Source organism: Saccostrea cucullata, unplaced genomic scaffold (genome assembly GCF_032062105.1).
Source record: "Saccostrea cucullata isolate Sc308-1 unplaced genomic scaffold, CSIRO_AGI_Scuc_v1 ctg3150, whole genome shotgun sequence".
Taxonomy (NCBI): Eukaryota; Metazoa; Mollusca; class Bivalvia; order Ostreida; family Ostreidae; genus Saccostrea; species Saccostrea cuccullata.
This window is the reverse complement of record NW_026932824.1, coordinates 1-55,503: the sequence shown is the minus strand read 5'-3', so window position 1 is coordinate 55,503 and position 55,503 is coordinate 1. Positions and strand designations below refer to the sequence as shown.

At 34.4% G+C, this 55,503-nt stretch overlaps 3 protein-coding genes across 4 annotated transcripts; 2 read left to right on the top strand and 1 right to left on the bottom strand.

Annotated features, from left to right (window-relative positions):
- Positions 1-6,277: 6,277 nt before the first annotated feature.
- On the bottom strand, positions 6,278-11,226 carry LOC134236301 (uncharacterized). Of its 2 annotated transcripts, none has more exons than XM_062718479.1 (3): positions 11,186-11,226; positions 8,527-8,823; positions 6,278-8,174 (listed from the first exon to the last, which is right to left on the bottom strand). In XM_062718479.1, the coding sequence occupies exons 2-3, from the start codon at positions 8,804-8,806 to the stop codon at positions 6,526-6,528; spliced, it is 1,929 nt and encodes a 642-aa protein (XP_062574463.1). In that variant the 5' UTR covers positions 8,807-8,823; positions 11,186-11,226; the 3' UTR covers positions 6,278-6,525. The 2 variants fall into 2 exon arrangements, with proteins under 2 accessions (XP_062574463.1, XP_062574462.1); XM_062718478.1 differs by lacking the exon at positions 11,186-11,226 and adding an exon at positions 9,436-9,726.
- Positions 11,171-34,805, top strand: LOC134236300 (alsin-like). The gene is made up of 28 exons (XM_062718477.1): positions 11,171-11,281; positions 17,430-17,674; positions 17,845-19,200; positions 19,395-19,509; positions 19,604-19,700; positions 19,896-19,970; positions 20,056-20,168; positions 22,387-22,450; positions 22,649-22,820; positions 22,935-23,017; positions 23,359-23,531; positions 23,642-23,807; positions 24,002-24,136; positions 24,447-24,575; positions 28,473-28,540; positions 28,681-28,747; positions 29,108-29,301; positions 29,437-29,502; positions 29,634-29,729; positions 30,322-30,488; positions 30,691-30,800; positions 31,062-31,139; positions 31,334-31,476; positions 31,613-31,786; positions 32,882-33,002; positions 33,937-34,094; positions 34,259-34,363; positions 34,625-34,805. Exons 1-28 carry the CDS (start codon positions 11,253-11,255, stop codon positions 34,803-34,805), a joined length of 4,680 nt encoding a protein of 1,559 aa, XP_062574461.1. The 5' UTR covers positions 11,171-11,252.
- Positions 34,806-41,935: 7,130 nt separating this feature from the next.
- Positions 41,936-43,096, top strand: LOC134236302 (rhodopsin, GQ-coupled-like). The gene has a single exon (XM_062718480.1). The coding sequence runs from the start codon at positions 41,936-41,938 to the stop codon at positions 42,968-42,970; it is 1,035 nt and encodes a 344-aa protein (XP_062574464.1). The 3' UTR covers positions 42,971-43,096.
- The last annotated feature ends 12,407 nt before the right edge of the window (positions 43,097-55,503 follow it).

The following is a 55,503-nucleotide window of genomic DNA, read 5'->3' as shown; positions in this document are numbered from 1 at the left end:
TTCCATGATGTAAGTGGTAGGTAAAGTATTTACTAGAACTTCGTAAAAATGTAACGATACCTCATACATTAATGCTCCTCACACCTTTGGAGAATGTCGAAAGACTTTCACTTTGAAATTTCAGGTCCCCACCCAGGTTCCGTCTTCGAGTTTGATACGGTTTTATACAGCTGCCTCTGATTGTTTCTTTGTTTTTTTCTTTTTTACATAATAGCTCATATTGACCTACGGGTCGAATTGATTATAGCAGAAATGACATTTCTTTGAGAAAACCATAGACACTCCCCATCTTATCCTGGCGTATTGTATTTTCGACCTATTTAGATGTTATTTATTAATTTATCACAAACTTTATAGAATCTGAAAAAATATGGGCTTAAAATGTTAGCATATGTGTCTATAAATAAAATGATATAACCCAAATTGCAGTTTTGTGTTTATTTTATTTATATGCCATAATATGGAGAGGGTACAGTTTTCCTTACAAAAATATTAGCGTCTTGTGTTTTCGACCTAAATATAGTATCAACGCCTAATCAGTATTGGCTATAAATATCCATTGGATATTCCAAACAATAAAAATACGAATGTCTGTCTTTCAGAAAAACATTGAACAAGTTGCATATTTTGGTTGCAAATGCATTTTTTCTTTTGTTGAACCTATCTGTTAGTATCTGTGCATTTCCAAAAAATCAATGAAATTACGTTGTATTTTTCAGTAAAAATATGTAAGAAAGTGCTCATATTTAAGGAAGAAAAACAATTGTTTGATCCACCCCTTCATTTCAATATTCAAACGTCTCTTTGACAAAGATCTTAATTTTCTTTCGGAAAAATGTCATCAAAAAATCTTTGCAATTAACCGATTACGGCTTTTCTTAATAAACAGATAAAATGTGCATTAGTAAAAAGACTAGAATTTCTGACATCGGACTAAAATCATCGAGGAAATTCCATTGAATTAATTATTTAGGGTACTTTAAGTACAATCGTGCTTCAAAGGTATTTTTTCAAGTGTAGCAACCGAAAATAATGTTCTACCGCGCGGAATCTGCACGGGAAGCAGATTGGGAAAAATAGGTCGAAAATACAATACGGTCGAAAATAGGATACGAGACGATAATTGTTAAAAAAATTATACATCTCAGTGGCGGATCCAGAAGTTCATGTGGGGGAGGGGGGTTTGAGGCCCAAAGGGCCGAAAGGGGTGGGGTGTCCCCCTCCCATAGGTGAGTGTTCAGGAAAATTTTGTTTTAAATGGTTCTAAATGGTGCATTTTCCAGCATTTTTGGTACTTTTTGTTGCTTTTTTCTGAACGATCATCACAAATATTTAAGAATCTAGAAAAATAAAATGTTTCAATTTAATTTAACTTTAACACAAGACTTTAGTCTTTGCTTTAAAAAAATTGTTAAATCTGATAATTTTAGGAATACAAGCAGTTGACTTCAAGTTGTCTTCACTTTAAATGCACCTTCAGTTAATTTTGTCATATGTCAAGCTGACTTCTAAAATACAGTTGATGTGTATTTGGGTAATTTGTTTGAAAGTACAAATAAACTCTTTAAAAAAAAAGATACAACTGATGTGCAATTTTAGACACTTTAAAAAAAATTGAATTCTTTTTAGAATCCATGACTAGTGCTTTTCAATTTACTTGAGTATACTGTCAATATGATTTGGAATATAAACACACATGTTACTATTAATGATATTTCAAACTGAAGAAAAAAATACATAAACTGAAGAATCTGTCAAAACTAGAGTTTTGCTAAGCCCATCTGATTTTGTAAAAAAAAAAAAAAGGGTATCAATTTATTTTTTTAAATGGTAAATTAGTACTGAATAATAGTTAATTAAATAGTTAAAAAAAAACCCCAACAACATGCATTTTATCAGCAAAAGATTAGAATATTACTGAGCAGCACCATAACTATGCAGTTCTCTGTTGTTGGCACCTGACTACATGTACTGTACATGTATATGACCTTGTGACAAGATGCACAGACTACCCAAATCTCTCTGTTGATTACCCCTGTGTATTGTGTGCATTCGAGCAGAATCTGAAAGTGATTTCCTGTTACGTAGTTGTATATTTCACAACTGTACAGAACAATGGATTCATGTTTATTAGAGTCTTATCAATGCAACAAAATGATAAATTGACACTTTAAAAAAAAAAAAAATTCAATGAGTGGGGGGGGGGGGGGGTCCTGATCCCCCCCAACCCCCCCCCCCCCCTGAATCTGCCACTGCATCTACTATAAACAAGGCATGAATCTATCCTCCATGTTTGATTCTGCTTAATAGGGTCATTTTCTAACAATTAGGGAGAATTTCTTGCCCAAGTCAGGCTTTTTTCACACATAGGAAGCTGTCATTTCGGGCAGAATTACTATACCGGTCCCCACATCCACAACATCCTCGTGAGCTTTTCGGACAATGACATAACATTTACGTCACTCAACTGATTAGGGTTAGTCTTGCACACTATTCGACTGGTTAGGGTTAGTCTTGCACCCACCTGAGAGATTAAGGTTAGTTCTTGCATTTAGTATTCATCTGATTAGGGTTATAATCTTGCATCCATACTAGAAATTAGGGTTAGTCCTCGCACACCATTTGACTGATTAGGGTTGGTGTAGCATCTATCATGTAGATTTCAGCTAAACGTCTTATAGAGTTAAAAGTGGGGTCAAAAGGGCCAGAGTTAAAAGTGGGGTCAAAAGGGCCAAAAACTTCGTATTTTTATTTTTTGTTGATTGCTGACATAATCTCATATATCATTGTATATATTGATGCCACTACATTTTAGCTCATTTTTTGGGGGACCGGCCGACCGGTAAAGTAAAGTCGTTCAGAAATAAAATCAGGTTGAATGTTGCAGTATATTTGTAACAATCATGCATTTTCTAACATTTCTTTGCAAACCAGGTCTCCTCGTTGGGAAGTAGAAGTTTATAGGGGTTTTGACAATTCAGTCTTTGTTTACCTTCATAGTTTGTGATATTACAAACGAATCCTCAGATAACATATTTTAATGAATTTTTGCCATGACCGGAGCCAGCTGTTTTTCTGAACAGCAAAAATTCAGGCAAACCTCTTGCTTGATTTTCAAACAAAAATTCCAATGGGTTATGATGACTAATACATGATTACTATATTTACACTCTAAAAAAGGAAAACACAAAAGTTATATGTTGACAGTACAGCCATAAAGGCAAGTGCAAGGGCATATGAAATTTGCTATCATGTACACTGTATGTATAGAGTCTGACATGACATAGTATGTTGAATACCAAATCAAAGTCTGAACATTGCGCATTAAATGAAAATCATTTACTCTACTTTTTATCTGCCATATATGCATTAAAATCAATGCAAGTTTTTATTTCTTGGAATGTCTTGTTACCATGAGAACATAGTTTATGGCAAGGTGCATTTTGCTAAGGATTATGGGACTACAGGTATCTGTGGAAAAAAAATTGTTTGGATTAATGTTCAAAGTCTGAGTTTACTTTTCACCAATGGCATTATTTTAAGAAGTTGCAGTACAAGCATCACTTTGCACTTCTTGCTCCATGTGTTATAAATTGTAATTTGGACATGTTTTATCTTTCTGCAAGAGTTATTGAGTATTCAAAAGCCAGCCTTCAATTAAATCTAGAGTCATTAATTTAATTGCCCCGGTAAACATTGATATTTTCTTGTGAATCATCAATAAGTGTATAGTAAGCAATTGCTTTTATGTCATATCTTATATTTTACCCAAATATATTGTTTTGCCCTGCAAAAGAGCAGTACCTAAGTTTCAATAAAAAGACAACAAGAAGAATAACTCTTGCTATTTTGTCAATTGAAATTCTTTTGATCTTTTTTTTCTGTGTATCTTTATAATTTTTCATTTTTTTATTTCGAGACATTAAATATTTCATCATTTTTATTTATGATGTCTTACTATTTACAAATATAATTTAACTGGATAACAGATAGTCCTTGATTTCTTGGTCTATAGCTGAGATGACAGAAGGATGCCACAGTATTTCATATTACAGCATATTTCACTTTGTACTATTATGAAACAATATAACAAGGTAAATTTCCTACAAGTCTTTGTACATTGTTAGTTAAATGATACCAGTAATAGTTTATGATATAATTTTATGATTATGATCTCGATAAGACCGTTACATTTTGAGCCCGATGTGCTCTCTCTCACTCTCTCTCACTCTCTCTCTCTCTCTCTCTCTCTCTCTCTTGTCTTATTTTTTTTAAATCTTGGTCGTAATTTCATCCATTTGTCATACTGGTATCCATGCTTATCAAATCTAGTTGCTCACTCAGAGTAGGATAACAATGTCCCTCAAAAACTAAGGTGTCGTTTATAATACCATATTACATGTATGATGCTTTTCAAATTATATCATTTTATGTATTTCAGAGCATAACTTTAATAAAATCATCAAGATTTTTCTCCTTTTGGATACTTTTCATAGTTATGTACACTCTGCATGTGTATAATAAGAAAATGCCATTGTAATTTTCATTGAAAATATTACAATACATATCACAATTTAGTTAAAATTATCGCTATATATCGCAATACGAAATCTCGATCTGGCCAATACCCAGCCCTATTGGCTGGTCACTGTATTTTATTGAAAACTACCTATATGTGACAACAATTACAAAGACAGACAACTGCAGACAAATTTTGATCAGAAAAGCTCATTCTTTTGGCCACAATGATTTAAAAGCTATTTGTTTGCAATTTTAAATTTATGTACATGTATATATTTCTATGTGACTATAAACACAAAATCCATATTAAATATACGATCAGTTTATTGCAAAAATACATACACCTGTACCAATATATACCAATTAAGCATTTTGTAATATGTGAATATGATTATAGCGAAATATGAAAATAAAAAGTAATGCTGCAGAATTTACTTTAGAAATACAATAGTACACTTGTATATCTTGTTTGTGTAGCTTACAAATACATAATAGTTTGTACATTTAATAAGTTGACACTAGACAATCATAGGTTTGTACTTTGTTATTATACACACCGTCCTCTTTTCAGTTTTTATACAGTCACACTTGACATTTGAAGTGGAAAATTGAAAGAATGAAAAATTAAGAAAGAAGCATCAGTTTAATATTGGCAGGCAATAAATTGTAACGTTTGGGTGTACATGTATCAGGACATAATTGCCATTTACATTCAACCCCATGTACTTACTGAATTATTTTAAATCAGGAATCTAAAAGTTGTTAAATTTTACAGGTTTTTTTAAAATGCATTGTGGACACATTATATAAGAGATAGGATGCATTTTATGATATGGAATTCTCATGATTTCTTCTCTACTTTCTAAACATTTAACCCCCCCTCCCCCCAATGTCAAAGAAACCGATCTGTTTTTACAGAGAATGTTAAGTTTTGTTCCTCTTTATATTCTTGTAAGATCAGTTGTGGAGAGAACTGCAATATTTTTACCTTTTAATGACCATATTTTGATATAAAATTAATAAAAGAATGATACTAGAAATAGATTTACTAGCATATTTACATCCCTATTTAAGATAAATATTGCATGATTCCTCATCAATAATGCAGCAGTTCCCTACCTGAAAGCTCCAATTCTTTTGTATTTAACTTACGTATTGAACAGGAGAGGCAAAGAAAATTTCTTGGAATCAATATCAGTAAATGGACGTTCTCACCAAATGTAATTTGTGTGGGGTGTGCAAAACCCAGCTTATCAGAAAAATACAAATGTTTATGGTACAATACAAAATCAGCTGATGTACATTTTCTGATTCAATGTATATATAAAATATATAAACCTATTGATTACATAACTCAAAGGCCTTATCATATTTGATATCAGATTATTATAAGTATTGCTTGGGGTAAAGATTTGATATCTTAAACATAAATTTAAAATATGTATATCAAAATTTTAATAATGATATATGCGTCTTATATATTTCCATATTCTGATTTTGTGATGCTATATGTCATATGCAGACTATTATTTATAGGATATAAACAATCTAGTACATGTATATGCTACAATTAAAGCACCTCTTTTTTCAAACTTTATAAACTCAAAGGTTTATAAAAAGATATCACATAAAATTCTTAAGAACTTCTTAAAGTACTAGATGCAAGTTTGCAATGGTCTTAAGCTGACTCACTCACAGATTTCTATATGAAACTAATGTGGTGTTCAGAAAAAAATACTGCACTTGCACATGTATTTTAAATTATACTTTCCATTTCTTGTAGAGAAATATGCAATGATGCATTTTTTAACATGACAATGCATTTTCTACTATATGTCATAATTTTCAGTCCACTGTAAGGGAAAAATATTTGTAATCCCGTATATGGACAATGCAAATGTTCAGGATTTCTTCATGTACCACTGTCTGCATGATTTTGACCAACTAAATTAATGATAAGCAATTAATAGAATTTAATGGTAAACTTCTGTCTCTGGTTTTGAATCATAAAGCAGCATCTGCAGAACAACACAGCAGAGAGGGAGCACTGTGAGAGAATTTTGTGTGGACTTGAACAGGAGACCTCGGCTCCAGATGGACACCCGCTTGTCCATTTTGTATGTGACCATTTGGATGAGGGGAGAAGTGAGGGAAACGTTTAGGACGGTTGAAAAGGGGGACAGAATTTCTCTTCTCGAGGTTGACAGGATCAGAGCATGGTCCAATGTTGATGGGCATTTCTAATAATAACTGACCTCCACAGGTGGAGAAATGGACCACAATACGGAGGTTGTAGGTAACCTTGATAAGTCTACATCCTGGATTTATGCTTGGTAAAATATTCATTTGGGTCGGCAGTGTGATGTCAAAGCAAGCCAGGGTTTGCTGTAGTTTGTTGGTTATCACAGTTCCTTTGGGTTCTTTTACTCCAAATGTTGACAAATTGAATATAAAATGGGATTTCGGCTTCACCAGGGTTATGTTTTGTTGTAGACAACCATCGATCATTTTAATACGTTTGGCATACTGATTCTCTATTTCCAGTCTGACTTGTATGTCATCCCCTGCTAGGAAGCAGGAACGATCTATACACAAGTTAACACTGGCAATATCACTGGAGAAAAACGAACACGACGAAAGCGTGATGTCCTCCTGGTGAATCACAGGCAGAAGTGCATTGGGAATGGAGTGAATGTCAAATCTCCTCCGCACTGTGAAGGAATTCTTACGAGAGAGTATGGTTTTTACCAAGTTGTTCAATGAATGGGTACTTCTAGCAGAAGATGATCCAATGTCATCACATATTCTTGCTTTCACTGTGTAAACAATCTCAGCACCGAAACCATTGGTTTCATCTTTGTATTTCATTGAGGATGGAATGCTACTAGGGAGGAGGAATTTAAATTTGGATACATAGTGACCAGGAGTGACCATTGATGTCCACTTGCCATCTGGTGTCCCCACTATATAATTACGTTTGTTCAGAAACACGTCCCGAAATGTTTTGCTTTTTCCTGAGTTTGTATTTCTAAACAACGTAATGGCAGAGTGTCCAGTGACAAGAAACTCAATGAATCGGATTTCTAACTTCCCTTGAATGTCAAAGATAATTTTACCAGAGATTTCTTCACCAGGATGATATCGATGCCTCTCATGCTGATCCAGCTCTATGTCGAATCGCTTCACTAGATGTTCTTTGGGTTGATAACTTCTCCGGAAAACCACAGAGCCTTTAGACACAGTCCCACTTGGATATCCTTTAAGAGTTCCACTGATAGGTCGCCTTACATGTAAAGGAATGCTACTGTGTACACTTTGTTGGCTGTGGACAGTGGCACCACCTAAAGAATGGTGGCTCCTGACGGTACCACTCAAGTTTTTGGTTCCTAAGTTATTAGGTAGCCCCCTCAGTGACCCCATTTGAGAGGTAGGTCTCGAGGGCTTAGACCGAGAGCTTTGTGGCCCCCATGTGGAGCCTCCAGGGACTGTGATCATTTTATTGAGTTTGGCTTTGGTCCCCTCCCGATATTTAGCAGCTCTGGGACTGATGCTGTTAAAACCTGCGTTTTGTTTATAGTGTTGTCTTCCTTCAAAGTTTTCAGAGTTATGAGGACTAGGGTCAACCGTGGCATTTATTGTCTTAATTTCATCATCTGAAAAATCAATATTTGTATATATAATTATCCATTGTACATCATGTCTCAGTACTAAAGATAGATCATAGAAGAATGACCATTTATTATTAAAATTCGTTAATTCATTACATAAATGTCTGGACTTGGGTCATAGACATGAAAGGTCATTTGTGTGAGGATGACAAAATAGGCTATACATTAAAGTAAGTCTATTGATTATAATAATTTAATGTTATTACCGAAACATTTTTGCTATTTATAATTTATAATAAAATATTTCAAAATTATTTAAGCTACAAATAGAAAGAAATCAGAAAAAAGGTAAACACTGTACAGTAAAAGAAACATTTAGAATATGAAACCAACTTACTTTCAACATTGAGCTCCCCTAGTTCTATTTTATGAGGGGAGAGAATCTCATCCTCCTCTAGTGCCAGATTTATGTGCCCCTGCATTGTGTTATTTTCTCCTGATTCCCTGGGCATCAGCTGAGACTGCTTCTTTATTCCAATATTATCCTGGCCATGAATAGTGACCTTGACCTGTCCTTGACCTTCTGTAGACGCCATGTTGGTTCTTGTGGGATAAGGCTCATAATTTTTCTTGTACAGAAGGCCTTCCACTTGGCCCTTCAGAGGATGTTGGTTCATATGTGAGGTCCCTCATTCTGATAAGGAATAAAAGAACTTGTTTAAGACCAAAGAATCTAGCCTGTGATTTATTTTTTGCATGGTTCGATTTGAAATTAACATAAATTTTGAATTTGAAAGAATTATGCAACATCCGTTTTCTTGGAACTGCTTGTAGTTTAATAGGTAGTTAAAATTTTAATTGTTGGGGAATATATATTGGGTTTTATGCTTTTTTCTATATTATTGGATTGCAAGTTGTAATATTAAAAAAAAAAGAATTAAATGAAGAATCATCATAAAAATTCAAATGAGTCTAAGGAAAATAATGGAAACTAAGTCCGCAGAAAAACAAAAGGTTGGCATAACAACATGAAGAAAATGTAACTTAAATTTATACTAGCGAAAATATTGGTATATACAAGATATGTTGAAAATTGTTTGTGTCAATATATACACATGTATATTAGTTATCGATATGTACTGTAGGTAATGTTTCAGATTCCACAGATAAGAAATGGTTTTATAAACTTGTTTATGTGTATGAGACATTAATATTCAGTTTTGTTATTTCTAAATGACGATATAAATTTTGCTACCATTGGACTTAAAAATCTGACCTTCTTTAGCAGAAAAGAAAGCATTCCTACCTGAATTGTTAAAACATTTATATGTCCGTGTGAATATTTCCAAATGAAGGAGCCCTGGCCATGCTTGGCAGACCAGCAGTATTGATTAGTTCGGAAGGAAAATAAATTCTAGGTGCAGGTGTGATGTAAACCTTCCAGAGACCCTAGCGTGTAGAATAGTCAGGGTGTATACCGCTATTATTAACGCAAAGGCACAGAATTCTAAGTGGGTGCACTGTGAAAAATTTGTATGAGTGCTTGAAAACTTGTTTTTCAGGATATAAGCTGCCTTTTACATTGCTATCATGCCTGGTTAGGTTTTTGTTATTGAACTGAGCATGACAATGGGACAAATAACTTGTTTGCGTAATCATTTAAATCTACTTATCAAGAATATTTATCAATATACTCGACAATTCGTTGAAATGTTTTAAATTTGGTTTTAAAATTCTGACACATTGTATTTTTGACCTAATATTTGGCTGCTAAAATGAAAGTGTGTGCTAAGCATTTTAATGATTTTACTTAGCTCAAAGGTTTATAAACCTATGAAATTGGTAAATGATCTGGAAATAATTGGTTTACTCAGAGATGGAAAAAGAAACTCATAAAAAGTATTTAAAACCAATAAGACAAAATTTTCAATCTTGAGAACTTTGAATTATCTAAATTTTTTTGGGTTGATTTTACAGTCTCAATGTGCATATCAAAAGAAGAGTAGATAGATTTAGGTATTTTGCAGTTTTATTTCTCTTTAACAGGATTGAGTTAAGTGAAGGTATAAATATTTTAAATTATTTGAACCATGTAGAAAATACCCTATTTGCTGGCTACATACTTTAATGTTTGATAAAAACCAAAAAAGAAAAAAAAAATCAGGAAAATGACACAATTGAATGTTTAGATGATAAATATAAAAAACTTTATAACTGTGTTTCAAATTAAATATCATGCATCTTCCAGGAATGTGAATGAAGCAGAGTGGAATAGATATGTATATAGTAGATATATACACTGTAAATAAAGTTATACCAAAGTTGAAGAAAAGTAATCATCATGCCTCATACATTATGTAGGTAGGGGGGACGTGATTAGATGCCGCAGGTAAGAATAAATGATCAGACACATTGATCAGAGTGGATCATCAACTTATTACCAGCCCCGGAGTTACTGAGGGCTGTCTTTAATGTCTCTGTTTAATTATTACACTTTGTACATTAAAGGGAGAGATAGTGAAATCTTCATCAAGTTAATTATATATGTCAGATGGTAGCCCTATTTAGTGTAAACATATACACAGGACATTCACATACTATATATGTCACATCTATAAACAGAATACTATGTTACATCCTGTTTCAATTGGTAAAAATTGACCATCAAAAACATAGAGTGGTATTTTAATTCTCCATTTCTATAGTTTTCCTGGGGTATAACTGCTAAGTTGATGGAGTTATTTTACATTTTTAATTCAATTCTTTGACTGCCTGAGTTGATAAAGTTATATTTTACTTCTTTAATTTAATACTTTGACTGCCCTGAGATTTAACTATAGAAATTTGATTAACCAGGTGTCTGAAGTCTCTGTATATCTATCTACATGTTATAGTTAGGTCAATGATCTCAGGCAATATCTTACATTTCATTGTGTACTCTTTACAAGGTAGCACTGAGAGATTTATCATACTTTATCATTAAATAAAACACATATTATGACTATATAACTATGAACTATACAAGTATTGTATATCTGATTTATTTAATAACTTACTGTTAATTTGTTTGATTCCAGGTAGAAGCTATGCTAGAAAACAGTTTCTGTATTATTGGCAGATGTGATGGCAGAAAGTAAAAAGAAAGAGGAGAGGTTAGTTTCTGTTTCTCTGGGAAATTCGTTAGTCATTTATCAATATAAATTTGGTTTGTCAGTATTTATTTTACATTGACATAGTATTCCGTGATAGATTGCTATTTACATATCACCTTCATGAGTAGGACATGTGCATAGCAATTATGGTAAACAGTCAGGGATGTTTAATATGGCAGTGTGATTAAACAAGGATTCTTATGGAAATCCAAAAAAGATGAGAATATTAGACAAATACAGTAGAACTTCGGTATCTTGCACTTCAATATCTCTAATACCATGGATATCTTGGAGTGAGTTTGAAGTGGAAGTCAACTTTTCTTTATGTGTATATATTTAACCTTGATAACTCAAATCATTGGTTATTTCGAAGTCTTCTCTTGGTACCCATCGAGTGCAAAGAAGGAGGTTTGACTATATTATGTACAGCGCATACACAGTTTAGTTTATTAAAAGGACTGAAATATCAAGCAGACATGGTTTCTGAGTTGTTGTGAAGACCATCACCTGGAGCTAATTTAAGTTTCAAACTCCCCTTAACCCCCCCCCCCTTTCGAAAAAAGGTAATTTATTATACTGTACCTCATGTTAATGCTAACAATCCCTACGTAGATGTGATTCACTTTTTCTCAAGCTTCTGGTGGAATGAGCTATTTTAAATGAGGCGGTAATCCTTAATTCACTTAAGTTTGATCAGCCATCCAAAAAAAGCTTTTTCATTCATTGAAAGTATATATACAGAAGAATTCTTTGTAGCGCGGCAGTAAATTGAAATGGCAGGGTGTGAGGACTAGGATTCACTCAGGCATGACTGTAATAAAGGTCCAGCTAGGGGTGGAATAAACCGGAGATGGGTCAGCGATTCCAGCTGACGAATGCTGGAGACTTAATGACTAGAATCCGTTAATAGGGTTTTTTTTTCTGGATCAGGGAAGAAAGATAAATTCTCATACCTTGAAAGACTGTAATGTTACTTTAATTGTTAAAGAGAAGTTAAATACCCATTATTTGGATAGCAGACAATTTAGTTCTTTAATTAAACATTTTTTAGTCTGTAGAGCAAGTATGCTTCAAAATTCTTTTCCCTTTTTCTTTTATTTTGAGGGAATTTGGCATTGATTCTGCTATTGTGTTATCAACACTTTAGAAAGTCAATGAAAATACAGTATTCAAAATATTCTGTTCAGTAGTAATACTTTAAATGCATCATAACATGTAGATCTAGGGTTAAGAAGATTTTGTCGGTGGGACAGAGAAAATACCCTAAGTTAATCAGAAAGGTAATGAGATCTTTGGATATTGCTTTAAATCAATAGGGGTTCCTAATGGAATTATTTCCTGTGAACATTGCAAACACTAAATGAAGATTAAGTCAAAGGAATGAGACAGTGCTGGAATGCTTATGCTGCAAATTCAGCAGAGAAATCTGAGTGAATTCTGGTTGCAATAGGAATATCGGTATATATTGGCTATAGCTCAGATTCTTAAGTCTAGCTGCATGAATTTAGAATTGAAAGAATTTTCTTTTTTTACCATAGAAATACTCTGCACTGAAAATGTGCAGAAAGAAAATGAAATAATAGAATCACTCAGTTTATTAAAATGTTTTCATTATGGAAAATATTACACAAAACAACTTGCAAATGTAGAGTAGGACACTTTTATGCAAGAAAAATAAGTACTCACCAAAGCAAATATGAAAATGAAATGTCCTGAAGACTTCTTTGAGGTTTAGAGATTGATTTCATAAACAACGAAAAGAGTTTAGATCCCAGCTATAGAACTGTTTCTCGCGGAAGGTACAAAACCATGAAATTGCCTGGACTCGTCAAACAATGAATTCCAAGTCTTGACACATTTAGTGTAGGTGAAAGTAATTCTTCTGTACTGTCTCTAATTACAAAATTAATTGTGTTTGACCAAAACTAACACACTTGAGGCACAGATCGCATTGCTTTCATTGTGTAAGAGACAATGAGAATCTAATGAATTGAAATGATTTCAAGACTGAAAGACCAAGGCCTAAGGTACAGTACCAAGAAACGCAAGGTTTGGGGACCACATTTTGTATTTGTAAAAGAAATTTGAGATGGGCATTTTTGTTTTAGTCAATTTTGTTTATTACTATTTATGCAAAAGCTGTAAAATACTACAATTGAAATAGAGCATTCTTTGGACTTTTAAATACCAGGTCAACCAAGGCATTGTTTGAATGGGGTAACTTGACACTTGTCATAATAAGAAATACAAAACCTGCAGAGTTGGTAAATTTGAGTTTACGTAAAGCTGTCATTCTTATGTCTTGAATTGTATGCTGGGTGTCCTAGATGGTCCAATGATTAATGTAAATGTTCTGAATGCACTTTACTAATACAGAAGAACCTGGATATCTCACACTCTCAATCTGAAACAACACAGAACTACTCAGTTTACAAAGGATATCATTATATAATTCCTTTCTTTTGACCAAATCCAGACAGTCTCTCTGAGATAAACTGATAAGCTCTGAGAAAATGTTTTCCACATTGAAAACTTTTAATTGCTTATCTACATTCATAATTAATATTTTGTCTGTTATTACTTAAATTTTTAATGGTGTAGATGACCAAAACGAAACTGATGTATTTTTTCTTATCTTGTGAAAACAAAATGTAACTGATTGACTACTAGGATGGTCATAAAAATGGAGCCACTTATAAATACAATCACCTCAAGCTGAGATGGTTGTAATGTATATAGATAATAGAACCACCTATATCATTACCACTAGCTGAAATAGTGCTAAATATAGAACTACTAGCATTTAGAACCAATAATATCATAACCACAAGCTGAGATAGTGGTAAATTCAAAACCATGTTTATACAGAACCACTTATAACATTATCCCTTGCTGAGATGGTGGTAAATACAGAACCAGTTATTCAAAACCATTGATGTGATTACATTCTCTAGCTAAATAAAGTGATGAAATTACTGGTTTTAACTTAAATTTAAGGTTCCTCTGAACTAATGTTGTTTTCTTTGACAAATTAAAGACATATGACATCTAATAATGCTTTGTTTTCTACTCATGTTTTACACCGTGTATATCCCAACATGCGGGGTGTATACTGTGTTGTGCGCGGGGTGTATGCTTCCGAAGCGAGAAAAAGGGGGTCAATGTACGTTCTTTGTCCATTTTCTCAACTTACGGATATTTTTCGCCAGAAAGCATATGCCTACGGAAGAAAGCATTATCTAAGGAGTATATGAATACCTGTGAATCCACTGGACACCTTCTAGTTTTTTCAAACACCTCAACACAATTCCGAGGATCGGAGCAAGATTGGCGCTACACTGTGTTTATGATCAAATATCAGAACAAAGCTTTGCTTTATCGTCACTTTTATATTATTGTTAAATACATGTTTACAATATAAACGTTTGTACAAATTGTCTGTAAATAAAACAGTTCGTATATAAAGAAATTGACGAAAAATCAATCTTGTGTCCGGGGTGTATGCAACATGTTGTGCGCGGGGTGTATACCCCTCTTCTTACTCCATAGAATCATTGTCTTAAATGTTATTAAAAAAAATGTTATTAATTGACTTTTGTTCTATTTATTTTTTTAATTATTCATCAGTTTTGTAATAGCACAACTTCAGGTTCATGAATTCGATTTACTGGAAATAAAATTGAAACACGTTCATCGTACTTTTGGCTTTGCATGCACATGGAAGTAAATGTACAGGGTACTTTGTTTAACTGTTAATGTGATGACCAACAATTCATCCCTTCTTTTGATTTAAAGGCACCTAATTCAGATCCTTTCTTAATTAAAGCAATATGAGCTGTATCTTTGAAAATTTTATTTTGCTGGTAAAGTGTGCTATTATGATTAATTTGTATGCAATTTAACCCTTATGACCAATAAAGCCCAAAATAAAGTTTAAAAAATTTTCAGAAGAAATATTTCTTTACAAGCGAATGTACAGTTTTATGTAAGAAATCATTATTGTACAGGACGACAATAATTCAATTTTGCTTCAATCAAAGCTAATAAAAAAATTTCCATCACAAATATGAACAACAGAAGTTTATAAATGATTTAATCTTCTGTCATTCAATTAGTTAATCACAAATCTGCAATAAAAATTTTCTGATGTCAAACATGCAGCTCATAGTGCTTTAATAAATGCTTCACACATGCATAGGTTTGAACATTTAACATTTCCTCATAATTTCTGTTTAACTTTTTCAATACCTTTTAAATGAGTTTGAAAATATTTAGCTTTTTGTAATTACATAAACACCAAAAAAAAAAAAGTTCTCGTTCATGTAGTATTTATTGATGTGTACTTTGCCCCCGCCAGGAGCCCATATATGGCAGTTAGCTATTTGTTTTATTTCGAGGCATTGTATTTTACTCAATCGGCAATCCTCGGCTGACTCCGCTACGCTCCATTCAATTGGCAATCCTCGGCTGACTCCGCTACGCTCCATTCAGGTACGAGTCATCCGTGGAACTCCGATTGGTATTTTACTGAGTACATACTTTCTAGGAATGGGCCCGAGGAGGGTTTGTTTGTGTCTAAGTTCCTTTTTTGGGGAGGGGGGGGGTAACTTTACTATGTGTATATATGATAATAAAGTAGAGGAGGGTGAACATAATTGATATTAATTACACGTCAACGTAAAATTGTAATTGTACCAAAAACCTTTTTTTTTCAACTGTGCATGCCCTCGGAAAATTGTCGTCCCTTATTACAATTGTGCATTTTTATAGCCAGCTTTACATGTTTATTGTGATATTCAAAATATGAAATCTTTTCAGATAAGGAAAAATTAGTCGTCATATTGCGAAAAATTGAAAGGAAATTAATAAACATGTATCAGACAGACACGTAGTATCACCCCCTTTTTGTTCCAGTCACAACTTTTTACTACAGAAAATGAAAGTCAGGTCCCCCTTTTTTTTTCTTGCATCATAGTCAAAAATGGTTATGTAGTATGTTTATGTAAAAAAAAAAGGAGAATTGATACTGAAAAAAATGTTACCTTCAACCCCAACAAATAGGAGTTTGAGTTTCGATACCCCCCCTTTTTTTTAAATAGCTAGTCAACTTATGTCAAGGTGTTTTTTTTTTTCAGGTATCCCCCCCCCTTCAAAAAAGATTCAAACTGACATAAATGCTTAAGAATATATGTATTGATAACATAAATGTTGCAGAAACAAAAAAAAAAAATAAAAACAAAAAAAACGATTTATTCATAATACACCATTCATGTAGAGTTTCTATTATTTTTTACAGGCGAAATATTTAGATTAAAACGAACCAAAGAAAGGACAGTGTCCTTCATGCAGGGATTGTGGAGGGGGGGGCGATGGACCCTTTGGAGAGATTTTATGATTGCGTAGATATAGATCATTGCACCATCTACAATGTAGCATTTAGTCAGATAACAATCGCTCCTTGCACATCTAGCGCCTTTTATGTTTGAATATGATAGTTTGTTTTTTATTCTTTTTTAAATTTAGTTGATTTGTTTTTTACTTCAGTAAGTTTATGGAAATTACTCTTTGGTTCGGCATTAGTTTTAAGGTCTTTTATCAACACTATCTGTCACTTTTAAACCTGTGTGAATATAATATTTCCATGGCATTGATACTTTGCACTAAATAATCCTAAGAAAAATATGGGGTATACACCCCGCGTACAACATGTTGCATACACCCCGGACACAACATTGATTTTTCGTCAATATCTTTATATACGAACTGTTTTATTTACAGACAATTTGTACAAACGTTTATATTGTAAAAATGTATTTAACAATAATATAAAAGTGACGATAAAGCAAAACTTTGTTCTGATATTTGATCATAAACACAGTGTAGCGCCAATCTTGCTCCGATCCTCGGAATTGTGTTGAGGTGTTTGAAAAAACTAGAAGGTGGCCAGTGGAATCACAGGTATCCATATACTCCTTAGACAATGCTTCCTTCCGTAGGCATATGCTTTCTGGCGAAAATATCCGTATGCTGAGAAAATGGAAAAAGAACGTACATTGACCCCCTTTTTCTCGCTTCGGAAGCATACACCCCGCGCACAACATAGTATACACCCCGCATGTTGGGATATACACGGTGTTTTACATTTCAGGAAAGATGAAAAAGATGGACTTCTGTATATGTGGCAAGGTTACCATGGAGATGTGGAGGTGGTTAAATATCCAAGCCTGTTTGGCATTCCCATCAGAAAAGTTGCCATTGGAACAGATCACTCCATTTTCCTCACGTATGATGGTCGTTTGTTTGCCTGTGGAAGCAATGACTATGGTCAGCTAGGGATAGGTGCAGAGAATGAAAGCCATGCATATGATCCAGTGTTTATTTCTGGTTTGGCAGGTACAACACTGTTGTTTGTCTCTGGTATAAGTAGAAGAGCTTGAAGAAAATTCAGACTATGCAACAATTATGGAATGTTCTATTTTGATTTATAATGAAGCAATTTACAACAACAATATTTACACAAAAAAATATTATATAATTTATACATGTTCTTGCAATGATTTCAGGTGAATGTATAAAAGATGTTGCCTGTGGTACCAATCATTGTGCAGCAGTCACTAAAGCTGGTCAGGTGTACTGCTGGGGAGATTCAAGGCAGTACCAGTGTGCCTCCACAGAAAAGACAGTGACCATCCCACAACTGGTTAACATCAGCAAGGTCACCTCTGAACATTGTCAGCATGGAGTCTCCATGGAGGATGAGGACGTTATAGTTGTCAAGGTGTCCTGTGGGAGTACCCACACCGTGGCCTTGTCTGACACGGGGGAGGTGTGGGTCTGGGGGTCAGGGGAAGGGCTAGGGACCAAGGAGACTTCTGCTGCCTCACCCGTCATACTGGAGAGATTGGTGGGCCGAAATGTCCTGAGTATAAGTTGTGGGTTCACCCACACTCTGGCAGTGGTGGAGAGGAGTTTATTGGATGACTCTTATTCCTCAGTGAAAACTAGAAGATCGAGAGCCTCTGAGACAACCACTCATAAAAACCTTCCTAAAACTTGTGCCAAATGTAATTCTGAGATATACACCTATCTTGAAACCAGTGATACTTGTATTATTAGTGAAGAACACTTGTGTGAATGTGATGACTCAGCTGAAACCCCAGCCTCCTCTGGTGAAAAATCTGAGGGGGAAGTGGTAAAGAAATCCAGAAACAGAGAAAGCTGTGATGATGTGTTTGAAAGTCCCGAAGAAACGAGTCAGAGGAAAAGTAGTGATCATTGTCTTTCACAAACTGAGGATCATTCTGAGGAAACTCATGAGGAAGATGTGTGGGTGAAGCAAGACAGTTCTAATACTGGAGTATTTCCATCGAATAATTCAGCTGAAAGTCAGGGTATGCACAAGTGCCCAGGATCCAATAAGTTAGCAGCAGGGAGCTCTGTTACAATTGTCAATGAAGAGGAGGCCAGAAAGTACCTTGCAGAGCAGTATGAGGACAAAAAAGAGGAAGAGGAAGCTCCTCCACAGCAGGAAACTGCCACCTCCACAACACTGGGAAGTTTTTTCTCCTCAGTACAAATGTATCCATCTGATGTGATGGGTCATATTTCCTCCGTTCCTCAACAAATGTCCTCCATAACAAGTAAAGCCTTCACTAGTATAACTGATAGACTGGGCTTTAGTACAGAAAACAAACCAAAGGATACTGCCTCTGAAAGCAGTGGGACAGGATCTAATCTGTTTCTGGCAGGATTTGATACTTCAGAGGAGGATCTAAATTCCCCTGGGGTGGAGGACAAAGGGAGTAGGTCTCAGGAGACCAGTTTTATAAGTGACAGCAGTGCCAAAGACTCGACAGAGAGGCTATCATTGAGGACCATACAAGCCAAACAAGACAATCTCTGTAAAATGGTCCCTAGTGGTATGTCTAGTGATGACAAATATTATCAATCCAATTTCTTTTCCTCTAAGTACAATGAGTTTTGTAAGAAATTAATTGGATGTTGATACATCATTTTTTGAATGAAAGTTTAAAACTGTGTTTGTTAAAAAAAAATTGAATGTCTTTACTAACTGGCACTGGTTATAGAACCTATATTTCTATTGTTTTTCTAGATCAGCTTCCTGTCATCTCAGAAACATCAGATACATTCATCACCCTGGAAACAGAGGTGTGGTCATGGGGAAAAAACAACAAAGGTCAACTTGGTCATGGGGATGAAATTGACAGGTCAGTTTGAATTTGTATGGACTTAAACTACATGTTTATGTGATTGATATTATACCCTGTAAGGGCCTCCCTAATACTTGTACTGTCATTACAGAAATCAGCCTGAGGTTGTGAGGACACTGAATGGTGCTAAGGTGGTGAGGGTGTGTGGAGGGGGGTACCACTCTCTGGCTCTGACCGCTGACTCCAGGGTGAGGTGATATTCCTACAAACACTGGTGAACCATCCATTGATGTTACTAACATGTCATTTAAAGTTTTACACTTATTTTTTCAAAAATTACTTAAAGAGAACAAATGATTTTGTATAACTATTAATTAAAACTGTGTATTATGCTTTCTATATTAAAGGATACATTGTACATAAAGATCATTTGTGTATGACAGGTATACAGCTGGGGATTCAATGCTTCTGGACAACTTGCTCGGACAGACAATACAGCCAAACCTTGTACAATACAGGTACAACATGTTTTAAGAAAACCGTTTTCAGATATGATATTTTCTTTATTCATAAAGGGGAAATGACCTCTGTTTGTTGTTGTAGCTGATGGACCGGTGCTATGTGTGGGATGTTGCTGCGGGGGAGAAATTTTCCATGTTTCTGATGGACAGGGATGGATTCCAACCAGAAATACACTTTGTGGGAAAACATCCATGGTAACCAAATATATTGTCAGAATTATATGGACACTCTCTACAACTGAAATAAAAGCAAAATTATTGAAACAGTTTTGATAAAAATCAGATGAACTGGAATATATTCAGAAATGTTTGTCTGTTGATAATTAGGTCACCTGAATAAACTCAGGTGACCTATTGCTATCTGTTTTTGTCCGTCGTCGTCCGTCGTGCGTCGTGCGTTAACATTTGAACATTTTCAGCTTCTTCTCTGCAACCACTGAACCAATTTCAACCAAATTTGGCACAAATCATCTATGGGTGAAGGGGAACAAAAATTGTGAATTTCATAATCCCTGCCCCCCTGGGGCCTGAGGGGTGGGGCCAAAACCACGAAAATTAATGCAATCTTTAAAAATCTTCTTCTTTACTCCTGGACATCAAGCAGTCAAACTGTTTGCATGATTGTAATCAGCAATGAGTCCTCTACCAAAATTGTAAAATTCATGGCCCTGGGGTCAGGGGTTCTAGTGCTGGGGCGGGGCTAAATAAGTAGGTAGTGAAAATGCATTATTTCTTTGAAAATCTTCTTCTCTGCTCCTGGGTATTAAATAAACCAACTAAGTACATAGTTATGATGAGCAAGAGTGCTTCTACCAAGATTGTGAATTTTATGGCCCCAGGGTCAGGGGTTCTGGTGTTAGGGCGGTGCTCTATTGATAATATATAGTGAAAATATATGAATTCTTTGAAAATCTTCTCCTCTGCTCCTGGGTATTAAATAAACTAACTAAGTACATAGTTATGATGAGCAAGAGTGCCTGTACCAAAATTGTGAATTTTATGGCCCCAGGGTCAGGGGTTCTTGTTTTAGGGTGGGGCTCTAATGATTATATAGTGAAATGCATGAATTCTTTGAACATCCTGGTTAATATGCTAATGATCAAATTACATATTTAAGGCCAGGATTTATTTTATTTTCAGTTTTACAAACCCTCCGCTCAAGGTTTTGAATGTTCAGAAAAAAATAAAACAATTTTTTTCTTTCCGATGTCAAATTTGAGTCGGGATCGAGATTTCACATTTACGAACTCGCACTTCCGGTTTTAAGATGAAACGGCGGGTAAATAAAGCGAGATCTGAAAGATAGCTTGGTTTAATGTAAAATTCATCGATACGAGTGCCATTCAAAAAGTTTCACCTGTTTAAAGGACAAATAAAATGCTGACGACTTTGTTGCACAATGACATGCTGGTGAGATAATTATGTATTCGTTTCAAAAGTATCTGTCCGTAAATTATTTTCCTCCCCCAGGTTTTAAACTGCCCGTGGTAGCTGTTGCATATTGCCAGCGGGCAGCAACATTGTTTAGGTCTCTGTTATAGCTTACAGTCTAAGCATCATTCTTCAGAAAAGGGTTGCTTATGCATCAGATGTAATGAATAAAACTATGGGAGAAGTTCAGTCCATTTGAGGAAGAAATTGTTAAGGCAAGAATATACAAATATATACAGGCATGTAGTATCATTTGTATCAGCCAGAAAAATTATTTTACACTTGATTGAAAAAATGTTCACCCTACACCCGCAATACCCCCTGTCTGTTTTATGATAGGATTAAATTTTAGAACAATGTCTACACATTCACCTAACACATATTAAAAAAAATGAAGATATATTGAAAGACTTTTAAAGAATTGATTTTTTAAAATATATTTTGACCAACATCACAAAATTTATATAACTGGCCCAAACTGGCAGATGATGAAATAAGCAATGTTTTACTTTCCTATTTGTAAGCATTATGTGTCCAGTGGTAAGGAGCCTATTATAATAGCATAAAAAAAGAATGTACAAATGTTAATAATTGATTTATCAAAAAAAAATTTTGATTTCCTTCTCCTTTGGGACTTTTTTATTCTCATGTTCATAACTAAACCTAAACAAAAAAAAAATGCTGGGCTTATAATGAAGAAAGGGGCCTCTTTCAAAATAGATACTTTCAGGGACGCTGGGTCAGGGGTACCAGGGGGGTGCTTTGACTAAAAATAAATTAATGCTTTGAAATCTGCCCTTTGATAAGCAATGGTGCCTTCTTCAAAATTTGTGAATTTCATGGCTTTTGGATTAAAACACGAACCAAATACAATTGCTGGAAAGTTGTTACATGATACTCAGGTGACCTATAAGGCCCGTGGGCCTCTTGTTTTACGTGTACATTCTATTTCAAATAATGTCATTTTGTTTATATATTGTAGCCGGGATCTGTATGTTCCAGTGTATAAAACAAACCGCCTTACTCACCTTAAGTTCTTAAAGCAGGTAAAACTTCCTTTTCTTGTACAGTAAAACATGTCTATAGTGAAGACACAGTGTATAATGAATTCACTTACAACATAATGTACTGCATAAGTACGCATGATCACTGGATTATGAACTTTCAATAGATTTGTATGATTAAGACATTCATTTTTTTTTTTTTCAGGATTGTTTTCTTAAATTTTAAGCATGTGTTTGCAGGCTGGATGGGTGCGTGCAATATCAGCAGGGGAAGATAACTCTGCCTGTATCTCCTGTTGGAGTTTTACAGGATTTACAGCCTCACTGTTTGAGGTAGCAGCCTCAGAGAGGAGATTTTACAGTTATCTCAATTGCATCGTTAAATCCGTGGTTCATCCCCTGAAAGATTCAAGTAAGGCAGTAAGAGTGAAGAAGTCATTGTAATCTTTTCACAGGATCAAAAAATGTTGTCTTTTGTTTTAATATGTTGTTTAAAAGGAAATATTTATTGTTTACCCGGTAATAGGTTTCTTCAGTACCCTAGATGTCTTTCCATACAAGTCTTGTACTCAGAATCTGCTGGCAGCTTTTGAAAACATCACTAATTTAGTAAGTTACCTTTTTTATACAAAGCCAATATAAGTTTGTAAATTCCTTTAGTACTGTAAATCACTTAATTTATGCGACACCTTATTTTCACTAGAAAGTCATTTAATCTTCATTAGCAAGACAAAATTTTCAAGAATTTTGGTTCTGCTTTATATATTCTTGAAGAATACTAATACGAGCAAGAATGATATTTTTGCGGGCACTCTGTTTTACGGAATTTCTTGAAAATAAAGTTCTTGCAAATAAAGTTCTCACAAATAAAAAGTGAATTTCAGTATCGCAATAGTTCTTGGTATGTACAGTTTAATTTAAACTAAGTTTTTGTCATTGTTTACTTGTAGATTGGTGAGAATTCAGTTGACCTGACTAACAGGATACGCTTCATGGATATTTTTTTGGAGGCCAACTTTTTCACAAAATGTGAAGACATTATCAGTGAATTTAAGATCTTCTCCATAAGCTTTGCAGACATGTTAGCTATTGGGGGATTAGAATATTTATGTAAAACTGGAAAGTGAGTGCTGCATTTCAACACATATTAATCAATTCCTTTCACTGCAATTTGTGAGAAAAATTGATTGAGAAACCTTCTGCAATTAATTTCTTAATATATTTTTTTAAAAGGCCATTTTTTGATACCTTGGATAAAGAGCTGCAGGCATTATTGGATGGGTCAAAGTACAGCAAAAAGAACATGGCAGAAAAGTTACAGATTCTGTTTGATCGGCCATTTAGTCATGTGAAAGAGTATTGCAGGCTTACAGATAAACTGGCCTGTAACTACGAAGCAGTGAGATTTCTTTAAATATGTTCATATAAATTATGGTAGATCAAAATAATGATAGATAAGTTAGCTATGAGCTAATAACAAGTCTTAAAAGATTAAAGTGAAATGATATTAAATACATGTGCTTTTTTGTGAGTTCTAAAAAGATTTTGAAATGATGGATATTTTTCATAAGAATATTCATGTTTTGGAAATAGGAAGCCCCAGAGAACCGATTGTTGAGTAAAGTGACCTTGCAGTGGCAGACCTTGAAACGAACAACCAGTAATGAACACAAGATTGCATCTAACACCAAGTCATTCTGGGAATCTCTGAATTTCCATAAGTTAATTGTAAGCCTGCATTTTGTGTACCTGTGCTCTTTCTGTAAAGGTCTTCTAGCTACTACCAAAAAAATTATAGACTTTTCTCATTGAAATATATGTAAGAATATGTAATATTTTAAAAATTTTATCATGTTTGGAAAAAAAATGAATTATTATAATTTCTTGTATGGAGTATGTGCTATATTAACTTTTGTAGTATAATAATATAAATTGATAAGATAGCAACTAAAGCATATTATTGGACTGGCCTTTAAAGTGTTGACGATGACACAAACTCAAGTTAAGGAAGATAACTCAAATGTCTACATCTTTCCAGGATGCTGTAAAGATCCCGACTCGTCGCCTGATTCGTAGCAGTAAGGACCACCCCCTGTCTCTCTACGGAGCAGGACGAATGTCCACCAATGATTTCTTTCTCTTCAATGACCTCTTTGTTCATGCTCAAGTAAGTCTTCTTTTAATTTACTCAAAAACGTTTCTCAAGTAGCAATTTTAATATTGAATGAATTTTTCTTTCCTTGATAGAAATTATACTTTATAGCTTGATTTGACATTACAACTTCTTCAACATCAAATTATGATTTCGTTTCAATAAGTTATGGGGGTAAATGTATCATGCAATATGGAATCTAATTAAAATTAGATGTTAGATCCGTTTGCAGACTCGCTACACTAACATTTAACAAAATCCCATAGAGGATCACGTCAGAGGTTAAACTCGGAACAGCTTTAGACTTAACATACGAGGATTTTGCAGGCAACAATTCGATTGGTTGATAGAATTAGACCTCTGCCGATATATGATGTTGTTAGATGTTAGTGTAGAGAGTATGCGAGCAGATAAAACATCTAATTTTAATTAGATTGCAGATGCAATATAAGGGTTTATTTTGACAGAAAAAAAATTATATACAATATTATAATATATTTAACTCACATTGATTTAATATGATAGCTTAAACGTACCCTGGGTCATTTGAAGGTAGTATATTTTGATTCTCTGCATCTTTTTTCTGTAAAAGAGAATTTTACAAAATCATTCATGCTGAGAAAAGCTACATTCACAGTTCAAATCTATCATTCTTAATTGAACTAAAGCAGAGAATTGCTGCTATTTATTTTCACTTTTTTAGATACCTGAAAATAAAAGTATGAGCATATTCAAAGAGTTGCATTTTCATGATTAATAATAACATACATTCATTGCATTCAATTCTGAATTTAATTTAGATATAGCAATAGAACTGTATATTATTGCTGATATAAATGTACCTATTCATGTATATAGAATTAATTGTGACCTATAGTACAGACCCTAAACCATGCTACTACACCTCAGAAACGAACCGTACCGTTCCGTGCACAAAGCGTACCGTACCGTGAACAAAGCGAACCGTTCCGTGCACAAAGCGAACCGTTCCATTCACAAAGCGTACCGTACCGTCCACAAAGCGAACCGTTCCGTGCTCAAAGCGTACCGTTCCGTCCACAAAGCGAACCGTTCCGTGCACAAAGCGTACCGTACCGTCCACAAAGCGTACCGTTCCGTGCAAGAAACGAACCGTACCGTTCTTTGGTTAATTATGCAAACCACGCCCCTAATGATCTTTGAACTGGGCATTGACCAAATAAGTCATTTTGGTTTATTTTTCGCAACAGCGCCCGTGAAAGGAGGAAGGAGTTTATGTCTGGCTGTTCGAAACATCTTTATCAAGTATCATGCATCTGGGCTTTCAACTGTGAAAATAAAGGAAACTACTCGAAATAAACAACTTCAAAACAACTAGACAGAGTTTGAGACGACTCCTTATATGCTATAAATTATAGATCAACTCGTTGTGTTTGTGATCAAAGGAACAGTACAGACCACGTGTTTTTCCCGCAAAACACGTGGCACCGTTAACCTCGAACTCGATGTCGGCATCCTTGATGTCAGCGATCGTGGACACCATGTAACAAGGTGTATCACAGTTCCCCATTACGGATCTGATAATAAATATTTTCATTTTCTTTATTTGAGCAAATTAAATCAACTTCTTTTTGAAATATTTGTTGTACTTAAATATTCAGGTAATTAAACTATACATATGTTTAAACTAGTTTCCTGGTTTTCTTGACTTAAGATTTTAATTTTGTCCATTTAAATTATTGAATCAGCCTTTTTGCCGTAAGTATGCATTCATATGTAGTTCATATCAGATGCGTGATTTTACTAATTAATCATTAATTTTGTAAGAATTCTAAAACATATATGAACTGTCTAGAGTTAAAAAAAAAACATATTAGACTCGCACATAAATTCTGCTCAGATAATTACTCGGCGAATCATTGATGCAGTTAGACTTACACTGAAAATAGGTAATTATGTCAAATATGGATTAAAATATTACATGCAGTAAACAGGAAGATTTCTACTGAACGGATAGAGATGATAATCTGACTAATTAAATTGTGATCAACTTACAAGCTGCATACAAAAAAAAAAAAAAAGAAAAAAAAAAAAAGAAAAAAAAAAAAATTGCGAAAAATTATAGATATTATAAGGTTTCTTACACCTTTCATGAAAACGATACAAATTAGCAGGTTATAAGTTCTTTAGAAGTGTTCAAAATGTTACGTTGCTGTAAATTTAAAAAAAAAAATCATAATCTACAGGACACCTGCTTATTTGTGTCTGGAAAAGGATAATTGTGTCTGGAAAAGGATAATTTACAAAAATAAAATGAAAATAAAAAAGACAATGATTTTTCTCAATCTTCTTTCAAGCCACATTATGTTTGATACCCCCCCCCCCCCCCCTTTTCTAGAAGGCGATACTAATCAGCTTCTAAAACTCATCAAAAGTCTGCGAATTTATGTGACGCTGTTGTACTTTTTTTTTAAGTAAAATGATAATTAAGGGATTCATGCTTATCTAATTGCGTCTGAAATGGATATTTTAGGAAGAAAATTTCTAATCAGTGTTGTTGTGAAACCTGGAAGATGAGTTTCGCTGGACCAGATGTCAGTTGAGTGAGTTTTAAAAATGCATGTACACTTGATGTGGTCAGAGCTAAAAAAATTTAAAGGTGTGTTAAACACACACAGGTATATAAATTCAGAATAATCAAAGATTTTCAGAATAATTAAAGATTTACATAAGAAAAAAGAAAAAAAAAAAAAAACAGACAAACAAGTCTTCTATGCCCTGTAAATTATTTTCATATTCTTTTTCTTTAATATTTTTTATTAATTACATGTAATTTGTTTTTTGTCTACTGATATTTCTCTTCTAAGGCAGACGTTTAAACGACAGATCTACAATTTTAAAAATAAGAAACAATGTACATTTCTTATTAGTTATTACTAAAAATAAAAATATAAGCGCGAATAGTCATATTTTTTCTATAGATCAATCAATTAAAAATAATTTATATACGTGTGTAGTATTATAGAAAATATTATATACATGTATATATTTTTTCTATTTAAAACGCAGCCTCGGCATACGTAAAAAAAATATGCACGGAAATATTTACCTTCTATATATCAATATATTTACAAATGCGAAAAAGATCAGTGGGACGATGTTTATTTCCTTTCATTTTTTTTCTTATTTCCTCCATCACTGCTGCAGTGTAAATTAATATTTAAAATTGAAACCGAGATATATCATACAAGACTATGATCGACACAATAACATACATGTAATAAAACATTTAAACTTCTCTAATAAATAGAAACTCATTGATACTTCAATTGATATTAATAATAAATAAATTACATTCTTTAATAACGGAAATAAAATTGTAAAATTAGAAGCCAATCAAGGACCAAAGCTAACAGGCTCCGCCCACTTCATTTGCATACCGTTTCCCAAAGCGTACCGTCCACAAAGCGTACTGTTCCGTGCATAAAGCGAACCGTACCGTCCACAAAGCGTACCGTTCCGTGCATAAAGCGAACCGTACCGTCCACAAAGCGTACCGTTCCGTGCACAAAGCGTACCGTTCCGTGCACAAAGCGAACCGTTCCGTGCACAAAGCGTACCGTACCGTGCACAAAGCGAACCGTTCTGTTCACAAATCGTACCGAACCGTACCGTGCAGGTGGTGTAGTAGCACGGTTTAGGGTCTGTATCTGTAACTATTCCCTGCAAAAGGATTAACAAGTCAGAAGAATTAATTATGTATAAAATATGCATTTTTGCATGAATCTTTTAAAAACCTTTTGCCCAATTTCTTCAATTGTCACTCTGATTAAAAATGATAGATTCATATACAAAATCTGACATAGGTAAGTAAAATAGGTTAGGAAACCAAGACAACCAGGTGATATATGTTTATATTGACCTGTGTTTTAGTACTCTACATTCCGATCCTATCCATTGGACACCCTGTGGATTGAAACAGTGGAAGATGATAAACAAAGGTACGAATGAATGGATTAAAAATTTTAAGAACAATTTTTGAATTCTGTAAAGAATCTGAAATTCATGAACTAATATGGATGAATTAGATAACTTTTGTGATCCTTACAATGTTGAATGTAAATTAAATTTTGAATTATAGAAACTTGATCTCCTTGATTATGCCAGAAGAAAAATTGACCTTGGTAGCCTCTGATGGGAATGAAAAGGTAAAATATGAAATATGTGGGATTCAAACTCACTTTAAAGAAGTTAAGTATGATGATACATGCATTGTCTCTTCAAACAGTGTATCATAAAGTAGCCACATTTGTTACTGTAAACCAACTATAATTTGTGACTAATTTTATTCAAAATTTGCTAGTTTGAAATCTAGCTTTGATGAATGGTATTCATGATTTACTAAGAAACTATCTTGAATAAACACAACTCAATAACTAGTTTTCAGAGAGATTTTTTTTTGCAAATGAAAGAAGGACATGAAAAGTTAGTTTACAGTATCAGTAATATTTTTTCATTTAGAACCCACATAAGATAATTTTTTTAATATCTCTGTGTTGTTTTTGTAGACAGAGTGGCTTGTGGCATTAAACTCAACCATCAACAAAAACCTCAGTCGTCAGAAATCTGTGTTCCGTAGAGGAAGTTCTGACCGACTCACTCCCCCAGACATTCGCTTCGCTAATCATCAGTTCATAAGACATTCTGTATTTAAGGGCGCCACCTACTCTGGTTACTGGATGACTGGAAAAATACATGGCTTGTAATATCTTTTTCCCAGATTTTTGTAGTTTAAATGTAAAAAACAAGGTTTTTTTTTAAAAAATTTACTTAATGTATATGACTATGATTTTTGAGTATTGACTTTCAAGTCAAAATAAATTCATCTTTTTGTCAGTGGAGAGATGAAGTGGGCAGATGGAAGAAAATATATAGGGAATTTCAAAGAGGGATTACAGCATGGGTAAGGAGAGAAAAAATAAATAAAATCTTAAAGTTAAAACCCTTTCTTGGTCTTTTAGGAACTTCAAAGAAATCCTAATAAAGTATACCTTATTTCCTACATTTTTAGAAATGATTTTTTTTAATTTCTAGACATGGTAAGCTGATCTTGAAGCAGGATGATGGGAGTGAGAGAACTCAGGAAGGTTATTGGAGAGATGGGCTACTTCATGGACTGGCCAAAGTCAGGTAACTCTTACAGGGACTAGCCAAAGTCAGGTAACTCTTACATGGAATGGCCAAAGTCAGGTAACTCTTATAGGGACTGGCCAAAGTCAGGTAACTCTTGTAGGCACTGGCCAAAGTCAGGTAACTCTTACAGGGACTGACCAAAGTCAGGTAACTCTTACATGGACTGGCCAAAGTCAGGTAACTCTTACAAGGACTGGCCAAAGTCAGGTAACTCTTACAGAGACTTGCCAAAGTCAGGTAACTCTTACAGAGACTTGCCAAAGTCAGGTAACTCTTACAGGGACTGGCCAAAGTCAGGTAACTCTTACAGGGACTGATTCATGGACTGACCACTGTCGGGTAACTCTCATACTCACTCACAAAGTAGTGTAGAGAAATAGATGGGGGTCAGGTGATAAATAGCTAAATTATTTAAGTAGAGAGTCTGTATGGTAGAGATAGGTATTAAATGAATCACACTCTTTATATAAAATTAATTGATTAAGTTCCTTTTGAAACAGTTGTAAATAGGAAATTCTTATATACATGTTCTTGGATCTTTATACATATATGTGTAGAGTTATAATACTGATTTGTAAATATTTCCAAGGTATTCTAATGGAGATATCTATGAGGGAGCTTTTAAGGATGGACAGAGACACGGGCATGGTATTTATCGTCATGGACAACACACATCAATGGCTGCTAGTGTTTATATTGGAGAGTGGGTTTCTGACAAGAAGCAGGGGTATGGGATCATGGATGATGTCATGAAAGGTATCTTGCCCACATTTTTCAAGAAAAAAAATTCTACTGCAGTTGCAATATTTCCTAATTTCAAACTCCATGATTTTTATGATTTTCACTATAAATGTTAATAGTAATTTAAGAGTTTTTCAGACTGTACATTAACGCAGTCATTTTTAGCTGATAGATTTGATTTTTTCAGGTTTTACTGTTTGGTTATAATTTTTAACAGGAGAGAAGTACATGGGTTTGTGGCAGGAAGACATTAGACAGGGCAGTGGTATTGTGGTCACACTCGATGGAATGTACTTTGAGGGAAACTTCACGCAGGATAAGTTAACAGTGAGGCACATTTTCTTTACTGTAAACATTAGATGACTTAAAAGACATTAGATCATGCATAAATGCCATCCAAATAAATTTTCCTAAAGATTATTATGAAGCTACTCTAATTTTGACCATGCATCAGAAATATGAAAGAGTCGTTGACCTTATTTTCTTATATTACAGTGAGCATAACCTGTTATTTTGACAGTATTAAGGTTTAATACCAGTATGTGTAACTTATGTTTTGGTTATTTGCTGATTATGTTATTTTTACAGGGGTATGGTTTAATGCTGACCTATGACAACAGTAGCTATGAGGGAGAGTTTGCAGGGATTACCCAGCTACAAGGCAAGGTAAGACAATGTACAAGTGATTTTCAGAGTTCAACAAACAGTATGACTCCTATCTAAAAGAAATCATTGTTCAAAAATTGAAATGTGACTTTAATACTAAAATGAATTTTAATTAGGCATAGTCTTGTTTAGCAACCAGCTTTTGGTTGTGGACAGAAAAATTGCCAACATGGACTAATGAATCTGTGTTTCAGGGTAAGCTGACAATGCCAAACCATGACACCATTGAGGGGACATTTAGTGGATCATGGAATGAGGGGCTCAAAATTAATGGAGTTTTTAAGAAGGCTGCTTATTCTGAAGTCAATAAGAAGAAAGGTCACAATAACCTCTCCCCGTAAGTAAAAATGTCATTGTCAACAAACCTTTTTTACAGTCAGCATAAAAAGGAAAATTTTTTAGAATTATATAAACCACCATTTTTCAAACTGTATATTAATGCCCTTATCAGATTAATATTTTTTTTTCACTAGGATATTTGGCACGATGGCTGTTCCTGCCAGCCAGAGATGGGAAGGCATGTTCCAGCAGTGTATCTCTGTATTCAGGGTCAAAGGTCAGGATCAACTAAATACAGGAAAAGCCTGGGAAAATGTGGCCATTACATTATCTAAGGGAGAGAAGAGCATCATTGAAATCCATAAAAAGTAACTGTTTATGTCATATTATTGAGTTGCTAAAATTTGTGCATGGACAGTATATTTATATTGGGTTAAATGCAATGCCTTAAATTGTGTTCATATTTGTAAAAGAAAAGAGTTATTCTTTTGTTTTTGGAAGTTATATTTATAACTAGATTTAAACAGATCTTTTTGAACAATTTCAACTACAGTCAATTCTCGAATTATCGCCATTCGATTCATCGCCATTTTCGCAATACCGCCATGATTTCCCAAGAACGATTTTCCTGCTATATAAAATTCTCTTTATAACGCCAAATTCGCATACCGCCATCCGCCACCCTGTTTTCACAACAAACGTCCATTTTTAAGTGTCGATTATCTCGATAATACCGCCACAGGTGTATGTGGTCAGTGAAGCGCGTCTAATTGGTTGACGCTATCCCTGTTGTAAAGCATGCAAAGCCAATCAAGGTACATGCAATTAAGTAAACAATGATTTTAACATGAACTGTTAGAATAATTTTGTTTTCTTTTTAATAAAATTATTTAGTCAAGGCTTCGCCACGAAAGCGGTCGTTGTAAAGTATGCCGATAACGATATTATTTTGATGATCTCTGCTTTTAAAAACAATGCAAAGTTTGCTTGAAATATAATTATAAGTCAGAAATTGTGAACGTTTCATTAACAATGATATCATAAACAATGAATTTATTCAAGAACTTATTTTAAGTACTATAGGCAATATATCATGACGATCGACCCATCATTTTTTTTTTTCAGTATCAGACGTGCAGATTTACATACATAACTGTACATATATACTTGTCTTAATTTCATAACTGAATACTTTGTTTTAGCGAAATTGTACATAAAAAAATTACTTGAAGTATTTTCAAATTTAGAAATATGTTTATATATACATGTACATGTGATAATAAGAATAGAAACGCTAAATGGTATTTCTAAGAACGATAACTCTACTTCTTTTCTCCTACAAGATGGAAAATTCAATTCATCGCCAAATTCGTTATACCGCCATGATTTCTAAATTACAAAAGGTGGCGGTTTATCGAGAATTAACTGTATTTATAAAATTGTTTTGTTTGTTATTTTTATAGTCCAAACAATAAAATTAAGAGGATCCTAAACTTGGCTGAGGAGTTGGAAACCATTCCTCCACACAATAAAGGGAGGTTAACGGTGGAGTATTACAGAGAGATTAGGCAGTACCTACACAAAGTAAGCCAAGAGAATCGATGGAGGAATAACAAAAACATTAACCCAAAATTTCCTTTAATTCATACTTCAGAGAATTTTCAGAATTGTCTTTTAAAAAATGATTGCAAGAAAGCAAGGCATATGAAAAATTTACTTGTAAATATTCTTGTATTTTTTATACCCCCCGCAAATGAAGTTTTGGGGGGTATATAGGAATCACCTTGTCCGTCTGTCTGTCTAGCTGTCCGTCTGTCTGTGCAATCGTGTCCGGTCCATATCTTTCTTACAGAGGGACTTTAGAATCTACTACTCCACAAAAAGATTGCCCATGACCTAAGGGTGTGTCATGACCTTGACCCAAGGTCATTTGGGGAAGTTCAAGGTCACTTGAAGAAAAATTTCATAATTTGTGTCCGGTCCATATCTTTCTTATGAATAAACTTGGTAGGTTGTTATTTCACTCAAAGATTGCCCATGACCCAAGGGTGTGTCATGACCTTGACCCAAGGTCATTTGGGGAAGTTCAAGGTCACTGGAAGAAAAATTTCATAATTCAGGTCCGGTCCATATCTTTCTGATGGATAAACTTGGTAGGTTCTCATTTCACACAAAGATAGCCCATGACCCGAGGGGTTGTCAAGACCTTGACCCAAGGTCATTTGGGAAAGTTCAGGGTCACTGGAAGAAAAATTTCATAATTTATGTCCAGTCCATATCTTTCCTATGGATAAACTTGGTAGGTTTTCATTTCACACAAAGATTGCCCATGACACAAGGGTGTGTCATGACCTTGACCCAAGGTCATTGGGGAGGTTCAAGGTCACTGGAAGAAAAATTTCATAATTCATGTCCGGTCCATATCTTTCTTATGGAAAAAATTACTTCTGAAAAACCCAGCGGGGGGTATTTTGTCCCGTTTGGACAGTTTTGTGTACTGTATGCTTTGATTCACTAGGCATTTGACCTACCTTTTCACCCTCTGGGTAAACTTATGGAGGGGCTGGTGGATGTCTTTAGGGCCGCATATATTGGGGTGGGGGCACATCCCAGGCTGCTGGACCATGCTGTGAATGAGATCACTTCATTTGTTTCTCGTCTATATAAGTGTGTCAGGTAATAATTTTACAGTCTTTATAGTCCTGTTTTTAGTAAAAACTAAGTAGACTAATTCATTATGTATATCTGATATTCTAAAATCCTCTTAATAATGTGAAACAATTATGTTTCATAAAATCTCTAAGATCTAGTTAAATTCTAAAATTTTGATTTAACTAAAGGATCCTGTTTCCTGACCTGCCTGAAAACGGAGGACCTATTCTTATCGAGCCTGAGACATCAGAGGAAAGGACAGAAAGGGAGATGACTCCTGAGGAAGACAAGTCGTAAGTTTAATTCCTTGAAACTGATACTGATATGTGTTATTTGTAACTTTGCATATACATGTATTTAAACAGAGTGAAAAAAATCAACCTTATGGATTTTTTTTTTTTTTCTTTAAGCAAAGAAAGTTGTGTCAATATATTATACATGTATCTGGATTCAAGTAACAATGCAGAAGACAATAAATACATGTTGGTTGAAAAAAGTAAACTTTTTTTCAAAACCAATTTTACAGATAACTGATTAAGACCTTGTGATTGTAGAATGGTTGTAAGCTGTGGCACTCTTATTCATCCAATCCTCCTGCCCAAGATTTATCCTCCCTTGTTTGATCTGTATGCACTGTACAATGATAAGGAGAACGAGAAGTATTGGGAGAGAGTACGGAAGTTAAACAAACAGGGCGATGTGGGATTGATGGCATTCCTAGGGATTGACCAGTAAGTATGAATAATAGGCACAGTTAGACAATCTGGGATTGATGGCATTCCTAGGGATTGACAACTAAGTGGGAATAATAGGCACAGTTAGACAATGTGGGATTAATGGCATTCCTAGGGATTGACAACTAAATGGGAATAATGGGCACAGTTAGACAATGTGGGATTGATGGCATTCCTAGGGATTGAAAACTAAGTGGGAATAATGGGCAGAGTTAGACAATGTGGGATTGATGGCATTCCTAGGGATTGACAACTAAGTGGGAATAATGGGCACAGTTAGACAATGTGGGATTGATGGCATTCCTAGGGATTGACAACTAAGTGGGAATAATGGGCACAGTTAGACAATGTGGGATTAATGGCATTCCTAGGGATTGACAACTGTTATGGGTCAGAATAACCCTAAATGCCAGCATAGATCAATAACACAATTTAAACTTAACAATAATTTATTTACAATAATATATAATAAGTATATGAAACATAAAGTACAAACTTAGCAAGAATCTAAAAATACATACATCAGAGTGTCCGTTGCTGCACACAAGGTCCCAGTGAAAATATATCCCAGTTATATCTCAACGGTGCTCATACGACAAAAGTATATCTATGCATCGAATTGACAGGGTATTTATACAGTAATATAAATCTAGAATATTCTAGAAATTGTTAAAACATGATATTACTGGAACAATCTGGACATACACAAAATTTAAGAATGTTCTAGATAAAATGACCAAACATGTTGACCACTCTGGAATGTTCAAGAAACTTAATGTTACTAATTATATACATAATGAAACAATACACATCTCACAACACCTCCCCCCTTAAAAAGTTTGAATGTCAATGAAAAACTTAAATTGTAAAACATGTACATTAATACAAAATCTAGTATGTTTACGATACTCTTGACAAGGCATCTGCAATAACATTGTCTTTGCCTTTGATATGCTTAATTGTTATGTTGTATTCTTGTAACAACAAACTCCATCTAGTCAGTCTTTGATTCTTGTTTGACAATTTATGCAAAAATGTCAGGGGGTTGTGATCAGTATACACAAGAATTGGATGCAAAGTAACATTCAAATAAACATCAAAATGCTGTAAAGCTAACAACAAAGCAAGGCATTCTTTTTCAATAGTAGAATAATTTCTTTGACATTTTGTAAGTTTCTTTGAAAAATAAGAAACAACTCTATCTACATTATCACTATGTTCTTGAAACAAAGCTGCCCCGATTCCAACATCACTAGCATCAACAGTAAGCTTAAATTGCTTAGAAAAATCTGGAGTTGACAGAACTGGGTTGCTCATAAGGACAGATTTGATTTTATGAAAGGATTTTTCACAGTCCTTTGTCCATTCAAAGTTAACCCTCTTCTGCAAAAGATTTGTAAGTGGACTAACAACTGAGGAAAAATTTGGACAAAATTTTCTGTAAAACCCAGCCATGCCCAAAAACCTCATTAATTCTTTCTTGTTTGTGGGAATCGGGAACTTTGAAATAGCTTCCACTTTAGCCATTATGGGTGTAACATTACCTTGACCTACTTTATGAGCTAAATACTCTACATAAGCATGACAAAATTCGCTCTTCTGAAGATTCACAGTTAAGTTTGCTTTAGCTAAAATGTCAAATAAAGCACGCATGATTCGGAGATGTTCGTCCCATGTGTTGCTGTATATGACGACATCATCAATGTAGGCCTCGCATCCCTCAAGGTCTTGAAGAAGGGAGTGAATCATCCTTTGGAATGTAGCCGGTGCGTTTTTCATGCCAAAAGGCATTACTTTATACTGGTAAAGTCCATCTGGTGTAGCAAAAGCAGATATTTCTTTTGCTCTTTCTGTTAACGGTACTTGCCAGTAGCCTTTCAACAGGTCAAATTTACTGACAAATTTCGCGTTTCCAATGTTGTCAATACAGTCATCGATTCTAGGTATTGGATATGAATCAGTTTTGGTAACAGAATTCACCTTTCTAACGTCTGTACATAATCGGTACGAACCGTCCTGTTTTGGTACAAGAATACACGGTGAGCTCCAATCACTTTTACGAGGTTCAACAATGTCATTGTCCAACATGTACTGCACTTCCCTTCTTAGGTACTGCAATTTTATTGGATTCAGACGGTACGGATGTTGTTTGATAGGCAGAATGTCACTCACTATGACATCATGACAAGCTGCATTAGTTTTCTTTGGAACATCCGAAAAGATTTGATGATACTCATTCATCAAGTTTTTTAAAACTTGTTCTTTTTGGTGAATGTTCAAATGTCCAAGTTTGGCATCAAAGTCAGCCAAAATTTCGGAGTTTTTCAAGCGGACACTCTGATTACAATCTTTCTCATTCATTTCTACACTCGTATCACTTTCAATACAATTTTGAACAGTCTTAGCATTGGCTAAAGTGGAAACTGGTTTTACAGAATTTCGGTCACACCTTTCAAAATACTCTTTTAACATGTTAATGTGACAAACCCGTTTCTCTTTACGTCGACCTGGTGTCTTAACTACATAGTTTACATCACTGATCTTGCTTTCAATTTCATAAGGGCCATAAAATCTGGCCTATAAGGGATGACCAGGAATAGGTAAAAATACAAGAACCTTATCACCTGGCTTAAACACCCTATTTTTGGCATCTTTGTCATACCACATTTTCATTTTCATCTGAGAACTCTTCAAATTTTCTTGTGCTAATTTACAAGCATTGTAAAGTTTTTCTTTGAAATCAGACACATAATCCAAAAGATTAAGATCACTAGTCTCAGTCAGCCACTTTTCCTTCAACAATTTCAAAGGACCTCTAACTGTATGACCGAACACTAATTCAAAAGGACTGCACCCAAGAGACTCCTGGACTGCTTCTCGTGCAGCAAATAGCACAAGATGAACCCCTTCATCCCAGTCTTTCTCATACTGATAACAATAGGTCTTCAGCATTGTTTTTAAGGTCTGGTGAAAACGTTCTAGCGCCCCCTGGGACTCAGGATGATAAACAGTTGATCTATATTGCCTTATACCCAACTCATGCATGACTTGCTGGAACAACCCCGACATAAAATTTGATCCTTGATCCGACTGAATTGCCTTAGGTGCTCCTACAAAACTGAAAAACTTGGTTAGAGCCTTAACTATGCTCTTTGCCTTTATATTCCTTAGAGGTATGGCTTCAGGAAATCGAGTGGATGTACACATAATGGTAAGTAAATACTGGTTCCCATATCTAGTCCTAGGCAAAGGTCCTACACAATCCACCAACACTCGACTAAAGGGTTCTTCAAAAGCTGGAATGGGTTGGAGAGGAGCAGATGGTATCTTCTGATTTGGTTTACCTACCATCTGACAGACATGGCATGACTTGCAAAACTTCGAAACATCCTTTCTTAGCTTAGGCCAATAAAAATGACTCAGAATCCTATTATAAGTCTTATTGATACCTAAATGACCAGCCATAGGTGTATCGTGAGCTAAACTCATGACATCTCGACGATAAGCAGCTGGGACCACTATCTGGTGAACAACACGCCACACTTCATCTGGAGAAGCGTCAGGTGGTCGCCATTTACGCATAAGGATGCCATCTTTCATATAGAAGCATTCTCCAACTTTAGTACCCTCTTCTGGTGGAAGTGCCCTCTTACTAAGTTGAATGATATCTGGGTCTTTATGTTGTTCAGAGAGAAAACGTTCTCGGCTGAGGATGTCCTTGCCTTGGCTAACTAGTGGATGCAACTCATCATCCTCACCACCAAATTTTGGAAAAAGTTCTTTCTTCTCTTGCTTCTTGATATTGTGTGGTTCCATGCTTGTTTGAGTGCCATCAAGGTCAGAAAAGAAAGTGTCATTCAAATCAATATCAGTAGAGGATTTCGTCTCGTCAAAGGCTTGAGTATGGTCTGCCTCCATTTCGCGTCTTCTGGCCATCGCTCTAGTAACAGCACAGGCTGGATAAATGTCATCATCTTCATCATCGCACATGACATTGGAAGTGATTTTCTCACATACTATAGGATCTGGTACAACTTTTCCACCAGCTAAATCGTTGCCTAGCAACAAAGAAATGCCTGGAACGGGAAGAGTAGGTCGAACACCTACGATAACAGGTCCAGTAACTAAATCTGACTTCAAACTAATTCTATGCAGGGGAACATCAATGACGCCTAGCTCCACACCCTGTAATAAAACTGACCCACCAGTAGAAGTCTGCTCAGACAAAGGAAGCACACCCTCTAACAATAACGTCTGTGCAGCACCAGTATCTCTCAAAATCTGGACAGGTTTTATTTCGCTAGAGTCACCGAGTGAAACAAATCCCTGAGACAAAAAGGGCTTATAATCCTCCATAGAATCAATAGAACTGGACTGTGAACCCTGGACATCAGGAGTGTCAGAACAAATGGAAAGTAAGGCTTCTCTATCACTTCTAACTGCCGCACAAGCGTGTGGTTGAGTTTTATCAAAATCATTTTTTCTCTAAAGTTTAAAGCATTCACTGATCAGATGACCTTTCTTCTTACAATAACTACAAGTAGGAAGCGACCCAATTCCAGATGATCCTTCAAAACGTCCTGGACCGGACTTATCAAATTTTCTGGTATTATGCATTTGGGATACTGACATTGGCCACTAAATTTTGCCATTTGTTCGGCTCTCAGGGCTATTGAGCAATGAGGGATCTTTTTTTCGTGCCAGCACATACTGCGACTCAGGACCTAGATTTACACGGTTATTCCGAAGTTATGAAATTATAACGATTGAATTAATATAAAATGATTGACTTTAATACTGATTGATGTACATTTCATATTAATGTTTGATTACCTAATATAAATAACACTTTGCGTGCGTGCCAATTTGTGAAAAACCGAAAAAAAACTTTGATGAATGTGTTTCAAAATAATTAACCTTCCCAATTTGAAATAGGACTTAAAAAATCTGTATAAAAATAGTTATTCGTACAATTTTGTGATTATATTTTACTAAAAATAATTTCACACATGTTTGAAATATTACATAGTTCAAAAGTATTTGTTTTTAACTCTAGTTTATCAGAATAACAAAGTGAACAAATTTTTTATCAAGATATTTTTAAATACCATAATGTATTTTCATAAAGGCATTACAATTTTCCAAGTAATCACAAGCTTGAGACACAGTAGGCGTTTTTAAGGGGGAAAAATTAAATTTACCTGGAAAAAAATTACAAAAAGAAAATTAAAAAATGATAATAAAAAAAATAATACAATTAAATTGCCATTCAAATAATGCCAATATGGTTTCATATCAATTTTATTGTACTGTTTAATTTAACATGAATATTTTATAATAAACCGTCGAAATCATTTTTCAACCTGGTTTTTTGTTGTTGTTTAACAGTTTTCATTCATATGCAGACGCCACCAGACCGTTCACGGTAGCTCAGTCGGTAGAGCGCTCGCTCCGTGAACGGGAGGTAGTGAGTTCGCATATCGGCCGCGACTGACCTAAGTCGATAAAAAAATGGGTAGCAACTGTTCCTTAGCCATGTGCTCGCCACTTGAAGTGAAAGTTGGGGTCCTTCTGATGAGACCTTAAAACCGTGGTCCCGTGTCACGGCAGGCATTGGCACGATAAAGAACCCTCACTGCTTAATGGCCCTGAGTGCCGAGTAAAGGTCAAAATTTAAAGCCCTTCATCGGTATGTATGTGGTGACATCTCTTTTTAAGTGAAAAATTCTCGAATGGGACGTAAAACAACGTACAATCAATCAATAAATCAGACGCCACCACTTGTCTGTTAAGGGAAGCAAAATTCTACCTGACTGAGGGTATTTGTCCATTGAGGAGTTAGGGATCTTTTTCGTGCCAATACCTCCTGCAATACAATACATTGGTTAATAGGGTGTCATCCGAATGACCGTTATAAATATTGAAATGTAAAATAAGTTGAATGAAATATTTGTATTCAAATGTAAGTCATGATTTCATCACGATTGTTAAATTCATCAAGTAGTTTTACTTTGGATTTGTTTAATCTTCAATAAAATCTTTATCAATTACAGTTTTTCCCATCTTGAACATTTCTTTCTAGCAAAATTTAAATCTTTTTATTTTCCCTTTAATGCTGAAACTAATTCATGTAATCCAGAATTCATCATTTTACTAACACTAGTATTAATGAAACATACGGAGAAATCGAACAGTATTCAAGATCAAAAGTCTATAAAACAATACAAAATATGAGCAGAGGAAACACGGTCCTCCAAAAACATCAGAAGTGGGATCAGGTGTCAAAAATGCAGTTTGAAATTGATTAACGCCCTGAGTGAGGCTCGAACCAAAAACTTTTTACTTTAAATGCACTGAACAGGTAAACCATAACACTTAGCTATCACCGCTACACACACCATGGATTTTTATAAAAGGACAAAGAAGCACCACATTTACACAATTTGAACTTTGGAAAAAGTTCAGTTTTTATGGTCTCTGAGTCTCTCTCTTCATTTTTTATAATTGTATATTCGTTTCTTTGAATTAAAATGCACACAAATGACGTTTCATAATCATGGAGAGCAGACCCAAAGATAGAAAAATTTTTTAGAAAAACGTGTTTTAAAATGTACCATTCTGTACCAAATGTCTGATCTAGCCAATTTTCAAGTTATTTTTCATCAAATCAAAACTCACTATCGGGAAATTATTTCCCTTTCCCATTTCACAGGAACCAAATAAATTAAAAATACGTTAAAATTCCAAGTAACTTATCGATAAAATTTACACTTTTCAAGTACGCTCAGATTCCTACCGAATGCCAATGAACAGCGCCCTCGTTCTTAAGAAAGGTGACAAATTCGGTTTCCTAACTTGGATAAATGAAGTAGGGGCATTGACATTTGTATTCATAATTCATTTGACCAGGTCATGTTGACATTCAAATTAGTGCTAAGAGGAAACAAGGGACCTATCAGCACAATCATCTCTGTTTGCTTATAAGCACATATGTTACTAAGCGTTTGCATGTATTTGTCATATTATCCATCAATGTTTAAATTTGTGGCTTCGTAAAAAATTACGATAGAAATCTTCTGATGGAAAAGTTGAAAAATTCGAATTTTTAATTCATTTTTTCAGTATTAAAAGATGAAAAATCTGACAATGGTGGTTTCAAATACTTCTACACAACTTTTCCAGAGTTTAGAAGAAGTCAATGCGTCAAAAGCCGAACAACGCCTTTCCACTGTTATCTTCCTGACGGTTTTAATTATCATTGGAGTAATTGGAAACACGGTGGTCATTATTGTGTATTCGCTTAAGTACCCACCGTCAACATTTCGACTGTACATCCTGACTCTAGCGGACATTGACCTTCTCTCCTGTATTTTCGCCATGCCTGTGGAGATAGTGGACAACGCCTACCCAGTTATGTTTTATAGTGAAGCCCTATGCAAATGTGGTCGTTTCTTTGGCAATGTTTTTAAGATAGGATCAGCTTTTGTTCTTGTTCTGATTGCTGCCAGCAGGTACAAAAAGATTTGTCGCCCGTTTTCAACCGCCACCACCTTACTTCAAGCTCGTCTTTATTGTGGAGCGACGATTCTTCTTGCCATCGCACTTTCTTGGCCAAATGCATTCGTCCAAGGACTTAAACACGTACATCTTCCAGGAAATATCACTGGATTTGATTGCTCTCTTGATGACGACATTGTGAATACTCAATATCCTTTTATTTATTTCACAATTATTTTTGCTGTAAATGTCATAGTGTTTCTGCTGCTCGCTGTTTTATATACCTTCGTTATTTTATCACTTCGGAAACACACCAAAAACCTAACGACTAAGAATCTGAATGAAAAACTGAACAATTCAAATCCCAGAATCACAAAACTTATGATTGCAATCACAGTTGCGTTTATCTTGTCCTATCTACCGAACTGCATTTTGGATGCCACTTCCACGTTCAATAGAGGCCTTGCTTTGCCACCAAGCCCAGTTGTATTGGCAACTCTACCGCTTTTGGCAAGAGCATTTTTTATTAACAATGTCATCAATCCTTTTATATACTTAGTTGGGGAGTCAAAATTCCGAAAAATTGTTTACCAGTCATTGAGATGGTTGTATTATACCATCTGTTGTCCAAAAGAGAAGCAAAATAAAAGCTTTGCCATCACTGATTAATTCTGATCACCAAATTTACAAGTTTTTTTCATGTGCCAGAATAAGTTTCATTTCAGAAGTGCTGAGCTATCAAGTATTCATAGACAATGTCATTGTCAACGTCTCAAAACGCTACCATTTCTATCCATTTATAATTATGCATATTCCTTTGATTGTAGCTCGAGAAATCAACCATACTTATTTCCTTTGTCAAGAATGACTCTTCCACAGTCATTTGTGCACAAACATGTACTATGGGAAAGGCGGAGAGGAATGAACTGGGAATGTGTTCTTAAACTTTTAAAATAACTACAGTCGTACCTTCATATGCAACCATCAAATTTTCCGGTATTATGCAACTGAAATACTGACTTTGGTCACTTAATTTTGTCCTATACTAGATACTCAGGGCAATTGAGCAGTGATGGATCTTTTTCGTTCCAGCATCTACTGCAACACAAGACGTAGGTTTATACGGTCTCATCCGAAGTTATGAAATTAAAACAATTGATTGAATTAATAAAGACTGATTGACTTAAATATTGATGGATGTACACTTAATATTAATGTTTGATTACCTATTATAAGCAACATTTTGTGTGCGTTGCAATTGTAAACAATCGATAAAACTTTGATGAACGTGGATCAAAATAATTAACCTTCCCATTTTGAAACAGGACTTCGAAAAATCTGTATGAAAATAGATATTCTTACAATTTTGTGATTATACTTTGTTAAAAATCATTTCATCCATTTTTTTCAAATGTTTTTATAATATAAAAATATTACAAACTTCAAAAGTCTCTACTTTAAGAATAACAAAGTTGAAAAAAATAATCTTTTATCAAGATATTTTTATTATACAATACAATGTATTACTTTAAGTATTACTTTAAGGCAATACAATGTATTACTTTAAGGCAATACAATTTTCCAAGTAATCAAAAGATTGAGACATAGCATCGCATTTTGAGGGGGAGAAAAAAATGAATTTACCTGAAAAAAAATTACCAACAGAAAACTAAAAATAAATAAATACATACAGTAAATATTGAAATGTAAATAAGTCGAATGATTTCATTATGATTGTTAAATTCATCAAGAACTTTTACTTTGGATTTGTATAATCTTCAATAAAATCTTTATCAATTTGAACATTTCTTTCTAGCAAAATTTAAATCTTTTTTATTTTCCCTCTAATGCTGAAACTAATTCATGTGATCCAGAGTGAGTTCATCATTTTACTTATACTAGTATTAATGAAACATATGGAGAAAACGAACAGTATTTAAGATCAAAAGTCCATAAAACAATACAAGAGGCCCATGGGCCACATCCCTCACCTGAGAAGCTTTGACCATTCTGTTCTTTACCAGATTTCCCCCTTGTAATACATTATGTATCCCCACCCTACCCCACTGATCATAATTAAGACATTTTGAAATCAACTACCCCAGGATCCTTCCATGTGCAAATAAGTTTCAGCTTTTCTGGCCCAGTGGTTCTTGAGAAGAAGGTTTTCAAAGATTTTTCATATATATTTTTATGTAAAACTTTGATCCCCCCATTGTGGCTCCACCCTTCCCCTGGGGGTCATGATTTGAACAATTTAAAATCTACATTACCCAAGAATGCTTCCACATAAGTTTCAACTTTTCTGGCCCGGTGGTTCTTGAGAAGAAAATTTTCAAAGATTTTTCCAATATATTTCTATGTAAAACTTTGATTACCAATTGTGGCCCCACCCTTCCCCCGGGGGTCATGATTTCATTTAGAATCTACACTATACCAGGATGCTTCCACATAAGTTTCAGCTTTTCTGGCCCAGTGGTTCTTGAGAAGAAGATTTTCAAAGATTTTTCCTATATATTTCTATGTAAAACTTTGATTCCCCATTGTGGCCTCGCTCTTTCCCCGGGGGTCATGATTTGAACAATTAAGAATCTACACTACCCAAGAATGCTTCCACATAAGCTTCAACTTTTCTGGCTCAGTGGTTCTTGAGAAGAAGATTTTCAAAGATTTTTCCTATATTTCTATGTAAAACTTTGATTCCCCATTGTGGCCCCACCCTTCCCCCGGGGGTCATGATTTGAACAATTTAATATCTACACTACCCTAGAATGCTTCCACATAAGTTTCAGCTTTTCTGGCCCAGTAGTTCTTGAGAAGAAGATTTTTAAAGATTTGTTCTATATATTTTAATGTAAAACTTTGATTTCCCATTGTGGCCCCGCCCTTCCCCCGGGGGTCATGATTTGAACAATTTAATATCTACACTACCCTAGGATGCTTTCACATAAGCTTCAGCTTTTCTGGCCCAGTAGTTCTTGAGAAGAAGATTTTCAAAGATTTTTCCTATATATTTCTATGTAAAACTTTGATTTCCCATTGTGGCCCCGCCCTTCCCCCGGGGGTCATGATTTGTACAATTTAATATCTACACTACCCTAGGATGCTTTCACATAAGTTTCGGCTTTTCTGGCCCAGTGGTTCTTGAGAAGAAGATTTTTTAATGACCCCACCCTATTTTTGTCTTTTCTTGAATATTTCCCCTTGCGAGGGGATATGTCCCTTCATTTTAACACATGACATTCGACCTCACCCAAGGATGCTTTGTACCAAGTTTGCTCAATATTGGCCCAGTGGTTCTTGAGAAGAAGTCGAAAATGTGAAAAGTTTACAGACGGACAGACAGACGGACGGACGACGGACACGACGGACAAAATGTGATCAGAAAAGCTCACCTGAGCCTTCGGCTCAAGCTAACAAAATAGGAGCAGGACAAACATGAATCTCCAAAAACATCAGAGATGGGATCAGGTGTCAAAAATGCAGTTTGAATTTGATTGATTTCTAATGATTTACCATACCATAAACCGGTGAAGGGCTTTGAATTTAAACTCGACACCCAAGACCATTGAACAATGAGGGACTTTTATCGTGTCAATGCCTACCGTGATACAGGGCATCAATTTTAAGGTCTTCTCTGACTTGCAATTTTTTTCTGATCACATTTTCTTTAAGTGTAAACGCTTTGCAAAGCTGCTAAGTATTTTGTATCTACTTAAATGTCAATGTTTGTTTGTTTGTATGTTGTTTTATGTCACTCTCGAGAATTGTTCACTCATATAGAGATGTCACCACTTACCGGTGGAGGGCTGCAAATTTTGTCCTATAATCGGGACTTGGGGCTATTGAGCAGTGAGGGATCGTTTTCTTGTCAGCATCTACTGCGACACAGGACGTCGATTTATACGTCTCATCCAAAGGACCAGTCTACCCGTCCCACATTGGGATTGGAACCCGCAACTTAAAAATGTCAGCAAAAAAAATCTTCACACTTTTGTAAACTCAGTAAATAAAAAAAGATCTCCATATGAGCTCATTATTTCTTATATTTAATTGACTGTTCGTTACCGCATATATTTCATTGATCGATGTTTAACAATGCAATACAAAGAGAAAACGAAAAGTATACAATCTCAAAAGTCCATTAAACAATACAAATTTTGAAGCAGAGCAAACAAGGACCTCAGAGGTGGAATCAGGTACCATGCAGGAGTGGGCATCCCCTGCCGACCGGTCAAATCCGCCGTGTGCTCCTTGTCATGATCGGGAAATAAAACGAAAAAATCTGTCGACAATTCGGTGTGTAAATACGTACTTGTCTGACAATTAGTATAAAAACGTCTGTCAGAATTTGACTTAATGATAGATTGTTTTCCTGGTAAGGTATCGACCATAGAACGTACGAAATGATGACTTTAAAACTGACTGCTGATGTTTTTGTTTCATCAACTTGTAAAATCACAGTGAAACACTCAACTTGTAAAATCACCTCTTAAACACACATTGTTTTTTTTAAAAAAAAAAAAGAAGATAGTATATATGTTTATTGGAAAAGATACAAACTAACTGCTTGATTGACATTTTCAATGAATATTATATTTTCAAGGTCTATACGATATGCAAAAGAGGATGTTCTTTGATCAAATTTTATAGAAAGGCTTAAAAACATGTTTATTATACAAATGTATCTACAATTTCATCTGAAGTCAATTTTAAGCCATGCAGAGGTTAAATACCGTTCATTAATATATTTCACTAGATAAGGTCGAACCTGACCATCGTTTTTTTGTTTAATAAATTGTATTTCATTTGAATCATTTGATTTGACGAAGGATTTGTCTTACAAGAGCTCTCGGCGGGTAATGTTTTATTCTCCATGGCATCTGATCCCACCTGAAATTTAAACACAATTTTATATTACTTGCATGGAGAGATGTTATCTTCATATTTTTTTTCAAGCGACAGAAAAAAAATTCTTTCGTTGCGTAACAAGAGATATATATGTTCTCAGAAATAACTATGTGGTAAACTATGAAGAAACAGATTTGTCATAAAATCTTTCAACAAGTGGATATTATCCGTGATCTTAATTTTTTTTCCGCGAAATCGGGTATAGGAGGTGTAATCATTTTAAACAATGGGACGGCGCATGTTGCCGGGTTAACTTTCATCTAGATACTGTTTTCTTATCACTAGCCAAGTAAGAATTTGGGCGTCAAAGATTAATGCGCTCATGACAACAAATTACCGCGGAGGTCTTTCATACACAAAAAGGCGTTCGATTTGCATATATTTTTCATTGGAAAGTTATGCATCTTCCTAATGTTCATAATGGTTATCAGAATTCGGAAAAGATTTATTTGTAAATAAATGCAAATTAGACGGAAACACATGCACACACAAGATTGATGCCATCATAATTAAGGGACGTATTAATTATCTTAATTACTTTCACATTCATCTTGTACATAAAATCAAATGGAATTATAAATAATGTAATGTAAAAATGTCTAAAATTTCGGCTAAAAAAAACTTCTTTTTTTTTTATTTTTGGAAGGTTTATAAGCAGAGACATGTTTCAAGAATACAGCTTAAGAGAACATAACTGTTGATCTTAATTTCGCTAAGTCATCAATATTTTACCACTAACTTCAAAAGGGGGGTGGGGGGCTAAAGGCTTCTTGACTCTGAAAAACATCGTTTTCTATGTGTCCAAATCTCTTTGTGTCACGGTACATATATTTTTAATTGTAGGGAAGATTTATTCCTCAAATAAAAATTATATAGGTAAACAAAAAGCAACCTGTTAACACAATATGAGACTACAAGTAACTAGAATTCATGTTTATTTTTTAACACATTTTTCATACAGATAAGTATTCCAAAAAGTTATTGCCATGAGTAATAAGTATCATAGATAAAATTACTAAAAGAAAACTGTGACATGTCCCAGTCAGATAATGCTCCATATATATTAGGGTAAAGAGGTAAAATTTACCCTGTCTATCAAATAGTCTAATAAAGAAAGGAAGTGGCTACAATTTTTAGAAATTTTAATGTTATTATATTCCCAAAAAGTAAGATTTCCAAGGCAATTGAACACTCCATTGTTTCAGTTTGTTCATTAACATATTCATAAACGTAAAAACTACAAAAAAATGAGACTGTTTCATATTCAATATGACTGTACCTCGATGAGAATTTAAATTCAATGTATTCTCACACATTTGATTTTATTTATACCCCCCCCCAAAAAAAAAACAACAACAAAAAAAACCCCAAGAAAATCCTGTTTATATGACTTCTCGCTCTCAATTTTCACACAAATGTAAAATAAAGAAAAAAATAGCATATCTGCATAAAATAACCAAAAAATTTAAAAATTTCCATGCTAAATTGACATAAAAAGATATCACCTTCAATTACCTATTTTCAAACTGTTTTCCCGTAGGTATTTAGAAATTTTACATTCGATAATAACGAAAAAATAAGGCTGCTTTTACTTACTCATTGCGTAACAAAAGGGATACATTTTTCAGTAAAAATACATAATGCGGAATTAGTCGTTTAATTTCTTTAAAGTTGCACATTTTGTGAATAGTGCAAATTAGAAAATTAAGTATATGGAATACTTTAATGGGAAATAAAGACAAACGTAGTGTAGTTACTAGTATTTGTTTTTAGAAATTATACTGAAAAATAATAACGCCATTGTGTCCTCTTTGGTACGTACCCAGTAGTGTTTGTCGTGTGATTTTAAACTTATTTGACAACCGTATAAATTAGGTTTAATAAAAATTTTAAATCCACAAGATACTGATGTACAAGTACAGTAACACATAATGCGCCGTTGCTTTATTCTTTTGTTTTTAAAGAAAGTTGCATACCCGATTTCGCGGATTCAACAGTTACCATTATACGCGATTTCACGAAATACGTTCATATTCTCTCCGACCTGAGATACATTCATATATTAATACTTCATCTGAAGATATATGAAAATTAATACATTGAACGATTTAGTCTTCTAGCTGATAGGCTGATGAAATTGAAATGCAAAGTAACAACAATACTAACATGACCACACAATATTTGCATCAAAATGCAAGCTTATCACAAGAGTGTAATAACTAAAATTTACTTTATAGAAGCGTGACAAAGCAGTGTAAACCCACGGTTATCAATGAACCGAAATACTAGTAGCCATGCAGGATTTTTTTTTAATGTTAACGTCTTTAAAGGAAATCAACAGGACGACATGTATTATTCAGAATTACCGAAAAACTGGTTGCACTTCACAAATTTAGACACTGCTCACATATGCTTTGCATTCCTTTTTTTACTGTGCCTTTTAAATTCCTTTATTTCAAATATGGCATTAAATTTATTTAGATCTCAAACCAGTAGCATACCTAACGAAAATTTACATCGCAGTTGCATCCAAACAGCGCAAATTGAGTAAAATAATCAATCAAATAAAACACATAGTGACCCAATTATGTTACAATTACAGCTGTTTTGAAAGCCTTAACGTTGAAAACCTTATTTCTCTTTAAATAAAAAAATACAGATGCAAAAATACCTTGAAGTTAAAGATGCAATCAATAATTATTTTGAAAAAAGCGTATCCTTACGCTTTGAAGTAGTTTTAAGGCTTAAATAAACTCATTCCTTCTCAATATAATTGGAGAGGATTAAGTAATTTGTGTTTGGGAGATGGGATAGTAACGCTTTTGTGTTGTGATTAGGACATATATTGAGCGTTCTTGTTTGGGAGGGGGATAGTATTGCTCTTTTGTGTATTGGGGAGAGAAATGCATGCCTAACGAACGTAAAGCAAGTAATAATTCATATCATAATCAATATTTTCTTTTGTGTGGGGATGCTTCGTCTTGCGGTACCCTTGCTATTATGAACAGTGTTCAGGAATGTATGTTATACACATACTCTCTTCTTCTATGAATTTAAAATTTTTACATATAACTTAACAAATCATATATGAAACTAAAGCAGTAGAGAAAAGTCTATCTGTTCAATAGTCAAAGTGAACATGTTCTAATAATACTGCTTAGAAATGCATTGTATTTATATCAGAATAGGGAATAACCTCACACTTAATGTGTGGTCTGGGAAATGACTTTTTTTGCAGGGACAAGCGGTAAATCTAGAGAAAATGTATACAGAACATGGCAAGAGAGAAAGATCTAATTTCCTCATGTAATATTCTTTTCTCATGTTAATGTATTCTATGTTAAGGTTTTTTGTCAATAACTACTAACTGAACAAATAAAAGTACTGTTTATTCTTTACGAGACAGTCAGAATGATAAATGACGTACATGTACATGTAGAATTAGTTTCAAAGACATATTTTACATACATATTCACCTGAGGCGGTCCCTTCTAAGAGATGTTGATTTTCTGTTTCATTTGTGTTACCAGTTGTCTCATTTTTTAATATAAATAAAAATGCCTTGAGTAGAAAACAGGTCATAATTTTCAGTGGGACATTAAGGTTTATGTAATTTCTCAGTTTTTCTAGCTGTGAAAAATAGGTGTACTTCAATAAAAGCAGCAGGTTCTTAAAGATATGGATGTATTAGCTAACCTTGTGATCAATCATTGGTAATAATGAATCTCATGTCTGTGATTATATGACATTTTATGAGTTTAAAAATTAGTAAATCTAACATGAAATTTCAAATGATTTTAATAATCTTTGACAGGTTCCATTTCACCACTAATGGTCCATGTCTTACACAACAGACTTCAACTCAATAAATAACCTTATATCCTCCCTCACCGAATATAAAGATCCTTTATTATAATTTAGATATTAAAAAAAAAATGCTGCTTGCTAGGAACTTTTATTTCATTTTGTTTCATATCTATATGTTACAATAAATATATATGTGGTATCAGGAATTTCAAGAAATCCCTGAATTTAAGAAATATATGAAATTTCAATTCTATTTAGGAAATACATATATTTACTGTTTTTCACTTAGGAAATACACGTTTTTCTGAATTTTACTTTACTTTTCTTGCTTCTCCATTGCAAGTGATCCCACCTCTGATGTTTTAGAGGTTCTTGTTTGAATGGACTTTGAGCTCAACTTATGTTAGTTATCTCCATATTTTTCAAATCATACCATTTTTTGGCCTTTGTTTTTTTTTAGTTCATTTCACTACGAAAAGTAATATCTACCTAATCAAAACATTCAGATCACGGCGTGTGTTATCTACAGGGGATGCTTAATCCTCCTAGGCACCTGATCCCGCCGCTGATATTTCCGAGGGATCGTGTTTATGCCCTTTTCACTTTTTTGTATTCATTATAGATTTTTTGCAATCGATCACTTTTCGTAAACTTTACCTTTTTCATCTACACTTTCAGACTATACAAGTAGCAGACATGCTCCGCCGAGGACTATCACATTAGATCAACTGATTATTTGAGGATAATAAGATTCTTCCGTTCAGAAAAAAACCTTATTTCTCTCTTAAGCTTAACCTATACGAAATGTTATTTCGTTTCTTTTTATCGATAGGCTTACCTTTCAGATAAAGTTAACATTTTTGAGGTGCGTTGCATACTGATTTCTGTGATAGTAGTTGACCTAATTGCTAGAAAAACGCAATCTTGCAAAAAAAGCAACGCGATTTCGTGTTACTGAGTATTTAGTAGAGTAAAAGTCACAAATTGCAAGCATGTTTTATATCATAATGATAAGATTAAGAAAAAAAATAAATACATAAAGCTTTTTGAGATTACAGAGTAAAATTGAACGACATCTTAAAGTGCTTTACTAATGCATGTACTTCCCAGAATACACATATCCATGGCACAAGCAATGAACCCATCGCCCTGTCCAGGAGAATATGATGTATTCAACACATATTCTTTGAGCTCTGATAAAACGATGAGGCAATAAACCTAACAATGTGGAACCAAACCATCATTTTGTCCATTCGGAAATTCACATTGAGAGAGCGTTTATATTCAATGAAATGTTGACAATTTAAATTATTTGCTTGAATCCAAGACCGCGTGCACTGCCATAGGTGAAGGTGATTCCCTTATCGCTGACTCGAGAATTGTGGTGGGCAGATTTATAATTACTCTGGGGTGCATTTCATTGACATCTTGGATTTCTGGCCAAGTGATGTAATTTTATGTTTTTCTTCTGTAGTATTTAATTAGTCACGTGAACAACGTCATACAGTTTAACATAATGTGGATTTTTAAGTGTGTAGGCTGCGACCGATCCTTTGATTAATTTTTCCACCAGAAAACACGTGTTGGTGTTAAAACAAATCATAGGAATTTGCCTTCCAGCTTGCACGGTAAGTGAAACTTTATTTAAGATAATCTCATGTTTAATCCACTTTTAGCAAGAGCAATTACAAAACAATGTGATCTTAAAACTAGAGCAAAGATTAAGCATGTTTTATGTTAGGTTTTTCATAAAACATTGTATGTAAACACTTGTCACACAATCTTTTTTAACAAGGTCAATGTCTCACAATATTTTACCCTGGAATACTTCAATAACCCTCTGAGCTTACTCGGTGTTTGACTTTTTAAACTCTACTAGAATCAATGAACATAAAAGATCAAAGTACTGTGTATATCTAAATCACTCTTACTGATGTAAAGTACTATATACAAAGACTATCGTGTTATATTTACATCCGGTACTGTAACATGTGTCAATAATATATATAAAATATGGTGCATAATGTCCCCAAACCTTTGATCATACCTGAACATAACGGTATCAGGTGTGTTCAGAAATGTTCAGGATGAGGATCCGTATTTACGTGTTGTTAATGTATTAAATTGCTTTATTTAATAACAATGGGTGGGATTACTATCAATGATTTTTGACGACAAATGAAATGTACATACACACAGAAAAGTCAATATAAAACCAACTAACAACTAGTGCTAATTGTAACGGGGACCGTTACAGATGTTCCCCAAACGCTCCCCAACTCCCTTTTATAGTCATATTCCCTGTAAGCGTAATTAAATAAGACAAACTCTATGCATTTGAGACTTTAACAACGTTTACCCAAAAGTGTACTATGTTCATTCAAATTTTATCATTGCACACTTACACATGTTAATGCATGTGCGTAATGACCATATCATATTGTCTACACGATCTATATATTTTAATATGCTAAATATCAAAGTATTTAATCCAAAAGTATAAAAAAAAAAAAAACGCTCATTCAAGTGTATTTTTTATTTTACCCATTTCACATGCATGCACGTGTATACATGAGTATGATGACCATACCTTCTTGTAGAAGTCCATTACATCTATCTATGTTCTAAATCTTACCCCATTTGGTTGAAAACCAAGGGAGTTATAGCTATTTAAAGTTTCAGCCAATCAGATTGCAGCACACGTACACGCACATGTATGCATGTGCATGGTAACCATACCTTCTTGTAGAAGTCCATTATCTATATTCTATGCTCCAAATCCCATCTTGTTTGGTTGAAAATCAAGGGAGTTATAGCTGTTTTAAGTTTCAGCCAGTCAGATTGCAGCGCAAGTACACGCACGTGTATGCATGTGCATGGTAACCATGCCCTGTAGAAGTCCATTATACTGTCTATTATGTTCCAAAACCCATCCTGTTTTGAGTTGAGAAAACCAAGGGAGTTATAGCTATTTGAAGTTTCAGCCAATCAGATTGCAGCGCACGTGCATACACGTGTTTTCATGATAATTGCTATATATCATGTTGTAGGATATCGTAATGCATGGCTATGTTGAAAATTTCAAAGGATTTCGTCAAAAAACAAGAAAGATATTGAGACTTTAGTTTCAGCCAATCAGAGCAAAGCGCACGTGCATGCGCGTGAGATCTTGCTATTTTGACCATGTCATCTTGTCTATACTACTAATATATCCTTACATTATGAGTTTCAAAGCATTTCATCAAAAAATAGAAAAGTTAAATCAATATACCTTATATTGGCCATTTAACGTGTTGCACGTGCTCGCTCTTGCAAGCACGTGCGCGCAAAATGACCTTCGTTCGGCAAATCTACATAACATCCCTAGTGACCCTAAAAAGGTTTTACCTAAGTCGGATGTGTAGTTTACAAGATCACTCAAAGACAAAATTTTCCCAGGAATAATAATAATAATAATAATAAGAAACAGAGTAAAAACAATATGTTCCCCAACTTCGTTTGGGGAACATAATCAATAGTGTAATGGAACAGCAATTCATTTCTTTTCACTTGAAATCCCCCAAATAATACTGAATATTTGATATTCCATTGTTGTATTGTGTATTAAATGGCAATCAACAATACACACAAATATAATATCATGAACGGCAGAGGATGGGAAGTGGATTCTGAGCAGAGAAAAAACAAAGCACCATAACGATTTATGCAATACTGTTGATTTTTTTCTTTAATCACAAATATAAACTTTTTCGACTTCATAAAATATATCATAAACTAGAGAGATTTATTTATTTAGACTGCATGGACTAACTGATGCTATGCAGAATTATTTTTCGATACACATATAACCGTATGTCACATATATTTTCTTAGTCTCCCTGTTTTGAGATTGTTAGGCTTAATCAAGAGATCAACTTGAGGTGATTCAGAGATTATTTTAGGCTACAAAGAATATATTATGATAAACAGACTTTCATTAGATACACAAACATCTTCGACGACCTTTTAGATTTTTTTCAGGCAGTTGATATTTTTGTCACAGAGATTGAGAGGGATTTTGCAATGAAGATTTTTATGAAAGTGTTTCTAGCTACAAATATTATCTACACTAATAGACTTTATAAAACTTTTTTATCATTTATATGTATGAAATATATGGAAATAAGGAACAGTATTCAAGATTAAAAGTCCATAAAACAATGCAAAAATAGGAGCAGAGCAAACATGAACCTCCAAAACATCAGAGGAGGGATCAGGTGCCATGGAGGAGTGAGTATCTCCTGCCAAACGGTCACATATGAATATCTTTTACGCTATTGTTGACGACATGTACAACAAAATGTGTTAGTTTAAACCATATTTTATTTGAATATGACAAGCAAGAAAAAAAGGAAGGAAGTGCAAAGATCAAAAAGGATTCGGAAACAAGTTTCAAAAGCTTATATACTCCGTTTCCTTATTATTAAAATGTGTTGATGATAAAC

What these genes read in the sequence shown, in the direction of transcription:
- LOC134236300 (XM_062718477.1), top strand. Translation starts at nt 11,253, where the DNA reads ATGGCAGAAAGTAAAAAGAAAGAGGAGAG. An exon ending in TCATCCCCTGAAAGATTCAA is followed by an intron (nt 22,821 to 22,934) that starts GTAAGGCAGTAA and finishes ACCCGGTAATAG; the next exon opens with GTTTCTTCAGTACCCTAGAT. An exon ending in ACTGGAAAAATACATGGCTT is followed by an intron (nt 29,302 to 29,436) that starts GTAATATCTTTT and finishes TCTTTTTGTCAG; the next exon opens with TGGAGAGATGAAGTGGGCAG.
- LOC134236302 (XM_062718480.1), top strand. Translation starts at nt 41,936, where the DNA reads ATGAAAAATCTGACAATGGTGGTTTCAAATACTTCTACACAACTTTTC.
- LOC134236301 (XM_062718479.1), bottom strand. Translation starts at nt 8,806, where the DNA reads ATGAACCAACATCCTCTGAAGGGCCAAGTGGAAGGCCTTCTGTACAAG. An exon ending in AGGGGAGCTCAATGTTGAAA is followed by an intron (nt 8,175 to 8,526) that starts GTAAGTTGGTTT and finishes TTGATTTTTCAG; the next exon opens with ATGATGAAATTAAGACAATA.